The 68,167-nt window shown below is 38.8% G+C and overlaps 9 protein-coding genes across 11 annotated transcripts; 1 reads left to right on the top strand and 8 right to left on the bottom strand.

The window, feature by feature from the left end:
- The first annotated feature begins 2,392 nt into the window (after nucleotides 1–2,392).
- LOC144645182 (neuropeptide FF receptor 1-like) lies at nucleotides 2,393–4,590 on the top strand. The gene has a single exon (XM_078504671.1). The coding sequence runs from the start codon at nucleotides 2,989–2,991 to the stop codon at nucleotides 3,913–3,915; it is 927 nt and encodes a 308-aa protein (XP_078360797.1). The 5' UTR covers nucleotides 2,393–2,988; the 3' UTR covers nucleotides 3,916–4,590.
- Nucleotides 4,591–7,597: 3,007 nt separating this feature from the next.
- On the bottom strand, nucleotides 7,598–9,355 carry LOC144645226 (uncharacterized). Its single transcript, XM_078504725.1, has 3 exons — nucleotides 9,193–9,355; nucleotides 8,300–8,407; nucleotides 7,598–7,791 (listed from the first exon to the last, which is right to left on the bottom strand). Exons 1-3 carry the CDS (start codon nucleotides 9,289–9,291, stop codon nucleotides 7,636–7,638), a joined length of 363 nt encoding a protein of 120 aa, XP_078360851.1. The 5' UTR covers nucleotides 9,292–9,355; the 3' UTR covers nucleotides 7,598–7,635.
- Nucleotides 9,356–11,261: 1,906 nt separating this feature from the next.
- On the bottom strand, nucleotides 11,262–14,635 carry LOC144645218 (uncharacterized). Its single transcript, XM_078504718.1, has 3 exons — nucleotides 14,458–14,635; nucleotides 13,365–13,486; nucleotides 11,262–11,548 (listed from the first exon to the last, which is right to left on the bottom strand). The coding sequence occupies exons 1-3, from the start codon at nucleotides 14,579–14,581 to the stop codon at nucleotides 11,357–11,359; spliced, it is 438 nt and encodes a 145-aa protein (XP_078360844.1). The 5' UTR covers nucleotides 14,582–14,635; the 3' UTR covers nucleotides 11,262–11,356.
- A 2,605-nt stretch (nucleotides 14,636–17,240) lies between these two features.
- LOC144645597 (uncharacterized) lies at nucleotides 17,241–19,576 on the bottom strand. The gene is made up of 3 exons (XM_078505167.1): nucleotides 19,148–19,576; nucleotides 18,069–18,176; nucleotides 17,241–17,515 (listed from the first exon to the last, which is right to left on the bottom strand). Exons 1-3 carry the CDS (start codon nucleotides 19,538–19,540, stop codon nucleotides 17,381–17,383), a joined length of 636 nt encoding a protein of 211 aa, XP_078361293.1. The 5' UTR covers nucleotides 19,541–19,576; the 3' UTR covers nucleotides 17,241–17,380.
- Nucleotides 19,577–23,312: 3,736 nt separating this feature from the next.
- LOC144646285 (uncharacterized) lies at nucleotides 23,313–27,335 on the bottom strand. Of its 2 annotated transcripts, XM_078505818.1 has the most exons (7): nucleotides 26,845–27,335; nucleotides 26,395–26,490; nucleotides 26,170–26,271; nucleotides 25,693–25,785; nucleotides 25,018–25,119; nucleotides 24,314–24,421; nucleotides 23,313–23,517 (listed from the first exon to the last, which is right to left on the bottom strand). In XM_078505818.1, exons 1-7 carry the CDS (start codon nucleotides 27,283–27,285, stop codon nucleotides 23,410–23,412), a joined length of 1,050 nt encoding a protein of 349 aa, XP_078361944.1. In that variant the 5' UTR covers nucleotides 27,286–27,335; the 3' UTR covers nucleotides 23,313–23,409. The 2 variants fall into 2 exon arrangements, with proteins under 2 accessions (XP_078361944.1, XP_078361945.1); XM_078505819.1 differs by lacking the exon at nucleotides 25,018–25,119.
- Nucleotides 27,336–32,527: 5,192 nt separating this feature from the next.
- Nucleotides 32,528–34,775, bottom strand: LOC144645962 (uncharacterized). The gene is made up of 3 exons (XM_078505473.1): nucleotides 34,214–34,775; nucleotides 33,364–34,182; nucleotides 32,528–33,288 (listed from the first exon to the last, which is right to left on the bottom strand). Exons 1-3 carry the CDS (start codon nucleotides 34,773–34,775, stop codon nucleotides 32,528–32,530), a joined length of 2,142 nt encoding a protein of 713 aa, XP_078361599.1.
- Nucleotides 34,776–35,961: 1,186 nt separating this feature from the next.
- Nucleotides 35,962–47,763, bottom strand: LOC144646287 (uncharacterized). Its single transcript, XM_078505822.1, has 6 exons — nucleotides 47,745–47,763; nucleotides 44,310–44,776; nucleotides 40,256–40,300; nucleotides 39,428–39,517; nucleotides 38,750–38,845; nucleotides 35,962–37,844 (listed from the first exon to the last, which is right to left on the bottom strand). Exons 1-6 carry the CDS (start codon nucleotides 47,746–47,748, stop codon nucleotides 37,728–37,730), a joined length of 819 nt encoding a protein of 272 aa, XP_078361948.1. The 5' UTR covers nucleotides 47,749–47,763; the 3' UTR covers nucleotides 35,962–37,727.
- A 2,117-nt stretch (nucleotides 47,764–49,880) lies between these two features.
- Nucleotides 49,881–59,368, bottom strand: LOC144646286 (uncharacterized). Of its 2 annotated transcripts, XM_078505820.1 has the most exons (5): nucleotides 58,876–59,368; nucleotides 58,402–58,494; nucleotides 51,733–51,834; nucleotides 51,028–51,135; nucleotides 49,881–50,134 (listed from the first exon to the last, which is right to left on the bottom strand). In XM_078505820.1, exons 1-5 carry the CDS (start codon nucleotides 59,314–59,316, stop codon nucleotides 50,015–50,017), a joined length of 864 nt encoding a protein of 287 aa, XP_078361946.1. In that variant the 5' UTR covers nucleotides 59,317–59,368; the 3' UTR covers nucleotides 49,881–50,014. The 2 variants fall into 2 exon arrangements, with proteins under 2 accessions (XP_078361946.1, XP_078361947.1); XM_078505821.1 differs by lacking the exon at nucleotides 51,733–51,834.
- Nucleotides 59,369–63,567: 4,199 nt separating this feature from the next.
- On the bottom strand, nucleotides 63,568–66,583 carry LOC144645596 (uncharacterized). Its single transcript, XM_078505166.1, has 3 exons — nucleotides 66,337–66,583; nucleotides 64,463–64,570; nucleotides 63,568–63,881 (listed from the first exon to the last, which is right to left on the bottom strand). The coding sequence occupies exons 1-3, from the start codon at nucleotides 66,544–66,546 to the stop codon at nucleotides 63,714–63,716; spliced, it is 486 nt and encodes a 161-aa protein (XP_078361292.1). The 5' UTR covers nucleotides 66,547–66,583; the 3' UTR covers nucleotides 63,568–63,713.
- Between the last annotated feature and the right edge of the window lie 1,584 nt (nucleotides 66,584–68,167).

Below are 68,167 nucleotides of genomic sequence, written 5' to 3'. Positions count from 1 at the left end.
GATCGTCACTCCATCGAGCAAGGGACTCGTATGGGTCGATGTTTAGAGTTTTTAACCCTTTTCCGACTGAATTTTTTTTAGACAGAAAATGGTTCTCAGGGCTACAAAACAAAATACTTTTATCAAGAAGTACACTTTGCAGTAATATACACATGTTATATATGGTTAGAAAGCTTATAAAATTCTGAACATTTTTTGACCCAAAACATAAACAAATAATTTATATCCGTCTCCATGGTAACCGATAAACATACATAATTTATGCAAATATGCAAATAAAATAAAAACTTTTAGGTTTGAACGAGTTTTCTCAAGATGTTTTACATTTTTTTCTGGGAAATGTATATATCATCAAAAAGGCTATTATATATGTTATTCATTTAGCACAATCATTTAGCCAACAGCGATTTCCTTTATACAAAATAATGTGACTTTCATAACATAGGGAGAAACACGTGGTAGCAGCTCCTAGGACAGCTTCCAGTGAGCTTCGAATCGAACAGGTCAATTTAACTTGGCCAAAATGTTCAAACAACCATTTTTAAACTTCGTCTAATATATTAAAGAAAATAAACAATAAATTCTTAGCTCTATCTCCTATTCTAGCAGCGAAGGCTTGTGATATGGTGGCAAAGGTTGAATCGATCCTTCAGAGAAACGTCCGTCTCACGAAATAAATGAACAACGAGCCAGATACAGTTTCCACGATCGTCAAAATCGTCTTCCAAGCTTTCTTCGTCCTCAAGATCACTTCTAGCCCGCAAAAACATTTCTAAAGCTTGTTCAGTATTAAAATAATCTGACGCCATGCCTTTCCACAGATGTAAACAAACGTAGAACGACGAAACGGCGAAGAGAAATTGGGAATTTTCTTGAAAGTAAAATGGCCGACTCTATGTTTATGTAATTGGATAACCGCTGTATAGTTTTCCCCGTCACTGCAGCTTCATACAGGCAAAAATAACCTGTGTAGGGGAGGGAAAAATGTTTCGACTCTGACGGGGTCGAATTCGACCCCACTCGTACGCGTCCGAAAAGGGTTAAATCGTCTTTGCTTCTGACAAGAAATCTTATCTACCTAGGAGAGATCTTTCTAATTTGATTTGATAGTAGTAAGTTTTGCCGCTCTTCAAATTCTGTCTAAACGAATTAATATCTTCCAAAAACTTTACGACTTCAATGACTTTTATACCGAATGTCTGTAGTAACACCTGATTGTATTCTATTTGATTAAATGGAGCAATCTTTCGACGTTATTAATTTTACTCATGCCCACACTAAACACAAATTGGAGGCTTAGTCCCCATAGTTATAGTCGGGCTAAAGGGACAAAATAGCTTTCGATTCAATTCAAGTTGTCCATAACAAACTCGGCTCGCCCTAGCCCTTTTCTCTGTAGCAGAAATGACAAAAAGCAGTTGCCACTAATCTTTGAAGAGAAACTTTTCCATTTGGAAATGATTCTGCAACACTTTCACAGTACCGAAAAATAGCTATCCGACAGGAAGTTAAAAGTCCGTGAGCAACCGACAGTGTGTAAAGATTCGCAAAGAGAATTTTAAGGCGCGTAAATTGTTTATGGAGAAGCACATCAAAATAACTCGGTAATTCACTGATGATCGATGAGACATATATATTTCACGTCTTTCGGTATTTCTCTTAATAAAAAGTGGTGAATATTACATCCATCTTCTTCTCTAAGTCCTGTACGCACATGTAGTATCGATCCTTTACTGGCAGAAACTCTGAGCGTTCTGTGTTTCGGCGTCTTTACGGAACACGAGACTTGTCCGTAAACAACGTAAAGCAGGCCTCATATTTTTACGTTTTTTTACGCGATAGTTGTAGATGCGTAGTTTCGTGATTTCGCGCTGTGTTTAGATTAATGATATATGTAAATTTACTATTCTCCGCGGTAAATCGGTGACAACTGTCGGAAGGATATATGGCGACGGATGTTTTGTGGGGAGGATAATCCGGCATTGAATTAGAAAATCGAACGCCACAATTTAATTAACAGCCTCTCGGGTTTTTTTTTTTTTTGGGAAATCTAAAGTTTACCGTCGGCGAAGAATTTAACGAACGATCCAGTTAGATAAGAAAAAAATACATTTTGCTAACAGATGTCAACAGAATAAATCTCGTTTTAAGATTACCGATTTTGTAAACGGATGTGTCCTCGCCACTCGGTAAACGAAATTGCGCTTCTACGTTGGTTAGGCGGGGTTAGCAAAGCCCTACCACGAAATTGAAATTGGCCTTCTTCATACATATATCAGTTACCTGCCATGCGAAATTTATTTTCCGTTGCTAATTACCAAATACAAATGCTAATTACCCATCCTCTTAAAGAAAAGGTAAATTTCAATTTTTCATTAACTTTGTCTTTTAAGCCATTAATTTTTCCTTCAGACTACACAGGTAATTTGCGCCTACAAGAATCTCAAGTTTGTTTTTTTCTGTTTTTTTTAATAGATATAAATTGTCGCAGCTCTTGTAGGCTGTTTGAAGCGAGCGCGAAGAAACGGGATTATCGAAAAAGAACGGCAAGTGAAAAAATGGTATGAGGCTTTTCGCCGCCTCTCTCCGACTAAACCCTCGTCTATTTTTTTTTTCAATCGCCCTTCTTTTCCATGCTCCCAGCTCACCGAACGCATAGAGTAGGCTTATGCTCGCGTTGCAGTTTCGTGAGTTTCAGATGTTTATTTTCTGAGAAATATACGCGAAAATGATCGATCTTTATTGGATGAGAGGTTTGACAGATGACGAGACATGGCAGGCGGCTAGCGTTTCTTGTAATAAATAAGCTAACATCTTTCGTTCGCAAATTCATTTTATTTTCCATCAGGACAAAGATCAACAAATAAAACGTTGGTCGACAAAAGGAAAGACACGGCGCTGATCCGAGAGAATATTAACGTCTGGTACTGGTTGGAAAATGTCGAAAACTATAGTTTGAGTCATTTGTTCTGACGACAAGATTTAACGATGGAAATTCAGCCAAAAACTTACTTAAAACTGGCAGTCAATACTGCGATATTTGTTGTGGGATTCATCGGTAACCTGCTAACTATTATTGTGATTTGTCGCAAGAGACAGAACAAGTCTGCGTATCAAATGCTAGTGCAAAATCTAGCGATATCAGACCTGCTGTTCATCATTGCTATACTACCGTTGTCGACGTACGAAATGTTTGGTGAAATTGAAAAGTCCGAGATATACTGCCGCGTAGGTTGGCCTTGGTTCACAATTTTCTATCTCCTGAGTATATTCACCATCACTTCCATGGCTCTCCAACGCTGTCGTTCAATTGTCCTGCCTTACCGGCCCAAACCGAGCAAACGGATGACCTACACTTGGATAGCTGGCATTTGGTTCTCCTCCTTCGTCGTTGTTTTGCCCCTTGTTGTCGTTACGAACTTTAATTCGGACACAGGCGAATGCGAAGAGAACTGGCCTAGCTTCAGCCACAGGCAAGCATACACGTTGGCGCTGTTTCTCCTACAGTATCTGATCCCACTCTTCATCATAACCATCGTGTATGCTAAAATCGCAAGGTTCCTCCTGAATAGCAGTGACATCGCACGCAGTGGAAGTTTTGCCACCGAGGAACAGATCGCAGCCGAGGCGAGAAGGATCAAGAGGAGAAACCAGGCTATCAGGACTTTAGCCGCAGTTGTGATCTTGTTCGCAATCTGTCTTTTTCCCGGGCAAGTGGCGTGGCTGTTGATGGATTTTGGAAACGGCGGATCAAGTCAGGATAAAGCTATTGATATTCTCCTTAAGTTTTCCGACGTCCTGGATAACTTTCACGCGTGCATTAACCCTGTTATTTACTGCATGTTAAACGCTCGATTCCGCGCAGAATATTACAGATGTTTGGCTTACTTATTTCGTGGGAATCGCGAGAATTAGATATCAAGAATCTTAGAAATCTTGGAGTAGATCAAAACCCAAACGCAATCCCACTAGGGGAAAAAACAATTAGAAGCGACTTTAAACTTTGTATCCCTAATTGGATAACAACTAGCTGCAACTGTAAGTTAAGAAAAAAAAAGGAACATAGAAATACTGAAAACAGAGAAGCGGCAATTTTTACTTCTGTTTTAAAATTTAAAGAACCAAGATGGTAATGCTTGATCGCTTGCAAAGAGTTTTGAGTCAAAACGTAACAATAGAAGTGGCCATATAGATAATTACTGAAACCAGAGAAGCACTAGTTTGATGTCAGCTTAACAGCTGAAAAACGAAGTTTAGTTTGAAAAAGCACTTTGGTAATGTGTTTTTGACAATGTTCACTTACAAAAAGTGTTGAAAATCAAATGTTCTCGCCATTAACCATAGACACGTCCATTTTTGTTTTATTCCCTTAAACGTTTTTTGACGTGTTAAAAATTGGCTGCATTGAAATTCAGCACTGAGTTTGGACAAGTGAATACACTTGGTGAGCTTCTGTCAAGACTTTGCAAACAAGATGACGTTACAACTCGGAGCGTTTATTACACAGAATTCGCCCTCTTGTGGACTTGTCATTAAGATGTGAATCGAATAAATGATTGTGCAAAGTTTTAAGCTTGTAGTGAAGTTGGTTTTTCGTTCTAACCCTTTATTACTAATTCTTTTTATGCCTTCCTTTGTTCGATGTAAATTGTTTACTTGAAATTTCTCATGTATTTAAACAAGTTTTGAATTCATATTGAATTTGTCTGAAAAGAAGAAAAAAAAATTAAAAGTGCAATAAGGAAAACACTTTTTTACATTCGTAGTGTAGTGTTTTTAGCCGATTTAAGGTTGAATCCCCCCCTGATTAATTGCCCAGAAATAAAAAAAAATGGCATGTTCATAATTCTAAGGAAGGGTATACGTTTCCCTTATTTCGCAACTTTCCTTTTTTTGTTATATTAGACAACAAACCTAATAAACTCCCTCACTACGCCATCCCCCGCAAAAAAGCCATATAAAGAAGTCATTATTTACAACGTTATGTAAACCCTGCGAGCATTTTCACCTTTTTTTTCAAGCAGCAAAACAAATCTAGAACAAAAGGTGGAGAGTTATAGAAGAATAAACTCAATTCAAGACGGCAGGAAACGATTTCTAGCTCTATTCAAATGATATTGTTTTAGGTGATGTAGGGTCACAAGAAACTGAGAAAAGGGATAGATAGACGTGCAAGAACCCACGGTCTCCTGTCAGCTGATGCTCGCTATTTTTTAATATGTTGTAAAAACAGCATCAAGTTAGCATGTTCTGTTAATTAAGTCAAGAAGTCATCACCGTATGAAGAGGCGTCATGTCAAAAGAACACGGAACACGGAAAATACCTGCAAGAATTCTCTGTTCATTCAACTGCTAAAGTTTTATTAGGTTTCAATTGTTATAAAAAATGCCCAAGGAAGTTTAACAGCTTATTTCCAAAAGCTCGTGACTTCATTTAAATTGTAGAAAAAGGAAAACAGTAGAAGCTAAAAACGTTGTTACCTCCAGTTTTACATTTTAAGCTTAAAATGACGGAAAACCATGTTTTTTATACTACCATGTATGGTAGTATAAAAACCTTTATTGATCGGTTAGTGGGTGGTTATTAAGAGTATTATCATATGACCCTCTCTGCCAGCTTGTTCGACGTTTTACTGAAAATTTCGAAAACGATAGCTAACATCAAGGGAAAATGAACTGTGGTATTTAGTATTTCTCTTTGACTGTCACTTAAAATCAACTTAAGAGTAAAGAGTCAGTAAAAACGCCACTTTTCAAAGTGGGCGTAAAAATAATTGCCCTGTCATGGACGGAAAACCCGACGTCCTGCCCAGCTTTCGTCATAGGAAGCAATGCGTAGGACTGTATTTACAGAATACGTTTTTTTGCTTTCTTTGGGTTGTTTCGAAAATTAAATTCTCCTTTGTGATTTTCTTCTTTATGCAAGAGTTGGTTTTAAGTTAACACGTCTTTCGCGCTCGTTTAGCCACCCTTAGCGTGAATAAATGTAGCAGCCCTCGTAAGCGGTGCAACTCTAGTGAAACTCTAGCGTATACGTAGCAGTTGCTATTGTATTGGGGACTAGGAGCATCGTTAATTAATTACGTTCCTGTTGTTTGTTCCATTGTTTACTCGTAGGGTAGTGAGCTACTGGAACAAATGTGGGGGGGAGGGTTGTAAAAAAAAATTAAGAGTGGGGAAAAGGGGGAAAAATTTTATGGGGTGTGTTTTTTTTGTTTATCGAATATTTTAAAAATTGCTCCCCTTCTCGTTTTTTTAGTGGGGGGGGGTTTTTTAAAAGTGCTTGTTGCTCGGAAGGATAAATTTTTTTAATGCTCGTTCTCGAAAAAAAAAACGCTTTGCTCGCATGCTCGCAAATGCTCGCAAAGACCATTTGATACCCCTAAATGTTTCCTACTTTGATCAAGTCCCTCATGAAAGTCTCAGTTATCGAAGTTCTTGTCAGTAAACGGGAACGAGAAATTACGACTGAATGACCATGGGTATATAACTTAAGAGTGAATGAGAAAATTGCTTCTCCGCTTCAATTCTTGCTTGTCCCTTTCGCTGGTCTGTATATGGCTGGCTTCTTTTTTTTTGGGGGGGGGGGGGGGGGAAGTAGCGCTGTTTTAATTATCTTATTTGCATTTTCCTTGACAGCTGTCTTCGGCTGAGATATCTGTCCCAGCGCTTTTAATATATACTCGCAAAATCAGCGGCCAGGTTATCCCACATGCCCGGTGAATATGTAAGACCGAGTCGCCGCTGATGTTTTACTCCTTGGAAATGTTCGGGATATATGACGTCACAACGGTCATTGTGATTTTCCCAAACAAGGAGATTCGTTTAAGAAATGAGTTATATTCTGATGCAAATATATCCTTTTGTTTTGAAAAGAAAAAGCTTAAGAGCCTTCTTGAAATAATTACGATCTGTTTTAAAGCAAATGTAAATCACTGGATAAAAGGTTGAACTTATTCAATTTACATGGAACTACGATGTTGACATTGAAGGTAAACGTTTTGCTGAATTTTAGTAAAATATTTACCGTGTTATATATTATTGGAAGCTCCCCATGCCGTATATAACGAACAATAGTGACGACTTTGGAAGGTCTTTTTATAACTTTCGAAAGCAGGACTGGGGTCTCAACATTTAGATAAAACTGAGTATTCCTTTTCTTAATCAGGAAAAATACTGTATCCAGCAAATATATTTATGTTCCTTAAAATTCATTTTAACAAGATTAGAACAACTGAGTAAGCAAGAGCAGAGCAACGCTGACAAGAATCATCTCTTTCAGTGACAACCGTAAAATTGATCGAGGCATTGTTCTAATGGAAAGTAATTCAGCTGATCTAATAGCGCTATATGGAAGGTTGGGCAATGTAACAACAAATGTTATTATCATTAAAGACCGCAATTTTGTTTTCTAACGGATTATACATTAGTTCCTCCATTAAGTTTGATAGAGAATAAGGTCCTTTGAACTTTACAGACCTGTTTGTTTAAGTTATTTTCAAGAAACCGATCGAGAATATTACGAGAGTTGGAACTTTTTTACTGTTGACGAAACAAAAGAGTTAAGGCTGAATTAAGCACGACACACACGTAAGGCTCACATCAAACACCTTTTATTGTGTGCATTTTATACATCTAGAAGTTGAAGTCCCCAGACCCAGGCTCCTGTGTTGGCGGTGGAGGACGCACGCACTTGAAGCCGCGCTTTCGATCATGAGGATGTCTTCCGGGGCCAGGTCGGCGGGAACGCTTGCACACTAGTCCATCTTTGCAAGCGTGATGACAGAGAAACTGTAACAAAACAACACATGTAGGTGTTCTAGTCATCGACGAATGTGCATTATTTTGCAAAAGAGCTAAAATAAAAACTATAACAAAAATGCATTGAAGCACCAACGATGAACTTCTGCATAAGTTCACACTATTTTGTTTTAAGTCAGAACTTAACTTTAACTTTGGAACCCAAACCTCTAGTAGTAGATAGATAGATCATTACATGCATGGGTCTTTAACTTTCTACTTCAAAGACGAAAAGGGTGTGATCGAGGACATTTCTGATACATACTTGAATTTAGGATAAATATTAAAAAATGTCACATTGTGCTCACTTTAAAATATAGCAAAGCTATCAGCATCTTTTGTGGTAATTTTACTCAACCAAATGGATTTTGATATTGAAGTCACCGATAGTAACTGTCTACAAAACAGTTATAGAAAGAAACAAGCGTCATTCCGCAGGAAAAAATATAAACCCACTGCGGGCGGGATTTTGGCGGGAAAAGATGTAGTGAACACTTACAGCCGGCGGCTTCCTGCGGCAGGGTTGACCCAGTCCTCTCTGGAGAAAGCACTCGTACCAATACCAGAATATCCTGCAGCATTCTCCGACTTTGCACTTTTTCTTGCACTACAAGACAAATAATAAAGGGTTCATCCAGTATTCTTCACAAATCGACCTTCGGCAATCTTCGGGATATCTTCGGATTCATTTGGAAATGTTTTGGAGATCAACATAAGCTTAAGTTACATTCTTAAAAGTCTTACAGTGCAACTACTCAAACCAAGGCCACCCAAGCAAATTTATTTTAGTGTTTGAGTGTTAAAAGGGTCTTAAAGCGATAAAAAGGACCTAAATTTATTGCTTCTGTAGTGTGCAGCTTGCTCAGATTGTTAATATGTTGGAAATCTATATTTAACGTGTGAGGTTTTCATTTATCAATTTGCACAAAATTTTGCATTTGTCAGGTGACCTTGGTTGGAGTAGTCAAACTGTAAAATGTTTAGAGCATTATGATGAAGAATACGAGAGAAAATATCTGATTTTTAAAATTCGTATTTATTTAAAGTTAATACGTTTCCTTTTCAAAAAAATATATTTTTTTATTTTCTATCAAAAAGGATTTCTATCAGAAATTAAATTAAAATCTTGGATTTTCACCGTCTTTCTCCAATATAAATTTTATGCAATAAAAATAAAATACAGTTACAGCGGAGCTCCACCTTTATAAAGATCAACTCAAGACCACCATTTAATTCCTTATTAAAACCATTTTTGTTTGTCTCAAATGAAAGCTTTTCCATTCATTTTCACATTTAAAAACTTCTTTAACAGCTTCCACATTTCAATTTTTACTTCACAGAAATAACTTATCATCGCAATTTTTTCCCATTTTTCCTTACAGAAAAGTTTACCTTGCGCAGGCCATGACGATCATCATTTTCTTGATTTCCAAACGATTCCACTACCAAGACAAACGCCAAGCAAAGTCCAAACAGCAGTGCGCACCTCATGTTGCAAGAACTGCACGAACTAGATGTGGATCGAGTTTAACTTCGTACCGCCGCAAGACTCCTTATCAATGTTTAAATAAAAGCGTTCTTTTACAAGGGCAAACAAAATGTAAACAAACCAAGGTTTCGTTTGCTCAAGACAGTGTTGTGTAAAAAGTAATTAAAACAAAATTAAATATTTTATTTTAAGGTAATCAAAGCAGTGAACTTATAAAATGACAATCGCGAAATATGAAAAAAGGATTTTGGGCAATTGAAAACAGTTTAAATAGATCTGCAATTGTGAGAAAGAAAATTTTCACACTGTTGATATAGGAATATTCTTTAGTTTGCTCTAAGTTCTTTTATACCATAAATTCTTTTATGTTTTTATAAAGAGGCATTTAATCAGCTGATTTATCCATCACAAAAGTTAATTGTTATGTAGCTTAAAACAGTTTGTTTTAAGTTTCGATTGGTTAACGAGTTTTGATCGCAATTGAAGGTTTTTGTTTTGATACTTTCACCCACGCCAGCGATAATAAAAAAAAATGTTGTTCCCCCAGCTTTATGTTTTTCCCTGCTGTTACACACGTCTGAGTTCAAAGTTTATTTGAAAATCTACGATAAAGGATAAAAAAAATCGATAGAAATATTTGAATACTTTCGCGAAGGAATTGGAAATTGGTTTTCATGATTTGTACTTTATTGCAAAAGAAGCAACGATAGAACGTAGTAGTCTTCTAGTCTTGTCCCTAGACCCCTTTCTTCGCTTTTCTACTCCAAGTCTCCAGGGCTCGAAGGGACTGGACCAAGGGCAAGTATCAGATAGAATAAATGAAAAAAAAAGGCTGGTTTTCATAAGAGACATAAGCATTATTCTCGTCCCCGTAGCCCTCTTGTTTCTCTTAGCTGGCTTGGCACGAGAAAACGAAGGGCTCTGGGACATAGGGTTTTTGAATTAATTCGATATTTTTAGTGGCTGTTTGGAACAAAGAAATCCTAAACGGAAGTCGAAAACGTAACGACTCTCTCATACATTCTTTTGAAACGTCATGACTGCATAAATGAAGACCGGAAGTCCTAGAACCTAGGACTGGAAATCCTGTGTCGCCAGAGCCAAGCCCTTCGTTTTCTCGTGCCAAGGCCAAGCCCGCTAAGAGGAACGAAAGGGCTATGGGGACGAGAATGCATAAGAATAAGCACTAGAAATCATTACCATATCAATCAATCAATCAATCAATCAATCAATCAAACTTTATTTATAGAGGGTTACACGTAATAGTTTTACAACTAATAAATTTGTGGCCCTCTCTAATGAGTCGTTACCATAAAAACAAGAAAGCACGAACATGGCGATTCCTAGTGAGGACAACACAAATGGGTTCGTTTTTATTCTTGTGCTAGTGCTTGTGTTTATGCGTATGTCGCTGCTGTCCTCACTGCCTATATGCTTATGCTTGTGCTTATGCTGATGTCGCTAGTGAACCCAGCCTTTAAAATTTAGTGCGCATGATCAGAGATTATAGGCTCGGTAACCTAGCTTTTCAGTCCCAAGCTCCAAATATCAATTCTCGTTAGTTCAGAGAATTTGGTGCGAGGGAGCGAGGGAGACCGCGCAGCTCGATACAAAAAATAAATGTTTATTTTCTGTCACCGCACTCTCGCGCTTCGCGCTTGTGTATCGCGTTTGTGTATTGTGTTGTATCGCGTTCTGCATTCCTCCCCTGTGTATTCTGTGGGATAACCAAAGCGCAAACAACGGACAACCTTAGACATGACTCGAAAAGGATACCCCCAACCTTGGGGAACCTGTCCTTTTTATATTAGCATGCAATGGAAGAAAGAGATTAGCGCTAAAATGTTGCAAGAGATGAAGGCCAGCAATATCATGCCAACCTGTGTGATTGGCTAAGGAAAAACTTCCTCAGAATCACAATCTTTTTTGTTTTAAAGACAGAAGGCTCACAGACATTAAATTAACACATTTTTTATTGATCAAGTGTGGACAGTTTATGTACCACTTGCAAATCCCATCACCAATAATTTGCTAAACAACCCAAGATTCGATGTGTGAATTCCCTTATTAGAAGTCGTCCACATCCCCAGACCCAGGCTCCTCGGTCGGTGGAGGTGCGCGGACGCACTTAGCATGGTGGTGATGATGAGGATGGCGCGGACGGTGAGGGTGAGGAGGCTTCCCGCCTGGAGGACGCGGTGGGCCTGATTTACGACACTCGAGGCCATCAGCACAACCAAAATGGCAGGTATATTTTGACTGTAATAAAATAAAAAATCTTTTAAATTAAAAACTTTTATTAAATCGCCCATTCTCTTAGTTTTTAATTTATATCTATCCAATTTTTTTGCAATTTTTAAGATTTTATCGTTTTTAAAATTGACAAATTGATATATTATTATTATTATTATTATTATTATTATTATTATTATTATTGGTAGTAGTAGTAGTAGTAGTAGTAGTAGTAGTAGTAGTATTATTATTATTAGTAGTAGTAGTAGTAGTAGTAGTAGTAGTATTATTATTTTAAAATAAGAAGTACACACATGACGTTGGTAGATGTGATCTTCGTTTTTTGTTTTGTTTTATGCTTTTATCATTATTGTTTCCTTTCATTAGAAGAGTCGTGAAATTCTCAATCGGGTCGAGTGTTGATTACAAACTGTAATTATATTCTATAATTATATTATGGAATTATTATTTTGTGTTTCCAAAATTGAAGTAATTGAGATAATCATTCCAAAAGAAATTTTGGATAATTGTGAAAACCTTAGATACGAATGATCACATTACCTGACAATACCGCATGTTTAATAAATAGAGGATAATACATGGCTGCGTGGAGATATGAAATTTATCTTCGAGTGTTCAAATCGATAGATATCGGTTTTGAACACGAGATAAATTTCATATATCCAAGCAACCATGTATTATTCTGTTTATTATATAAACGTACTAATTGCGATGTTTTTGATTTTCAAAATGTTGTCGAAGGTCGTACGAATAATTCCGAATATTTTCCGGACTTTTCCAAAAATTTCCGAAGTTTTCCGAAGATTACCGAAGATTGCCGAGGAAGATCCGAAGATGTTTCGACTTAATATCGATAAAATTTGGCTCATTGAGCATTGAAACACTGCAAACTCTGCGATCTGATTGGTCAAAAATGATATCACATACCGTAAAATTCCGGTTATAAGCCCCCCCGCTTATAAGCCCCCCCGGTTATAGGCCCATCTACCCGGAAACAAAAAAATACATCCGATTAAAAGCCCCCCCGGTTATAAGCCCCCCTCTACCGGATGACAGTACTGAACAGGGCTAAATGTTGCTTTATTGTGCGTTTCTAACTTAAAAACGTATTTCGATCAACACTCCCGTGGCTCTTTTCGAAACGATTTTTTTCATTCCGCTTATAAGCCCTCCCGGATATAAGCCCCTCCGCTTATGAGCCCACCCAAAACCCCTTACGATGTTGTATAAGCCCAGGGCTTATAACCGGAATTCTACGGTATGTGTGGATACCATTTTTATCCACACATGTGTGATACCATTTTTCTCGATTTGTTACCACCCACTATACCACTGCAGTTTATATAAAGTATGTTATGAAATCAGTAAGACCGCAAATAAAAAGCTTATGGGTATATCGACGAAAATAAGTAGAATGGAGAACGAATCAAAGGTCATCTAACAGATGAGTCAAAACGCCAGTTTTCGTCGTTCATAATTAGAAGCGCTTATTCACGTGAAACTTTGACATTCTGTCAAGACTTAAAGTTTAAATTAAGACACCTTAGCGTGTGACCATTCAAATAGAAGATGTTCAGTATTTTCATTTGGCGCTGTTAAAATGTACAAGGTAGTTGTTTGTAGCTTTGGAGTCAGTGTATGGATAAAACCATAGTGCGTAACCATTCACATGAAGCCTGGCTATGAAGTACAGTCTGTAGTACTTTCATCTGGCGATGTTTGCTTTTCAATTTAGTTTTCAAGTTGATGTGATGAGATTGACTTTTAGTGCTACTGGGAGTTAAAGGTTAACAGCTAGAAAAAGGAAGGTTTACACACTCACGGTCTTCTCAACGCATCTTTCGTTCTCTTTTCTCTGAGCAAAGCATCTGGATCTGTACCAAAACCAGTGTCGATAAGTCCTGCAACATTCTCCAACCTTACAGTCTTCATCTTCCTTGCACTGAAAAAACACGAAATTAAAAAGTGTCCAATTAAGGGATAGATATTTGAACAGCTAAAATTTACATTTGTAGTTGTAGGAAACCTAAAAATAATGGTCTATTTTCATTAAAAATTGCTATGTTAGAGAACTTATTCTGTTAACAAGCGTCTTTGGCTGCGGATGGCTCGATGGAAATGGATTGCATGCAACTTGTAAAATTAAGGATAACTTTTCAAGCCTATTTTCACACATCTTCAAAAAATCGATATTTTAGCCGTAGCAAATTAAGGTTATATCTTTTTTTAGAAGTTCAAAGATAATTTTTTCAAGGGGTTAAGTTGTCTACCACTGATTTCAGAACAGTTTAGACCAAAAATCTCCAAAATCCCCGTGACGTAGTTCCTTTATATTAAGGCAGGTTTTCGCGATCTTAAATTATTTCATGACGCGTCATTGTTTGGAAAGAATAAATTTTGGCAAACTAATAAGACACATTTTGAAATAAAGGCCTCCGTTAGAACTGCATGACTTTCGATAATACATAAGAGCAACAACAACAAAAAAAACGGTGCCGAGTTCAAGAGCTTTTGATTTCTTCTTGTCGTGGGGTAAAAGTTTTATTTAACGACGGTTTTTAAAGTTACAACTTTTCAAACAATGTTAACTGATAACTACGAAAGATATCATGTGAACCGATTCCCGGTCGTTTGCAGCTCAAATTTAAAAAGCAATTTCAATCCACATTGTCGATGTGTGGTTTGAAGATGAAGCAATGCAACAGATAAATTAATAAGTAAAATGGTCATTTGAGGTTTTTTTTTATAGTCATTCATTTACTTAAGTGGAGTTTTTCTAATAAAAATCATCATACCTTACAAAATTAACCATGTTCGGAAAATTTTATATTTGGCACAAAAAAATCTTAAACCTAGCAGATTTATTTTCTTCTAAAACAACCTTTAATAAAATTGTTTGAACTGACAACTTAGCTTACGCAAATGATGGCGCGACTCATTTTCTTCTCCTTCCTCGTCTTCGACAAATTCATCCTCCACGAACGACTCGACTACAAAAACGAAAGCCAGGCAAACTCCAAAAAACAACGCGAGCCTCATATTGCTAGTTTGTCACGGACCCGAGTTCAGTTTTGCGCAATTAAAATTGGTAGAGCTCCTTTATCAGTTTAAATTAAAGCTGTTCTATCTCAAGGGCAAATACAAAACAAATAAGTAATTTCGCTGGTGCTGAAAAGGCAAGGTGAAAAAATTAAGGAGTGTCAAAACAAATTTATATAGTGTCAATCAACAGGTAAGTTTAATATGAGTTCGTCAAACCAGCGAAGAATCAAAAGGGCAATAATAATTGGAAAAACTAACATTTGAGATTTTTTTTAAAAAAAGTTTGAGTCATCGAGGTTGATTAGAAGCTACTTCCAGATTGGTGATATAGGAAGTTGATCTTAAAAACTGCAAACTGAATAGTATTTGCTTTTCAGTTCTAATCTCTTTTTATGCCTTAAAAAGGCTTTAATCAGCTGATTACCAACTACAAAGTCTTTTTTGTTATATACTTAAAGCTTTTAAGCTATTTAAAGTGAACGCTAACATCTGAGGCAGGTGTTGGATTTCCTTGGTTTTGTCTTCATTTTGATTGGCTTATGTGGTTGGTTGCCATGGACACGTTATATACTTAGTTGAACACCTAGGGCAATAAAATCAAATACACATTGTTCCTATTCTTTGTTTGGTTTTTCAAGTCAAGGGTAAAACGAGAATCTGGCTTGTTAAAGTTGTTGCGGTTGCTATTCATTGAGCTTATTTGTTTTAAAATCGTTTTGCAAATTTCCTGAAAATAATACGCTAACTGATAGCAAGAATTCGATTCATATTTATGATTCTCAGTAACCGGTATTGGACTGGTGAATATAGAATAATAAAGTAGTTCTTAGCCAAATAACCTCAAAAGCAAACATTTTATACCTGTTTCTACCGGTATATTTTGTTTTAGGTCGCCAAATCAAGGCCTTAACTAGCAAGAGGAAAGGCGAGGCACTTGCCTCGTCTAAAGTTTTACCCAAAATTAAAACGAAAATTGTTTTGGTGTAAAAATAATCCCCACTTGAACAAGATTGATTTTTCTCAAGAAATACCTCATGAAAAATGTCTTCGAAAAAGATTCGTAGCTTCAAGATTTAAAAACTTTCTGGAGGGCATGCCCACAGAACCCACTAGCAAGATCTTGCCTCGTCTATGGCAAAGGTCTGCTTACGGCCTGCGAATACCCCAATAAATCTTTTGGATTTTCGAACGTTACGATTTCTTCAGCGATAGAATCAAAATAATAACAAATGCTCACAAAGCATCCTGGTTGACAGAGAGTCTTTAAAGGGGCAATGTCACGAGCTTCACTTAAAAATTTCTAGAGCCTAGCTAAAGACGTCTAGAAACCTATAAATAGTGGTCCAGTTTTGAAAAAATAAATAAATAAATATGCCAGTGTACTGAAGATATAAACAAGAGTTATTATTGTTTTTATTGTGATGCAATCAGGAACTTGAGATTGCAACTTGAAAAAAAAGGCTGACTTTTTCAAGTTCTGCCCTTGTGACCTGGAAAAACAGCTAAAAACTAAAAACAGCTTCGTACTTCCTTCAACAGCAATTTACTTTATATCTTTATCGTAATGTTCTGGGCGTATTTTGTGTACGAGCGAGAGTACTTAGCCAATTTTGGTACTTTTTTACTGAAAAGCAGAAAAGCCCACGTGACAATGTCCCTTTAAGAATGATCAAATATGACTTTGTTAGTCCCAGCCCCATGCTCAGAACCGAGACTGACATGTAATACATTTCTTTTGATGCCATTTCTGAGATTTTGGTAGTACATCAAAATAGTGTTCTCTAACAGATCACTTTCTTTATCCTCATCACCCATCTACTGATATTGCTGCCTCATCCCCAGGTGCCCATCGGCCGGACGGTAAAGGCGGGAAAACAGGGAGCGTGAGGGTTGATGGTGTCATCAGTCCCACAACGCCAAGCGAACCGTGCACATCAGTCCCACAACGCCAAGCGAACCGTGAACGATCACGGAGGAGGACGCCTGTGGGCGAGGCAGCTGATATTGTAAGGAGAAGTTTGATATTGACCGTGCTTGGAATTTGAAAGCTAAGGCCCCGTTCACGCATTTTCGTCGATGAGTTTTCACCTATCGCCGATCGTCCACACTACAGCGATCAAATACGCTCATCGTTTTATTAACTAGAAATCAAAGTGGAGACATTTGAAAACGGAGCGCTACAGTACCACTGTGGACGGCGAAAACGGAGGCTTTTGAAAAAACTTTTATTTTCATGACGTAACTCCGATCCAGTCTCCTTGGAAGGACAGTGACATCATTATACTATCGTTTTCTTTGCTTTTGAGCTTAATCACTCGTAAGAATTTAACATCGTACAATTCAATCTTTTATTGATAACTCAGAGAATGAGAACAGGCTTGAGGTAAAAATAGGGAAAGGTGTTTGGCCTTATTTGACCAAAAGGCGCTACTAACGGTATGTTCTTAGCTTTTTCGGCCGTACGAATAAGTTACGTGAAAAGTGCGCGAAAGATGTAACGTTTTGTAAGCGCGGGAAGACATGTCACGTGCGGCAAGGGCGGGCAAACATATATGCATGTCACCCTACGTGAGATGTTCGACTGGCTGTGACTAGCGGGGGGAAAATTCCCATTCACAAACCCAAGTGAACAATAAGTCATATAATTAACTCTTAGTTGCAAGGTTTACTTGATGCTTTTATTATCTGTTACAACTGCTTTTTAGCGGTTGACAGATTTCCGTCTTACAAACAACAACTACAAATCCTGTGTCCATTTACTGGATTAACCATTTTTTCTTTAATTGCGGGTACTGTTTAGAGGTTTACTGGGATGTCGCCAGACCCTGGTTCTTCAGATGGCGTAGGAACGATGGGACGAAGGCGGCATTTATGGATGAAGTACTCTGTTTTTTGACACTCAAGGTGATCTTGACAACGGGAAAAGCATTTCTGTTTGAAATTGAAAACATATTCCTGTTTAGTTTAATGATACACATGTTTTTAATTAAGAGATTTAGTTTTCCATTGGTGCCTTTATTTGCTTTCAGTTTTAGTCTGGGTAAGGTTTTGGCAGCAAATCACTAAGTTTTAAAAATTTTGAATTGTTGCATTATTGATAAATTGTGACACCTTGGTGGTATGCAGTTGTTTGTCAAAGGGGTGTTACGACACCAAATGATATCGTAGAAGGAGTTGCTTTACACTCCCTGGGGGGTTAGTTAAATTTTAACAGGAAGTTAAGTAAAGGGGGGAACAAAACTGTCGTATCTTTTGAATGGTCGCTAAGGACGAGAAACAACGGTACCAAAATTTGGCAGGAAAACAAGAAACAAGGGAAACTGTTACTGTAGTATTTTTCAGATTGTCACAAACTTGTAGGAAAAACAAGAGGTACTTAAACTGTCGTATCTTTCGGATGGTCAACGCTTTCGAGGAAGATAAGAGGGATCCCTCGCCTATCCTTATTAAAGATATTGATATCTTTCATGAATGTATTACTTACAGACTTTGGACGGCACCACTGGCCCTCTCTCTTTTTAGCCTTACACCAGCCGGAATTTCGGAATCTGAAACAGCATTCGTCGTCTTCACAGTTCTCGTCCTTCTTACACTGAAAATCAGATAATAAGGGCTTCGTTTAGGGGTCCTTTCGAAGCGATATTCAGTATATCTTCGGACATTTTGCGGAATTTACTTACAATTAGATTATGAGATCTAGATTTTTATGGTGTGATACTTGATGAGGCTGAAGGCCAAATCTACTATCGCCACAAAGAAATCGGGAGGGAATAATAACAAACAACAATAATAATAACAAAATTCTGGCAAATAAAGAATTCCAACTATTTCGTTGCATTTTAAGTAGTATAAAACTTAACGAAAGTAGTATAAAACTTAACGAAAGTAGTATAAAACTTAACGAAATTAAATCGCGCGCGGACTGAGTTAACTTTTGAAACTTGCAGTTATGTACAACACGCCATCCCAGCGAAACCCCCAAAACGTGGAAGAACAAAATTAGTATTTTCCATGTTTCCATATTCACTTAAAAAGCCTTGTCTTTACACACCAACTGATCATGATCAAGACGATCGCGATATAAATAACTGAAAAAAAGGAATTAATTTTAATAAAAGTCTTCAACAGTTGCTTTTTACGTTGAAATGATCGGAAATACGAAGTTTTATAGCTCGTAACATGATTGCGGCTGACAGGCAGTTTTTCAAGTTAAGCTGAAGTTCACTGAAAATTTCTAAAGAGAGGTTTTTCCCGGATAAATACAGAAGAAAAAAAACCCTTTTTAGCTTAAACTGCTTGACTTTTTATGGTTGATTGTTTCAAAAGAAAACGCTTTGGCCTTTTATAAAAGGAGCTACTTTTTACACCGAGATATTCGGTAACTGAAAACGATATTTTATGGGTCGCCGACTGAATAATTGTGGCTGTAAAGCTTAAGTTCAAAAAGACAATTTTTAATTCTTAATATAGCTTTTCTCCGGATAAATAAAGAAGGAAAAAACTTTTCGGCTAAACTTGCTTACGTTTTTATGGTTGATTGTTGCAAACTGAGAAAACGCTTACCCTTCTGCCGAACCAAAAGCGTTTGTCGTTTCCTTGCTCGTCTTCCGAAACTGCCTCCTCTTCAAACGGTTCCTTTCCTTGCTCGTCTTCAAAAGCTTTCTTCTCTTCAAACAATTCCTTTCCTTGTTCGTCTTCCAAAGCTTTCTCCTCTCCAAACGATTCCTTTCCTTGCTCGTCTTCCGAAACTGCCTCCTCTTCAAACGATTCCTTTCCTTGCTCGTCTTCAAAAGCTTTCTTCTCTTCAAACGATTCCTTTCCTTGTTCGTCTTCCAAAGCTTTCTCCTCTCCAAACGATTCTTTTCCTTGCAAGTCTTCCGAAACTGCCTCTTCTTCAAATGATTCAACCACGAAGGCGAACGCCAGACAAAGACCCAAAAACAGCGCGAATTTCATGTTGCTCTTCAGTTCTGCTGCACGAAATCACTGTTGATTGCGAGATCGTGGAAAGACTCTTCTTCATTTAAAGTCAAAAGCTGAGCTATCACAAATTAAAGCACTAAAGCAAAGTCAACAAAAGGTTCGGTGAACACCAATACCATCTTAGTGTCAAAACTTCACCTAATACTGGATACTCAGCACAGCAAACAAGTCATATTAAAGCTATAATGATGCAATGCTAAGCAAATATAACGAAAAGCAATCTAAGATTAAATTCGACCTTCATCTAGGATTGAGGGATTAAGGGAGGATTTTTTTCATTCGTTGATTGCATTTAAATATTTCAAAGTGTAATTGTATGCTTGCGTTTTTGTGTTACCAGTATTTTACGGTTTAACAGGCGCGTCCCCCCTCCCCTGCAAAAGAAGGGGGGAAAAAAAAAAAGAGTTTACCAAGTCATTTTTATAAAAAAAATATTCATTTAATGGGCCGACAACCTTTAAACACGGGAAAGAATAACTCGGAAATGGCCTATTACAATCTAGAAAGGCCCCTCATTTTTATTATCGTTTGATCAAATCTCAAACCAGATCTTTTCATTAGTTGTTTACCGGTCTATAAACAAACCTTTTATCAGTTAATTGCTGGCTAAACAGTTTATTTGTAAATACTCTTTCACAACTCTTTAAAAAAGGAAAACAAACGCTCAAGCAGCTGAGGGATTCCCATGATTGTTGTCCTTTAGCAAAGGACTTTAGTTTTACACGCTTGGACTCCACTTCTGAATACGAAATCAAAATACATTGTTGCCTTATTTTTTTTATTCAATGGCCATATCTTTAACAAACAGAAAACAAATGCGACCTTAGAAAAAGCAATTTCATATCTTAAATTAATATTGTTAAAAAAAGGGCTTTGCAAAGTGTGTTTGTGTTGATCTAACAATAATGGGGGGAGAAAGGATAGCGAAGATGTGAAAATGCTGCCAACCCACCGGCAATGTGGCCCGGGTTCGCGGATTCCCCGACCCGGCGTAGCGTTTGTTGTTGGCTCTCGTCCCTGCTCCGAGGGTTTTTTTTTCGGGTTCTCCGGTTTTCCTTCCTTCACAAAAACCAACACTTCCTAATACCAAATCGATCGGGAATTCGCAAAGGCCACATGTTTGTCAGTCGCAAGATGGTTAAGTGCAACCCTCGTTAAACAAAGTCGATTTATTTATTTTGTTTGATTTATTCATTGAATGATGCCATCCTCCAAAGAGCTTTGTTCTCATTCTTGGTTTGGTTTTGCAAGTCAAAGATCCGTGGTAAACAAACATTTGGCATGTTTAAGTCTAACGGTTTATTTATTCACTGAGATCATTCATTTGAACACCTGCTGCAACATTTAAATGCATCGTTTTAAAAATTTTGATTAACCAAATGTTTTGAAAATCATTTAAGAATAAAAATCAGCGATACGAAAATCGAACGACGTTTCGATGACCCCATTATATACAGGGAGAATATTGTGAAAATAAAAATATAGTAGTCACTTTAATATTCAAAAATATCATATTCTTATAGCTGATTTATCCTTTAATATCTTAAAAATTCGCTGTTTTCACCGTTCCCATAATACATCTTGTTTACCCCCCAAAATTTTTGCATAAGCATCGTTTTCAATTTCTCTTGGGATTTACAGTGACGTGCAATCGTCCCCAGAGAAATTGAAAACAATGCTTATGCAAACATTTTGGGGGGTTATTTAAATAAAACAAGATGTATTATGGGATCGTGAAAAAAGCGAATTGCGAGTATATTTGTACTAAATAAATCTCCAGAGTTCAAGGGAGTGGACTGGTAATTAACATGGACAAATATGCTTAGCGTGCGCCCGAGTCGAGTTATCGATCAGCCTGTTCTAGGCGTTCGGTTAGTAGGGAACGGCTCGACCGCGGTCAAACGACAGAAATTTGCAAAAACAAGAAAAGTACTTCAAAGATCGAAGATGAGGTTCTAATTTTTACTGTCGAAAGTACGATACATCACCTGACGATTTACTAAGTTGTTTGGAGCTTTACTAAATAAGTTCTTCGTGTTTAATATACGGGGAAAAGCGGATGTGTCGGTGCCATTTGTCAAAGCATATTTAATCGGGAGCAGATCATTTAAAAGTAAAACTACTCGTTTCATTGAGGAAATGGAATAATGGTAATATGTTGACACTCAGCCACTCAGCAACTATTTTATCTATCTTTCCTCGTACTTTCACTTAATATGAACGAAATTCCCCGAAAACGAAAGAAAAGCTGCCTGAGACGTTTGACCGCGTTCAAGGGAACGGTGCGTTTTCATCTATCACTCGCTATTCTTCGCCGCCGTTCCCCACTAACCGAACGCCTGGAAAAGTTAATTGTTATGGATGGACGACGAAATAAGAAAAGAACGACTGCACATAAGCGTAAAGTTGTTCGAGACGTAGCCGAGAGCAACTCAAGCTTTTTAAGTAATGAATAAACCAGTTCTTCTAAAATATAGCGACTGGGGATAGGGAATAAGCGAGAAACGTTCACAAAAGCAAAATTTTCGTGAAATGCTCCGGTCTAATTGCCTTTGTTTATGCCTTGTACGTATGGTCAGTGTCAGAACGGCTTTCTCCCAGGCCTTCACGGTCAATTCGTTCTGGGAACTTATCCGAGAGGAACGGCCGGGGGACACCTAGACAAATACAGAACGCGCATGCGTGTATATTTGCATAAAAATAGTCTATTATTTTCATTCTTGTTGGGATTCTTGGTCTATATATTGCGATTGTTTATGTATGGCAAGGAAACTGCTACTACCCCAAAAACTTTCATAAAGTCTGGAGTTAAAGTTAGCTCATAAGAACTCATTCTCATTCACTTGTACGCATTCGAGTTCACACAATATTGAATTAGTTTACATTGTTGCGTGCCCTAGAGAGGCCCGCAACCCTAATCTTGACAGTGACCAGCAGATTGCGTATAACGCGTGCGAGCCACGTTTATAAAAAGGCCAGCTCAAAGCGGAAATTGAAAATTTGTTCTTCCACCAAGAACGTGAATGTGTCAATCACAATAGTTTGTCGCAACACTGGAAGTTGAAAATCTGTTCTTTAAAAACGATTAGAATTCGAAAACTGTGTCAATCCCAACAACATGAATGTATTTTGCAATCTAAAATTACGCACTCTCGTCCCAGAACCTTCTCAGCCCATTGCCCGCATCTCAAAAAAAAAAAAAAAAAAAAAAAAAGTCTCTTTAAGTGTATCTAGGCCCGCACAGGGGGAGACTTAAGATCAGTAAAGAAAGAAAGTTATTATTTAAGAAATCGGCCCGATTTCTAAAATCTATTACTCTGCAACCTGAATTGGGCCGATTTTTAAATGCGCACTCATTTTTTTATCAAATCTGGGCCAAATCGGGCCGACAAATGGCGTAGCGTGTAAACCGGCCTTAAGATCAGGAAATTGTGCAATTAGCCGAAACGTTAACAAGTGAGGAAAATCTCTATTCACAAAAACAAAGGTTACTTAAACGGACTTTTGGATGCTTTTAATTTGGCGAAGTAATTCATAGGCTCTGGGAGTCCTAAAAGAACAACGACTAAACATTTTGAAACCTGTTCAATGCGTGACGAGGGCATCACATTAAAATCTTGTACTTGCGAAATGTACATCTGTTCATATGCAGTCACTTCACTGAAGAAAAAAACTTTCTTTCACCGTGCAGTAATTGTCTCGAAGTTGCATGGTTTATGAATTTATTATCGTTTACAACTGCTTATTTAACGGTTTACAGATTCTCATATAACATTTAACAACTACAAATTAAATCTCTTGTCCGTTAACAGGATCAACCATTTTTCATTGCGGGTCGCTGTTTAGGCGGAAGCAGTTGTTGGCACGACAGTAGTTGGTGTGGGAGGGATGGGACGAAGACATCTGAAGAAGCGACACTCGAGGTAATCTTGACAACGAAGCAGGCAAGTCTGTTTGAAAATAAACATAAAAATAATAACGAAAATGGCGAATGTGTGTGATAATTCTTTTCTGTTTAGTTTAAGATATGTCTCTTACCAGATGACAGAGTTTTCTACTTGCAGGAAGAGATATTTAAAAAAAAAACATTCGGATCCTTCGGATGGAAACTACTCTGCAGAAATACCGAAACCGTAATTAAAACTATAGGTGGTTTCTCTGTCACGCCACGCCGCAAAAAAAAAAATAAATTCAAAACCATTGAGTCAAAAAAATCAAGAGTATTACAGGTTGTAGAAAACTACTATATAAACTACTTGTCTAAGTGTCAGATCTGCACGTTATTCCGTACTCGAGTTATCCGTCAAAATGTTTTACCCAAATTTAGAGAGCACAGTATGGAAACGCCATGTTGGAGCCCAACTGCTTGGGCTCCAACATGGCGACCGGAAATCAATGAAATCATCTGGCATTAAATTCTGCTACAAAAAGCTGTCAGATGACCCTTATGACTGAAGTAAACATTCACATAAACACTTCTCGCAAACCCTCAACTGTTCAGATTGTTAAAATCGCAGAATGAGGGATTTTTTTAAGAAAACGCGACGGCCTTCTGGCAGTTGTTTTTGATCTCGTGTGGCCTGGAACTCCGAAATTCAAAATGTCCTATCTTAAAGACAAGATATATATTAAGGACGTCTAATAGCCAGGGAAGAATAAAAACAAAGGGATCTTGCAATTTAGGGTTTTAAAATTTTGAAGACGTCACGTGAAAACCAAGAATTGATATCTTTCAGGATTACTTACAGACTTTGGATGGCAAAACTGAAACAGTCCTCTTTTAGGCCTGCATCGACTGTAAAGCCCGACTCTGTGACAGCATTCTCCTCGAGCACAGTCAGCATCGGTCTTACACTGAAAGACAGATAATAAGGGACTTGTTAGTAGGGTCCTTTTGAGAAATATTCGGGTTATCTTCAACGGTGTATCTTCGGACATTTAGCGAAAGTTTATAAATTAGCTTATCGGTGGGTTAAAAGGGCTTTGTCACGGATTTTAACAGATTTTTGTGTAGCCAAAATTTGCCGTGTTTTCGTCGTAGGAAACCTATACAAAATGTCTAATTTTTATTAACAGCTGCTACATTACAGCACTGAATCTATTAATGAGCGTTTTTGGCTGCGGATGTTTTGGATGGAAATAATGGATTACAGTTACTTTGAAAAATTGAAGCTAATCCTCACAAGTTGTTTCCGCGCGTCCTCAAACATTCGAAAATTATTTTTAAAGTTGTTGCATATTACTGAATTGTAATATCTTGATGGTTTTTGCAGTCCGCGTTGCCAGAATGGCCACAAGCTACAGGATACCATAATTTTCATACCCGTCAGGTGGTTGCAGGAAATAAAAGATCGAGGTACTAAAACTGTTGGATCCTTCCGATGGTCACTACTCTCTAGAAATACCCAAACCCGTAATTAAAACTGTTGATATCTTTTAGAATTACTTACAGACGGCTTTGGACGGCAAAAGGGTCCAGGTTTAGGCATGCATCGGCCGACTAAACGTCCGCAGCATTCTAGGCGCGGATCACAGTCGGCATCGGTCTTGCACTAAAAATCAGGTATTAAGGGACTTGTTAATGGGATCTTTTTTAGTAACATTTGAGAGATCTTCCACCGTGTATCTTCGGACATTTGGCAAAAATTTGTAAATTACCTTATCGGTGGGTTAAAGGGGCTTTTTCACGGATTTTAAATTTATATTTTCGTCGTAGGAAACCTACAAATAATGGTCCATTTTTATTAACACTGCTATATTAGACCACTGAAACTGTTAACAATTAAGCGTTCCTGGCTGCGGATGGCTTGGATGGAAATAAATTGCAATTTGAAAGATTGAGGCTAATCCTCAAAAGTTGTTTTCGCACGTCTTCAAAAAAACCGATTATTATTTTTTAAGTTGTTGCATTACTTAATTGTGATATCTTGATGGTTTGCAGTGGACTTTGCCACTGAGTGCTCACAAGCTACAGGTTGCCAAAATTTTCATACCCGTTGGGTGGTTGCTTCTTGCGGAAATAAAAGATTGAGGTACTAAAACTGTCGGACCTTCGGATGGTCACAACTCTAGAGAAATACCCAAACCCGTAATTAAAACTATTGATATCGTTCAAAATTACTCACAAATTTTGGACGGCAAAACGGTCCTATTTTAAGCACGCATCGGCCGAAACGCCCGCAGCATTCTAGGCGATCGCAGTCGGCATGGGTCCTACACTGAAAATAAGATATTAAGGAACGAGTTAATGGGATTCCTTTCAAGAAACATTCGGGAGATATCTTCCGACATTTGGCGGAAATCTATAAATTACTGTAGCTTATCGGTGGTTTAATGGGCTGATTATATATGGTCATATATAAACCAGGCAGACATTAACTTTAAGTAACATATATCCACTTTTAGTAAAGGTAGTCAATAAACATGCTTTTTTTACATTTAAATGTTTCACTGTATGTGGTTTCAAGTCTTGTAGCATGACTGTGGAAGTCGTGGTAGTTAGCTCATATAAAACTTCGAAAAGCTCGAGTTAACGAAACGGTATGGACAGCTTATTGTCTTTTAATGGTTAAGTTGGTATTTTTCAAAGAGAAAACACTTACCTTTTGTCTAAGACGACGTTTGTCATTTCCTTGTTCGTCTTCCAAAACTGCCTCGTCTTCAAACGATTCCTTTCCTAGCTCGTCGTCGTCGTGGGGTGATTGCTATTTGTAGGAAAAAGAAGATCGAGGTGCTTAAACTGTCCAATCCTTCAGATGGTCACTACTCTCTAGAATTACGGCCCAAACCCGAAATAAAAACTGTTGATATCTTTTAGAATTACTTACAGACTTTCGACGGCAAGGCCTGCATACACCGAGAAGGTCGCCGGGAGTCATGAAACAGCATTCTCCGCTGTGTTTACAGTTGGCATCGGTCGTACACTGAAAATCAGATATTAAGGGACTTGTTAATGGTGTTCCTTTTGAGAAACATTCGGGATCGAGATATCTTCCGACAATTGGCGGAATTGAAATCGATAAATTAGTTTCCAAACCAGGCAGGGACGTTAACTTAAAATAATATATATCCACTTTTTGTAAAGATCGTCAATAAACCTGCTTTTTTTACATTTAAATGTTTGGCTGTATTTGGTTTTAAGTCTTTAGCATGACTGTGGGTGACGCGGTAGTTAGTTCATATATGAAGCTTCGAAAAGCTTGAGTTAACAAAACAGAATAGACAGCTCCTTGTTTTTTTATAGTTCAGTTAATACTTTTCAAAGAGAAAACACTTACCTTTGGGCCAAAACGACGTTTGTCATTCCCTTGTTCGCCTTCTAAAACTGCCCCGTCTTCAAACGATTCTTTTCCTCGCTCGTCTGCTAAAACTGCCTCTTCTTCAAACGATTGCTTTCCTTGCTCGTCTGCCAAAACTGCTTCGTCTTCAAATGATTTATTTCCTCGTTCGCCTTCCAAAACTGCCTCGTCTTCAAACGATTGCTTTCCTTGTTCGCCTCCTAAAACTGCCTCGTCTTCAAACGATTGCTTTCCTTGCTCGTCCGTGAAAACGTTAACTGCCTCGTCTTCAAACGATTCCTTTCCTCGCTCGTCTGCCAAAACTGCCTCGTCTTCAAATGATTGCTTTCCTTGTTCGCCTTCCAAAACTGCCTCTTCTTCAAACGATTCAACCACGAAGGCGAACGCCAGGCAAAGCCCCAGAACCAGCGCGAATTTCATGTTGCTCTCTTAGCTGCACGAATTCACTGTGGATTGCGAGATCCTGGAAGCTTTCTTGTTGTATCACAATTAAAGCTGAGCAAACACAAAACGCCAAAACAAAGTCAACAAAAGATTCAGTGGCGCCAGTAAACAAGGTGGAAAACAAAGGAGCGTGAATTCCAACTCAAACAGTGTCAAACTAGCATACTTAACACAGCAAACACATTAAAGCTATAATGATGAAGACAAATATAATTAAAGTGATTGCGTGATCGTAGAACCATTTTTCTTCAATCAAAATCAAAGGGGAGCTATCACAAAATGCTAAAGCAAAGTCAACAAAAGATTGAGTGGCGCCGATAAACAAGGTGAGACAACAGAGGAACGTCAATACCCTTTCAGACAGTGTCAAACTCACTTAAGGTCGCGCAGGACCCTTGCTCATTAATAAATTCATTAGCCAAATTTCTTGACGGAGTGCTATCTTGTAAAGCTTTAATTCGCTACATTTTGAACATCGATTTCTCTAAAAATTTTCAAGGATATTAAGGGATGATGGAATTACATCATGATTGTCCTTTTACTGAGAGATGACCGTTTACTGTAATGTTAGAGGTTCTTAAAAGTTTAACTGCAGATAATGCGATTTTGTGTCCAAGTTTTCGGCTACTACAGCGCACCGAGTTAAATGATTATATAACCTACTGATGAATCATAACCTCTTTTGTGTTATGACAAGAACGAAATTTTCGATTTCAAAAACTGCTAGAAGTTATCTGCTTCTAAGAGATTAAAAATGTGAAATCTAAACTTTGAAACGTGCTATCTTCATTTTAAGAACGAAATTTCAAAATTCGCTCTTGTCATAACACAATAGGGTGCGCCAAATTCATGTTCCTCGCGAATCAACTCCTGAAATTCTATATCGGCGAAGAAAACTTGGACACAAAATTGCAGGATTTTCCGCTTCCGAAGACCTTCCGAGTCAATGTTTACAACCGACGTGTGCTATATTCGCAGCAGTGAATCTAATTATGATAATTCGCTTTGTTTCAGCGCACGGTACGCAAAGCTGAGAACAATACCGTGTAATTACTTGTACAAAGAACTTTAAGAAAAACATTGTCATGAATATTTCATTTGTTGTCGGCTTCAGTCGTCGCAGTTCGTGCCTACTCTTTAAATAAATACATAAATAATGATCTAAAGGGTCCTGCGCGACCTTTATGTTGGGATAGATAAAACAGCAAACTATAGTCAAAACTATAATGATGAAAGCAAATATAATAAAAGCAGTTTAGGATTGATGTTGATTAATGTTGACTTTAGATAAAGAGAATCGTTATTAAAATAAGAAAAAAAGCTATCTACTTCACTGATTCAGAGCTTTTTTTTTATTTCGTTTTTCTCCAGCGCCCTCAATTTCTCTCCCTTATTGTCTCTTGGTAGTACAGTCTGCAGTGATGGGGGGGGGGGGGGGGGCTGACATCGACATCCGACAGAGAAGCAAGTATACTCTCTGTACTACTTTACGGATCTGAATGTTGGAGAATGACTGTGCACGACTTGAAAAAGCTGCAAAGCTTTCACACATCTTGTCTCCGAAAAATCTTGCACATCTTTTGGCCACAAAAGATCTCCAACAACGAGCTCTTTAAATTGACAGAACAGGAGGAAATAAGTATTGTTCTCACGCGGAAACGATGGAGTTGGGTTGGTCATGTGCTCCGTAGAGAATCTACCAGCATTTATAAAGTTGCTCTCAGATGGACACCATTGGTTTGATAAGAAGAATGCCGGTCACCTCGCCACCAAGCAATCTCGCCACCAACCAACTCGCCACAAAGCGAAGTCACCTCGGCTCATGGATTAAAGAACGAGGAATACACCAGTTTTGGTGGCGAGTTGGTTGGTGGCGAGATTCCCTGGTGGCGAGGTGACCGGATACCGATAAGAACGCCTTTCAGTAGTTGATTTTCGACCAAACATTTTACCATTTTGTTAATGCTCTTAAACACTTTCAAATGTAAAATAAATAGTTGGGGCAGCTGGGCGATTTGGCTAAAGACTAACGAACGCTACGGACGTGCTTGGTTTCAGACGCTTGGACTCTTCTGTACTACAACTAGTGAATTAAAATACTGTTGTTTATGTTTTTGTTCAATACCGAAATCTTTAATATTTCTCTACAGCAAAAAAAAAAAAAATAAATAAATGCGGCCCAAAAATAGTAATTTCTATGCCTCGAAATGTTGGGAAAATTTTGTTCGCGTGTTTGTGTTTAAGATAAGTATTGTGATGGCATACTTAGATAAACATCTTAAAAGCATATTATTGATCCCGATCTTTGTTTGGTTTATCAAGTTACGAATCAAACAAGCAACTTGCACGTTTTAAGTCCTAAAGAAAACATAAAAATTTGTCATTAATTTAGTCCGTTTATCAGATATTAAATGGTTTGCACACAAACACACGACCCAGAGAGGTATACGCTTATTCGAAGCATTTTACATAAGAAAATACAAACCTTCATAAACTTCAGATAGGATTCCAGCGAACTCGCTGATTTTTTGTTCTAACGGCTATTTTCAGTTAGCATATCTGGAGAGACACTTTGTACAACGACACTCACTCATTGGGCCATTTAATTTGACTCGTTTCTTATTTAGATTTGTACCTTTTTGCCTTGCTTATCCATTTATATACTTTCAACACTCTTAGCACGCTTTTCACACATTTTTTACCTTACTTTTGTTTTTAGGCCTACACGGAATATATTTCCTATCCCTGTTAAACCGTTGATCGGCGTAAACTTGCATTTAAGCCTTTAATTTTAACAGAAAAACGACTTTTGTTGGGTAACACAATTACTGGTGTCCCAGTAGTTTTTATTGTGGCCCTGAATCCCCGATCGAATTGGAATTGAGAAGTGTTGGTTTTTGTTGAGGGAGAAAAACTGGAGAACCCGGAGAAAAACCCTCGGAGCAAGGACGAGAACCAACAACAAATTCAACCCACATATGAAGCCGGGTCCGGGAATCGAACCCGGGCCACATTGGTGGGAATCGAGCGCTCTCACCACTGCGCTATCCCTGCTCCCCGAGTAGTTTTAACTGTAAATGATTTGCGCCCAGAGTATCAGGAGTTGGAAGTAAGAGGTTTATTGCCTGTTTCTCCAACACAATTCATCCATTCGTACTTGGGCATGATTGGTAAGACTTTTTCTCACTTTATCAGCTGCTGATTATCAAAAACTCCTTCCGTTGTGAAAAGCCACGTACAGGGGAAAGAAAAAGTAGTACAAGGACCATGGTCCCTCTCAGCGCGCCTCTAGGAGGCAGCTTCAAAATTCTCACAGGCTTAATTAATTAAAGTTAATATTTCAAAAATGTCATAGGGCATGGGCATGGTTCTCAAATTGACTTAACCTGCGATCAGGCGTTATTTTTCTCGCGGCGGTGTAGTCAACGGAAAAATGAATTCCTTCTTTTTCGCCCTCCCTCCGCGCGAGAAAAAGAAAGCCTGATCGCAGGTTAAAATTGACTCTTCATTGCTACGTTCCAGATGTTATCGTCGCATAATAATAGCAAAATCATCAAACGGGACCTCCAAACATCGCACATTTATTATCATTTACAACTACGAGTTTGACTAGAAAAAAAAGAAAGAACAGCAACAAAATAAATATTAACAACAAACCTAGCGGAATAAAAACAAAGAACAAAAGAAGCAAAAGAACATAAACTTACAGAATTTTTCCCGAATGAACCGCCAGCAAGATAGCCTAAGGTATGATATCGATTTTTATAGTAACGAACGTTGCCCACAACTGCTAACGGTTTTTAAAAAATATATATATAAATTATGCGCAAAGCGCAAAGACTTTGTCCCAGTGGGACGCGGGAAACGAAACCTAATTTACATGAAATAAAGTTCTAGTGTAAATAACTGCGTGAATGTTTCATCCCGGCCTCTAAATGCGGGATACTTATAGCATTTAACAAACAATAGTTACATTAGCAGTCCGCGTTAAAGTAATAAGTTCAGTTCCTTGTAATGTACAAAGAAGGGGATTCCCTTCTAAATTCCATAAACAAATCATCCATCGCAATCATTTCCAATATCGCGGTAGGCTTTGGGCTTGAAAATCAGTCAAGAAAACCACGCAAAAATCCAGTATCCTTAAGCTAGAGCGGATAAAGCCAATTTAACGTGAAGAGGATTTCAGTTCCGGTAGCGAACCCCCTTTACGCCTTTCGCACGGTGTCCTTAATCTCTCCCGATAGCGCAAAACCCAGGCAAAGATCTTTTAAGGCGAGACCATGATGAAAAGTTCCCAAACAACTGATTCATGCTATCGATCTCAGCGTCGGATACAATGAAATGCGTCCGAATCTCCCTATTGATTTCAGGATCGTCATCAGGAATTTCTTTGACAGTGGTCGGTTGCGTCTAATGTAGTTGATTACGCAGGTACTATCCGTCCAAAACACGGATTCATGTATCGGAAGGTCGATCTCTCTTCGAATAATCTTGTCTAGCTTTGATGCTAGTACAGCTGCTGACAATTGTAATCTTGGTATTGTTATAGACTTCAGCGGGGCAGTACGCGCTTTCCCCATTACGAAAGAACAATGTATTACGCCTTCGTCATCTAGAGATCTGAGGTAAAAGACCGCACCATAGCCTTGTTGAGAGGCGTCAGAGAAATGGTGAAGTTGCAGCGACATGGTTTACCCAAGTTCTGTGGCTTGAAACAGCGATCAACCGAGAATTGCTCGAGCTTGGACAGATCCTGTAACCATTTTAGCCAACGACTTTTTTCTTCATAGGGAATTGGGTCATCCCATTCCAGTTTCTTTCGACATAAATCTTGTAATATCACTTTGGCTGGGAAGATTACTGGGGCTGCGAAACCAAGAGGATCATATACTGAAGAGACAACAGACAGTAATCCGACAGAACAGAACTTGTCACTTTCTACGTCCCATTTAATCAAATTGAATCCTCCCTTTTCTAGAAGCCTTCTGAGGTCAGCGGTCAGACGGATAGCTTCATTTTCACCAGGCACGGACTTTAGGCAGTCGTCTACATAGAAGTTTCTTTTGACTGTGTTAATGACCTCGAAATCGTACTAATGCAGGTTATCCTCGGCCGTCTTCCTGAGAGCAAGGTTCGCATAGCTGGCGGAGGACACAGCGCCGAATAAATGAACTCTCATCTGATACTCTTCGGGTCGACTTTCTAAATTACCGCCAGGTCACCACAAGAAGCGAAGCACATCCGAATCGTCTGGACGAACGCGGCCTTGATAGAACATAGACTCGACATCGGCCATGATGGCTATCCTTTCTTGTCGGAACCGAGGTAGAACACCGATAAGGGTGTTGGTCATGTCTGGACCTTGCAACGGTACATCATTGAGGGAAACACCCCTGTACTTGGCTGCACAATCGAATACGACACGAACTTTCCCAGGCTTCTTAGGGTGGAAAACCGAATGGTGCGGTAAGAACCACGTAGCTACACCCGGACGGCTTAGTTGATAATCCGGGACCATTCTTGCAGAGGCTTTATCAAGGAGGTTGTCAATGAAAGCCGAGTACTTCTGAAAGAGGTCTTGATCTCTGCTAAGTCTTCTTCGCAGCAGCCTCAGTCGATGTTCTGCCAAAAGCTTGTTATTCGGGAGGCAGGGTGGAGGACATCCCCACGGCAAAGCAATTTCATAATGACCTTCTTTAAGAACAGCAGTAGTTTCCATAATCTTCAGGGCTCTTCTGTCCTCTAGTGCTCTCTCATTGTCAAGCAAAGAATCGTTGAACTCCATATTGCAAAATCTCTGGAACTGTTGGTCAAGTGCAGTGTCCGTTTGAACAAAGTTTGTAGTGCGTGTAGCCTTTCCGGTTCTGCCCAATGGGCCATTATTGACCGCCCAGTCCAGTAATGTTCTGGTCGCATATGGACCTCCATTCTGACTTTCTCTAACCTCTTTCGGTTCCAGAGCTTTAGGTACATCGTGGCCTATCAACAAACCAACATTGGCTTCTATTTCAGTGACGCGTATTCCTTCCAGATGGGGTCACCTGTCGACATCACCTTGACTGGATATGCTCTCTGAAGCTATTGGAAGTTTAGGTGTAGAGAACACGAGAGGTAGCTCAATGAAATTGTTTTCATCAAAGTCGAAAACTTCCAACTGGACCAATGCACTCCTTTTTGTACTATTCTCTCTTTCCATCGTTGTTAGCGATAGGGTGGTGTTAATGCCTTTGATTCCGAGCTGCTTCATTAGCTGATCGCTGCAGAAAGACGTATTCGAGCCACCATCTAAAAAGGCATAAGTGTGTACCATGGTGTCGCCGCCCTTGGCTCTTACTTTGACTGGCACTACAGGTAATCCCGTTACCGACGTTCCGGCCCCAGTAAAGGCACACCGCGACTGGCCCACATCTACATAAGCACTCTGGGCTCCTATCTCTAGCTGCGTTTCGTTGCCAACTCGTGCTGCTGGTGGACGCAGGAATGTCGAATGTTTGTCACTGCATCCATCCACCTTGCAAAAACTCGTCTTTGGGCACGTTGAAGCATAATGACCTGGGACCAGACAGTTGTAGCAAAGCTCTTTCTCTCGTACGACTTCATATCTGTCACGGACACTTCTCCTTCTAAAATCCCTACACTGGGACAACCAATGAGAGGCTCTGCACAGAGAACAATTCTGACTAGGGTCGCTGGATCGTGACTCCAAGACGTCATTTGCCACGCCTTCGTTAATGCTATGGGGATCATGGGCGTCTGCTCCAAACGAAGAGGCCCTCCTGCTCATTGGTTTCCTTCCCTCGAGAACAGTTCTGTTTTCCAGCTCCCTCGAAATGTCTCCAAATATTGGATGCGTTAATACTCGAGCTTTCATCTCTACAAAATTCGCAATATCGGCAAATGTTACTTGCTTTCGTCTCCGTGATATCATCAGCCACGTCACGCCACTTTTGGCGCAAATTGAACGGAAGTCTGGCCACTACTTTTCTTAGACTATCTGGGTTCTCAATCTTGCTTAGGTATCCGATATCGTTCAAAGTGTTCTTACAGCTTGTCAAAAGGACAGAAAACGACTGTAACGCTGTTTCGTCTTCAGCTTTTATCACAGGACCATTAGTAACGCGATCGACATAGGCAGATGCAATCTTATACGGTTGACCATAGCGCTTGGCAAGCAACTTTCGGGCCTCTAGATATCCTTTATCGGAATCCATTGCAAGACAACTGCGCATTAACTCCTGTACGTCGCCAGCTGTATACTGTACGAGGTAGTACATTCTTGAGCTAGGACTCGCCGTTTTGGCCTCAATCATACTCTCAAAGGCTCTAATGAAACTGCAATATTCGATGGGATCGCCTGTAAATGTGAGAACTTCAGGTTGAGGCAAGGTTAGGGCCAAAGTATGAAGCTGCTGTTGCTTCAGCAATTGTTGCACTTGCTGGTTTTGTTGTTGCTGGATGTTAATCATGTTACGACTCTGCTCTTGCTGCTGACGTTGCAACTCTATTAATTGAAGAAATCCTTCTTCGCTAGAAATTGAATGCTGAGATTCTCTGTCCTCAATTACAACGCGTCGCCTTTCGTTAATAATAATAATAAATAATAAAACCTTTATTTGAGTGTCAAAAACTAAAATAGCAGTAATAAAACCACTAAATGGGGACACTTTAAAGTAAAAGAAAAATAACAAAATCGAAATATGCTAATAAATGCTAAAATCGTTAGCATTTATCTCAGATGATGGACGATGCTTGTCCAGTGCACGAAGTTTCTGACTGTTCTCAGGCTCTTCTTTAGTTACTCTGAATTCAGTTTCTTCAGTAGGTGCAGTACTTCGAAGTCCAACGTCCGTAACACGCTCTGGAACGCCCGCCTCGGCTTGCGCAAGGACACGTTCTTTTGCTTCGGCCTTTGCAATTTCAGTTTCGCGTGCTAACTCTTGTTTCCTTTGTTGTAAGCGTAGTTCTTCCTGCTGCAAGGCTTGTTGCTTTCGTAGCATAGAGGCTTGGGCTGTTAAAGACGCTCTCTTTACCGCAACTGCTATCCTAGCATTGCTCACTGAGCTTCGTCGATTTCTGCGACAAACCCGTAACTTTAGGGGGAACTTGGGAACCAGCGCAGCTGATAGAATCGTCCGGGTTAATTTCCGGAAGGTCGGTAGCTTGTGGCGGTAAATTGAAACCTTGTATCCAATCGTCGATAATTCTTTTAGTATCGTTAGCAAGAAGTATTGCAGTTTCGTAGTATTCATGTTAATCGTCGATCTCATTTTGGTCGTCGAGTTTATCGTGATAAGCTTGGTGCGCTGTTTTAAATTTATCAATCGCTTCATCCAACTCGATGCTTTTTCGCTCGAGGTCGTTTACGTCGCCAAAATCGGACATAATTTCTCTAGCTTCATTCTGCTTACGGGTGACTACTCCTTTGGCGGCGCTTCTAGAAGCTTTCAATATAAGAATTCGCTTGTTCGTAACCGCGGATTGATCGATGGTAACATTTGGTTGTCTTATCCTAACTCCACCAGTCGCCGCTTCAATCGTCGAAATAACTTCAGGACCTTCAGGATCCACATTAGACATCTCAAACATCAAGGAAATTCTTCAAACAATGTTATCGTCGCATAAGAGTAGCAAAATCATCAAACGGGACCTCCAAACATCGCACATTTATTATCATTTACAACTACGAGTTTGACTAGAAAAAAAAAGAAAGAACAGCAACAAAATAAATATTAACAACAAACCTAGCGGAATAAAAACAAAGAACAAAAGAAGCAAAAGAACATAAACTTACAGAATTTTTCCCGAATGAATCGCCAGCAAGATAGCCTAAGGTATGATATCGATTTTTATAGTAACGAACGTTGCCCACAACTGCTAACGGTTTTTAAAAAATATATATAAAATATGCGCAAAGCGCAAAGACTTTGTCCCAGTGGGACGCGGGAAACGAAACCTAATTTACATGAAATAAAGTTCTAGTGTAAATAACTGCGTGAATGTTTCACCAGACATTGACCCCACTTTCAGTTGATAATTCGTCCTCTGAAATCAACTTTGTGAAATCTTTGGGACCTTAGGAAATCTTCTTAGATCCCTGCCTGCTTATCAATATCGAGTAAAACACTTGAAGAAAGAGCAAACAAATAAAACTAATAACGCAAGTTCTTGAGCTCTTTTCCGGCGACTGTTTATCATAGCTTGAAGCCACTTGCGTGTGAATCCACGTTCTTCTCAAAATGCCGCTAGAAAATATAAAAGTGGTGACCATAACAAAAACAGCATCAAACGTCTGGCAACGTGGGACAAGATCGGGAAAGTATACAAGTGCAGGAACATATTTTAATTTGCAAAACAATGTACCCTCTGACGTATACTTCGGCGTACCTTCGCGTTCCTTCAGACGTATACTTCCAAGGGTTAACAATTAAGAACGTGGTCAGGATTTAAATTCGCGTGGCCTCAACCAGAAGAAAGCCAAGGAAACCTCGTGGGAAACGCTCCTACGCATAGAGAAAAATACTTGCAAAATGCTATTTTGTTTACCGGAGCTAAATTTACGGCAAATATAAAATACGTGAGATATCGTAGCCTAGTCCCTTGGCGTTCTCTCTTGCCCCGTTGTCCGCGCGGTGTTTGAGATGTAGAGCCCAGACTCCCTTGAGCCGATATCGTTATTGATGTTACATGGTTTCAAACAAACAGACACTGCGCGCTAACGTACAGTCCTTTCATTGTCTTACCGAAATTTAGGGGAAAATATCATGGCTTTATGCGAAGGATCATTTCCTCAAAGTTTTCTTAGCGTACTTCGCTCGAAAAAGAGCTTGCGTAATTTCAACTCTACAATCTCTTCACTCTGACGCTGAAAAATATGTGAAATAAAAACAAGCGAAGAAATAGATGTAACGTATGGCAAGCGTTGGGGAAACATGTAATGGCAATTTTATGTCAAAGCGTCAAAGCAGGTAAGATCGTGAAAGTGTGGAATTGGCCGTAACAAGTGAGAAAAATCGTTATGCACAAAAACAGAGGCTACTTAAACGGGCTTTTGGACGCTTGGCGGACTAATCTAACGCTCCGAGAGTCCTTAAACAACAACGACTAAACATTTTGAAACCTATTCTCTTATGTTCAATGCGTGGCGAGGGCATCACATTAAGATTTTGCAGTTGCGAAATGTACAGGCATCTGATCTGTAGGCATCCTTTCATATTCAGTCACTTATCTGGACAAAAGAAACTTCTTTCACCGTACGTACAGTAATTTACTCGTTGTTGCATGGGTTATATAACATTATTATCGTTTACAACAGCTTATTTAACCGTTTACAGATTGTTAGATCACATAACATTCAACAACTACAAATTAAATCTCTTTTCCGTTAAGAGGATCAACCATTTTTCTTTGCGGGTCATTTTTTAGCCGGAAGCTGTTGGCACCACAGTAGTTGGCGTAGGAGGGAGAGGAGCAAGGCATTTATAGAAATAATACGATTGTCGACACTCAAGGTCATCGTGACAACGAAGCTGGCAAGTCTGTTTGAAAATAAACAAAAAAAATAATAAGGAAAATGGTGTATATGTGCGATATTTTTTTTTTCTGCTTAGTTTCATGATTTTCGCGACTTGTGCGATGCAAGTTATGTAGGATACACACTGAGGCATTTACATCAGCGCGTGGACGAGCACAAGAACAAAACATTATCTATTGGCAAGCATTATAGAGACAAACACTGTATTGTCCCAAAAGACCTTGACAAACAGTTTCATGTCATCAAGAAGTGCAAGAATAAGTTTGATTGTTTAGTGCATGAAATGCTAGTAATTAGAGAATTGTCACCATCTCTAAATGTCCAATCAGACTCAATCCGAGCCAAACTATTTGCGTGACATTGCATATTTATTATGTTAATCTTAAGCGAACTTTTTCTGACAGTTTATTCTTTTCATTTTTGAACTTGAAAATGGTGTCATGACGACTCCGAAACGTCGTTCGTTATTATCGTTTATTTTTACTTGCCTATGTATATCAAAACCTTTGCTCATTAGTTTCATGATACACATAATTTTAACTAAGATAGCTAGTTTGGCCTTGGGTTTCTTCACGGTTTATAGATGCATTAAAGATGTCTCAGTTCATAACTTTTTGGTTACGTCTGGATGGATTTTTGTTACCAGATGACAGAGTTTTATTACTGTTGCATTATTAAATTGTGCTATCTTAATGGTATGCAGTCCCGTTTGCCAGAGTGGTCACAAAGTGGTCTTCAAAGTCGACCGGCAACAGTAGAGGATGCCAAAACTTCCATACCCGTCGGGTGGGTGCTACTTGCAGGAAATTTAAGAGGTACTAAAACTGTCGGATCCTTCGTATGGTCATTACTCTCTAGAAATACCCAAACCCGTAATTAAAACTATTGATATCTTTCAGAATTACTTACAGTTTTTGGAATGCAAAACTCCCCCAGTCCTCTTTTAGGCCTGCATTGACCGACAAAACAGCATTGTCCTCGAAGGCAGTCAGCGTCGGCCTGGCACTGAAAATCACATATAAAGGGACTTATTAGTGGGATCCTTTTTGAGAAACATTGAGAGATATCTTCCACGGTGTATCTTTGAACATTTGGCTGAAATTTATAAATTAGCTTATCGGTGGTTTAGAGGGGCTTGTCACGGATTTTAACAGAGCAGTTTTGAGCCGCCAAAATTTATATTTTCGTCGCAGGAAACCTAGAAATAATTGTTCATTTTTATTAACAACTGCTATATTAGAACACTGAAACTGTTAACAAGCATTTTTGGCTGCGGATGGCTTAGATGGAAATGGATTACAATTTGAAGAATTAAGGCTCAACTTAAGTCACAAGTTGTTTCCGCGCGTCTTCGAAAATTCGAAAATTATTTTTAAAGTTGTTGTATATTACTAAATAATGATATCTTGATGGTACGCAGTTGACAGCTACAGGAAGCCAGAAAATGTTATAACCGTCCGGTGATTGCTATTTGCAGAAAATAAAAGATCGAGGAACTGAATTTGTCGAATCCTTTGAATGGTCACTACTCTCTAAAAATACCCAAACCCGTAATTAAAACTGTTGATATCTTTCAGAATTACTTACAGACGAAGGGCAAAACGGTCCTGTTTTAGGCCAGCATCGGCCGAAAAGCCCGCAGCATTTTAGGCGATCACAGTCAGCATCGGTCTTACACTGAAAATTAGATATTAACGGACTTGTTATTTGGGTTTTTTAGTAACATTTGACAAATCTTTCACGGTGTATATTCGGATATTTAGCAGAAATTAATAAAATAGCTTATCGGCGGTTTGAAGGGGCTTTGTCATGGATTCACACTGTTCCTCGTAGGAAGCCTAGTTGAAATAATGGTCCATTTTTATTAACAACAACTATGTTAGAGCACTGAAACTGTTAACAAGCGCATTCGTGGCTGCGGATGGCTTGAATGGAAATGAATTGCAATTTGAAAGATTAAGGCTAAACCTCACAAGTTGTTTCCGCGCGTATTCAAAAAACTCGATTATTATTATTTTAAAAAGTGGTTGCTATTTGCGGAGATAGAAGATCGAGGTAATAAGACTGTTGGATCGTTCGGATGGTCACTGCATGCTCTCAGCTCTAGAAAGGATATTTATTTCACGCAGGAAACATAAATGTTTTTATGTAGCTTGTGACGCAGTAGTTCCCAGCTTCCGGTGAGGGATTACATCATTTCTTCTTACATGAAAATGAGGCAACCTGGGGACTAGTTCGACTTTCGTTGAAGCATTATCACAAAATGGCGTATTCCAGTTTTCCCTCCCTCCGCTCCCTGTCCTATATCTTACCGAACGTGAGGCGGGTTTTCCCCCAGATTTGCTGGGATATTTCCTTGTTTGTTTTTGTAATGTTATCTTTAACTGATTCAGTTTTAAAATAAAACGGCCGCACCTGTGGCGAAAATATCCAACGATCACAGTCAGCATGGCTCTTACACTGAAAAATAAGATATTATGGGACTTGTTAATGGGTTCCTCGTGAGAAACATTCGGGAGAAATCTTTCGCGGTGTATCTTCCGACGTTTGGCGGAAATCTATGATTTAGATTATCGGTGGTTTGATCCGGTACTGTTTATAAACCAGGCAGAGACATTGACTTATAACAATATATTTACTTTTAGTGAAGGTAGTCAATAAACCTGCTTTTTTACATTTTAAGGGACGGTTCATTTTTTATGAGATAGGGGGGGCTGGTGGGATTTGAGGGGGGGCCATCCCAAAAATATTGGCTTCAAAGGGGGGGTCAGCCAAAAAAATATGGACTGTAAGGGGGGGTCACTAGAAATAATTATACTTTTAAGTGTTGTAAAGAGGCTTCTGTAAGAGTAAACAAGAAGCTTGAGAAGCTTGAGAAGCTTAAAATCGGGCGCTTAATAATTAGCTATCTGTTTTGACTTGAAAGGCAGGGTACAGTACAGTAATAATCACTGGAAAAACAGTCATTTAAACCTATTCAGGCCGGGGGGGGGGGGGGGGGGGGCTTTTGAGGCCCGCGCTGACTTTGGACGCTTATAACTTTTTCAAGATTCAACCAAACGCTGCCAAACTTAGCGCGTTTATCTAAAATTTATCTCGCAATAATTTGGTAGGATTAGTTATTGTGCCAGTAACTTGTAACCATGGCAACGTCATTTTGACAGGCTTGTTTTCCCAAATTTGAATTGTTTGTGTTTCTATTTAATAATGAAAATCTGGAATGTTTTCAAGATTGCATTATTACTTAAGGACATAATGGTCTCAATTTATAAAAATATATTTCGCACAATACAAATAAACGATTGAACTAGACGTCTAGAAAATATAAATTTGTAACACTTAGCAAAGTGCAGCCTTTTCGCAATACTTAATAAAGGCGGGGTTTTTACCTGAAGACCAATTTTTTTCCAACGCTTTAGGTGGCTGAAGCATTTCAGTATTTTCCAGCCCTTACACTTTAATGGAACAGTATACAACTCCTAATCAGGTAACTACTATTGTCAAGAAAATAATCACAACTTATTGACCAATGATTAGGTATTTGTTTCATACCATTACTGTAATAGCAACTGGTGAAGAATAGTAGTACTGACCCAAAGTATAAGGGCTGGAAAACACTGAAAACCATTTCAGCCGCGTTTCAAGGAATCCAAAAAAACTTAACTTATCCCATATATATTTGTTTTGCAGTATTTTGTTAATTTTTGGACGATTTTGGGGGATGTCTGGGAGGCGATAGTTTTTCTCAAAGGATTAGTAAAATTTAGACAAATAAGAAATATTGGAGATTTAATGTGATTTTAAAATTTGAATTTGAAGTTAAAAATTGGTGGACGGATACCAAACAGTCTCCTGACAACCCGGAGTGCTCTTGCGAGGGGGTCAACTGTTTGGAGGTGTTTCCATTCTTTTCTTTTATCCCTTCTTTAAATCTCTTAAAGTTCCATTCAAATTCAGCTAGAACCCCACCTTAAGTTTTGTTCTTGTGAGAAAACAACAGAAGTCAAAGGTTGCGTGATATAACCAAGCATGGATTTTAATTCTCCCTCCCTTTCCATCTCCTTAGCCTTTCACCCCCACCTGTCCCTCCCTTTCTACTCTCATTCAATTTAATGTTTGTTTATATTTCCTAACCAATTCAGTATCGTTCTAATCTGTTCCAAGCAATCAGATAATAACAGAAATTTACCTTAATTTTGATCTCCCATACCAAGACCTTAGAGTATAAACCGCTAATAAAACAAAACACACTTGATAATAATTCTCTGAGGTTATACACCTTGCAGTATTAACTTATTAACGAACTTGATAACAAACCCCATGTCGTACTAAGGATTTTTACTGATCAACATAGAAAATAAGTTCACAATGGTTTGTTCCCAAAACGTTTTTTACTGTACAGAGGGTCTGTATATTGACCTGTAACTTGTATACCGTATTGAAAAATTCAGAACGAACCGACTTCTGCCCGCTACCATGATATCATGTTGAAAAATTAGCTCGTTCGAAACCGTAGCAAAATCGTTAGAGACAGACAAGATACAGCCGTTTACTGGCAGTCTTTGAAAATCCTGAATTTCGTCAAAATGAGCCAAAATAAAATTTCCTTTATCAATATGGTTCTTATCTTTTTATTCAATTCTATGAACTGCTTTTAGGCAGTACTGTCCACAAAGATTTCAATTTCCTCAAAATTTCGGGACAAATGGATACAAAATATTTCGTGCAGAATGTAATTTGATTAAGCGAATGTTTTCACGTCTTTTAATACTTCAAGCAGTGAATGAAAGACCGTTTTGTTTTCATCGATGAGAACCACTTTCAAATAGTTAATGCATAAAAAATAACAATCAGATCAGAATACAATAATTTTTAATGTAAGGTCTCGCTATTATGTCTCGGCAGAGATACTTCTTTTTTGCAAGTTCAAATGTATGCAAATTTCGTGTGAAATGTAATTCGATTCCACTGTCTTGTTTACAAACTCTTTCTTAAGAAAGTTGTATTTTCGTGAATAAAACCCATTGGTCTGTTTTGTTTTCCTGATCATGTTTGTCTGTGATTTTTACAAAACATGTGGTCTTTTTTTTTCGGAACTTTAAGTTGTACAAAAATTCCTATTTTGAACACAGATGCCACTTCCGGAATTTCTCATCTAAAATTCAATTGGTATTTAATTATAATTATTCGAAGTTTTCATTTTCAAGTCATCTTTTCATTCGATAGCTTTACTGATCTCGTAAAAAATTCCATTCAAGTTCACACCAATACTGTACATTGCCAATTTTTTGCTGACGTCTTGAGAAGTGTCTTACTAACGTCACTAGTCAAATCTAAAATATATCCAAACCAAGTTGTGCAAACATTCTACTCTTTGTGACAGGCGACTTTGACGCCCAACTGTGCGGAAATGAAAATCGACATACTTCTTGCTAAATATATAAAAAAAATAGTTTTAAAGTGGAGTCCGCCTCAAAAAACTGTACCGCCAGATCACACTGCTATTTGTAGAAACCAGCAAAGCGTCTAGTTTCAAAGTTTCCCACAAAAACATTGCGTGGCATGAATGACGTTAGCCCTTTTATTTACAAAAGTAGCTTCAACTTGTCAAAGCAACTACAGTTTCACAATGGTGATTATTAGTACTTTACCCCTTAAGCTTTTTTCTCTGTCCTCCCCCCGAAGCAAAGAAGAGAACCAGATTGCAGATTAGCCCAAAAGTCGACCTACAACGATTTACTGTCAAAACTGAAATGAAACCGATTGGTCCAGGCTATCCCCGTCATTTTTAGCCGACAGGAGACTATCGTGTAGGACGACCAAAGGGTAAACTATAAATCGGCCACGCCCGATTAAAAAGCTTGCCAGAATGCCCAAAATAACATTCCTGAGGTTCTGAAAATTCAAATTTTTCCCCGGGGGAGCATACCCCCGGACCCCCCTACTTTGTTATGTACCAAACATCATTAACTTAACCCAACAGCTTATATATTGGTTACAAATGCAGACAACCCATACTAACAGATGGCATCCACAATAAACAATTGAGGTAATGCCAGCTATTTGGGGTTGTGATTTTGTACACTGATACATTCTTTAGTCACAAGGGTCGATATATTTTAATTTCACTTGAGTATTGTTTTTTTTTTTTTTTTTGGGGGGGGGGGTCATCGAAAAAAATTTGGATTTCGAGGGGGGGCCAGGTAAAAATTTTCGTTGAAAAAGGGGGGGCCATCATATATAACAGTGACTATCTATCAAATCCCACCAGCCCCCCCCCCTGCCCCATAAAAAATGAACGGTCCCTAATTTTTGGCTGTATGTGGTTAAAAACCTTGTAGAGTAACTGTGGATTTCGCGGTAGATAGTTTATATAAAGCTCCGAAAAGCTTGAGTTAACAAAACAGTATGGACAGATATCGATTCCTGTCTTTTTATAGTTGATATTTTTCAAAGAAAAAACACTCACCCTTTGTCCAAGACGACGTTTGTCATTCCCTTGTTCGCCTTCCAAAACTGCCTCGTCTTCAAACGACTCCTTTCCTAGCTCGTCTGCAAAAACTGCCCCGTGTTTAAACGATTCCTTTCCTCGCTCGTCTTCCAAAACTACCTCGTCATCAAATGATTCATTTCCTTGTTCGCCTTCCAAAACTGCCTCGTCTTCAAACGATTGCTTTCCTTGCTCGTCTGCGAAAACGTTAACTGCCTCGTCTTCAAACGATTCCTTTCCTCGCCCGTCTGCCAAAACTGCCTCGTCTTCAAATGATTGCTTTCCTTGTTCGCCTTCTAAAACTGCCTCGTCTTCAAACGATTCCTTTCCTTGTTCGCCTTCCAAAACTGCCTCTTCTTCAAACGATTCAACCACGAAGGCGAACGCCAGACAAAGAATCAAAAACAGCGCGAGCTTCATGTTGCTCTCTCTGCTGCACGAATTCACTGTGCATGGATTGCGAGATCGTGGAAGCTTTTTTGTTGTATCACAATTAAAGCTGAGCTAGCACAAAACGCTAAAACAAAGTCAACAAAAGATTCAGTGGCGCCCAGAAACAAGGTGAGAAAACAGAAGAATGTCAATACCATTTTCAGACAGTGTCAAAGTGGGGTAGTTACACAGCAAGCACTGTTAAAAAGTTTTCATGATGAAAGCACGTGATTGCGTGATCGTAGAACCATTATCTACAAGCAAGAATCAAAATCGAAAGCTGAGCTATCACGAAACGCTACTGAAAGCAATTAGTCGACAATAAAAAATTTGACAGCGCCACGAAACAGGGTGAGAAAAAAAGCAAAATTCCATTAAGAAAATTAAAGTGATTGCGTGATCGTAGAACCATTTTTATTCATTCGAAATCGAAAGCTGATTTATTAAAATGCAGCTTTATTAGCACATCAAAAGCAGCCAAAAAAGGCCTAAGAAATAGTAACTTATCTACCTCGAAATGTTGGAAACATTTTGTTCGTGGGTTAGTATTAAATTAACTATGGTGATGGCATACTTGGCTTGACACCTTAAAAGCACGTTATTTTTCCCAATCTTTGTTTGGTTTGACAAGTCATGGAAAAAGCAAGCATCTTACACGTTTTAAACTTGGCTTTTAAAAAGTTCTCTCGATTTTTCATTCGTTGCGTTTATAGTATACGGTTCGCACACGAACACACGACCCCGTAAAAAAGTTATTTTTGTACCCCATTTTTCTTGTACATTCTACATACTTTCCGCATTCTTACGCTTTTAACACATTTTTAGTTAACATTTGTATATGGACCTACGTGGAATATTTTTTAAATAAACAGTAGTTTTAGCCTTTATTTGAAATTCTATTTTGTTAAATGTTTTTGCGCCCAGAGTATCAGGGTTCGTAGTAACAGGTTTATTGCGTGAATCTCTAACCCAATTCATTCAATTGTGCTCGTTTTTTTAATAACTCGTTTAGTAATGCGTTCATTTTTTGTACCTTATATTTCTTTCACATTTTACTAGTCCGGCGGCTTAGCTCCTGAAATTGTGCGATTTTTGATACAAGCACCAAACTTTGCAGGATTACAAGCATTCGCATACTAATCAATTCTTGATATAGTGCCAACGCCAATTTCCCATTTTCAGCTAGTAAACAGCAATGAAATTTTCAGCCGAGAGGCCCCTCCCCCACGAAGTACTTCTTCTTGTACTTTTATAAACCTTTTATTGTAGATTTTTATTCATAAATACAGATATGAATGCTTTAAATTAGGCTTAAAATTGTTATTTTTTACCATTTGTTTTATACCAATAATTTAGTTGGAAATTATTGCATGGGAAAATATTTTTGGTTCCCCGCCCTCTGCTCCCTTGCGTCTTTCGTTTTGCGCTAGCTTCCAGGTCTTTCGCGATCGGTGAACCGTTCGCTAACAGAAGAAAAATAGGAAAATATAGGGCTGTGAACAGTCTAAATTACAGCATTTCATTCTAAATTTTGTACGTGCGACTTGGTATCACTACCTGGCATAATAGTATTTGTCTATACACCAGCTGCTCCTGCTAGTGTCAATTTGAGAACGATCCTAGAAAGAGTCCAAAGCGCGCCACTCGCTGGATACTAAGAACTAGAATCGGCAAGATGTCTTACAAACAACGACTGCTGACTCTTCGCTTGCTACCACTAACATATGACAGGGAACTGAGAGATCTTTTATTTCTCGATAACTGTATTTCTGGATACACCGACCTAAATATTGATCGATATGTTATTTAGTCACGCATGGCCGGTCCCGCTCTAAGAACCCCACTCTCGTACTTAAACCTGCTTATGCGCTTACTGTAAAACCGCAACTTTTCAAACTTCTTTTTTCAATAGAATTGTAAAACCTTGGAACACTATCTGTAATCTCGCCCCTCACGACAAATTTCCTAGTAGTTTATTCAAATATTTTCTGCGCGCCACTTATTTTACTTTACTTGACACTACCTATGATACTGACATGCCCTGCACCTGGTTCCTCTTCCGTAACTGCCCTTGCCACCGCTCTTAATTTTTGTGTCTAATATTATCTGCAATTTGTTTTCTAACTTTAGCTATAAGTAATCAATTACATTTTTAACCATAATTTTTAACTATAAGTAATTAATTAGATTTATTGTATTTTTTTTTATCACCATTCTTACTAGTTTTTAGGGTTGCGCTTCGCATGGGTAACATTATTTTCCCGTTCGCGCAATTCCTTTTTGGTCCTTTTCTTTTTTATTTAATTATTTTGGTTAATTTTGAGATCAATAATAAAAGTCAATAGACAAACAAATATTTCACGAAATTTCATTGATTTTAATAAATTACGGTTTCCATGGAAACCGCTGGTTTTCGGACTTGGCACTATACCTGAAAAAACTTTCGTTGGTGACCAATTTCATTGTGCCAAGTTTCATACTTGTATCAAAAAGTGCACAATTCAACTAAAATTTCGAGCTAAGCCGCCGGACTATACAGACTTTCCGCATTCTTCGCATTTTTAATTTACATTTGCATTCAAGCTTGTTTTAAAAACGTGAAAAATTAATTTCCATTATTGAAAACATATTTTAGGTCTCAGATTCTTAAAAAAAATATTAAAATGCACCGAAAGCGAGCGGGAACTGAGTTAACTGAGTTACAATTGCAAATGTGTCAGCATTTCCGTGAGTTTCCGTTTCTAACCGTCCACACTAAACCTTGTACAATCATATGGAAAGATAAGCTGATCTAGATAATCGTGACACTGTGGATGTCGCGGTTGTTATTTTAAGCAATGGGCAAAATTGGGAGCTATTACAAAATGGTATGGACAAATTAAATTTCCTAACAATTACTTTCTTCTGAAAAAATAAGCAGCCTAACAGCTAATTGCTTGCCTTAACTTTAATAGTTTATTGCTTATAACAGAAAACACTTACCCATTGAATCAAGGAGCGTTTTCCATTTCCTTGCTCGTCTCCCAAAACTTCTGTCTCTTCAAACGATTCAACCACAAAAGCGAACGCCAGGCAAAGCCTCCAAAACAGCGCGAATTTCATGTTGCTCTCTCGAGTGCACGAACAGTAATTCACTGTGGATTGCGGGATCGTAGAAGAGGAAGAAGCGTTTTTGTTGTATCAAAATTAAAGCAAAGCTATCACAAAACGCTTAAGCAAAGTCAACAAAAGATTCGGTGTTGCCAAAAAACAAGGTGAGAAACAAAAGAACGTCAATACCATTTCACTGAGTGACAAAGTGGGATAGTTAACACAAGCATGTACAGCAAGCACTTAAAAAGCTATAGTGAATGATGAAAGCACGTGATTGCGTGATCGCAGAACCATATTCTACAATCAAAATCGAAAGCTGAGCTATCATAAAACGCTACTGAAAGCAAAGTCGACATTAAAAAATTTGACAGCGTCACGAAAGAGGGTGAGAAAAAATGTTAATCATCGTAGAACCATTTTTCTTCAATCAAAATCGAAAAGTAATTTATTTGAGAAATCTTTAGCACAGCAAAAGAATACGGCCTAAGGGCCCGATTACAATGTGATTACATGGCGAATTTCAGTTTTTCGAGCTGAGATATTTCAGCTCGGCTTCCAGACCAAATCTTCTTAAAAAGACATTTGCGATTACATGAAGATAGTTTCCTCCCGGGCCGAATTACAGCCCGGGCTGAAATTTCCAGCCCGGTTTTTGAAACCGGGCTGAATAACCTCATGTAATCGCGTTTTCAATTTCAGCTCGGGCTGAAAGTGAGCTTATTGATGCGCAGTGGTGGTTTTCAACGAAAGAAAATGGCGGCCACGATAATTATTCAGTGTTAAAAGTGTTCAACCCGGGCTGAAATTCGCCATGTAAGCGGGCCCTAAGAAATAGTAATTTATCTACCTAGAAGTTTTCTTGGCTTTCTTCAGCTTAAAGCGTGTGAATCAAAGTTCTTCTCAAAATGCCGCTGGAAAATCTAACAGGGTGACCATACCGAAAACAGCATCTAAAGTGTGGCCGCAACGTGCGACAAGATCGGAAAAGTATAAACATAATATAAATTTTAATTTCAAAACCAAAGACGATAACAATTTACCTTCAGGCGTTGGTTTCAAGAGTTTGCAATTGAGAACGTGGATTAAATTCACGCAAGTGAAGAAGAAAGCCAAGGAAACCTCGTGGGAAAGGCTCTCTCTTATAACTCCATGATTGATACGTGCCGAGAAAAATGCTTGCAAAATGTATTTTGTTTACCGGAGCTAAATTTTCGGCAAATATAAAATACGTGAAATAGCGTAGCCTAGTCCCTAGGCGCTATCTCTTGCCCCGTTGTCCGCGCGAAGTCTGAGATATAGAGCCCAGACCCCTTGAGCCGGTATCGTTATACTGCTAACATACAATCCTGTCATTTGCTAAACGAAATATAGGGCAAACGATCATGGCTTTATGCGAAGGATCATTTCCCAAGAAGGTTTCTTGGCATTCTTCGCTCGATAAAGGGTTTCCGTGATTTGAACTCCACATTCTCCTCAATGTCAAAGCAGGAACGCGTCAAAGCAGGTAAAGGCCGGTTTAAACGTTACGATTTGTCGCGCGATTATATCCAAGCAAATTTACACACTGCATGCGCTTCGTCGGCCGGCTTTTCTTTTACTAAAATCTGTGACACTGCAACAGATTTTTAAGAAAGTGGGCCGATTTTTGAATGCGCACTCATTTTCTTGTCAAATCTGGGCCAAATCGGGTCGACCAATCGTAGCGTGTAAACGGGCCTTAAGATCAGGAAATTGTGCAATTGGCCGAAACGTTAACAAGTGAGGAAAATCTCTATTCACAAAAACAAAGGCTACTTAAACGGACTTTTGGATGCTTTTAATTTGGCGGAGTAATTCATAGGCTCTGGGAGTCCTGAAACAACAACGACGAAACATTTTGAAACCTATTCTCCCATGTTCATGGTCAATGCGTGGCCACGAGGGCATCACATTAAAATTTTGTACTTGCGAAATGTACACCCCTTCATATGCACGCACTTTTCTGGACAAAATAAACTTCTTTCACCGTACGTACAGTAATTGTCTTTAGTTGCATGTTTATATATTTATTAATCGTTTACAACAGCTTATTTAACGGTTTACAGATTCTCATATAACATTTAACAACTACAAATTTTATCTCTTGTCAGGATCAACCATTTTTCTTTGCGCGTCATTGTTTAGGCGGAAGCAGTTATTGAACTCGTTGTTGGCACGACAGTAGTTGGCGTAGGAGGGATGGGATGACGACATCTGAAGAAGCGACACTCGAGGTGATCTTGACAACGAAGCAGGCAAGTCTGTTTGAAAATTAACATAAAACTAATAAGAAAAATGGCGAACGTGTGTGATAATTTTTTTCTGTTTAGTTTTAAGATACGTAAGTTTTTATCTAAGAGATCTAGTTTGGCCTGGGATTTCTTTATTTATGCATGCATGATGTGTCAGTACGTCTAGACGAGTTTTCAATTTGTTACCAGATGACAGAGTTTTCTACTTGCAGGAAGTACAGAGAGATTTTTATAAAAAGCATTTGGATCCTTCGGATGGACACTGCTCTGTAGAAATAAGGAAAGTTAACCGTAATTAAAACTATAGGTGGTTTAACTATTACGCCAGTGTCACGCCAGGCGTCACGCCGCAAAAAAAAAAAAAATCCAAAACCATTGAGTCAAAAAAATCATTAGTATTACAGGTTGTAGAAAACTATTATATAAACTACTTGTCCAAGTGTCAGGTCTGCACGTTATTTCGTATTCGAGTTATCCGTAAAAATGTTTTACGCAAATTTAGAAAGCACAGTATGGAAACGCCATGTTGGAGCCCAACTGCTTGGGCTCCAACATGGCGGCCGGAAATCAATGAAATCATCTGGCATTAAATTCTGCTACAAAAAGCGGTCAGATGACCCTCATGACTGAAGTAAACATTCACATAAACACTTCTCGCAAACGTGACGGCCTTCTAGCAGTTATCTTTGATCTCGTGCATGTGGCGTGGGACTCCGAAATTCAAAATGTTCTATCTTAAAGAAGGCGAGTGCTATCGAGCTAAAAACCTTCAACAAGATATATATTAAGGACGTCTAATAGCCAGTGAAGAATAACAACTCAGGGGTCTTGCGATTTAGGCTTTTACAATTTTGAAGACGTCACGTGAAAACCAAGAATTGATATCTTTCAGGATTACTTACAGACTTTGGATGGCAAAACTGAAACAGTCCTCTTTTAGGCCTGCATCGACTGTAAAGCCCGAACTTATGACAGCATTCTCCTCGAGCACAGTCAGCATCGGTCTTACACTGAAAAACAGATAATAAGGGACTTATTAGTGGGATCCTTTTGAGAAATATTCGGGTTATCTTCAACGGTGTATCTTCGGACATTTAGCGAAAGTTTATAAATTAGCTTATCGGTGGGTTAAAAGGGCTTTGTCACTGATTTTAACAGATTTTCTAATAGCCAAAATTTGCCGTATTTTCGTCGTAGGAAGCCTATACAAAATGCCCATTTTTATTAACAACTGCTACATTACAGCACTGAATCTATTAATGAGCGTTTTTGGCTGCGGATGTTTTGGATGGAAATAATGGATTACAGTTTGAAAAATTGAAGCTAATCGTCACAAGTTGCAATTGTTTCCGCGCGTCCTCAAACATTCGAAAATTATTTTTAAAGTTGTTGCATATTACTGAATTGTAATATCTTGATGGTTTTTGCAGTCCGCGTTGCCAGAATGGCCACAAGCTACAGGATACCATAATTTTCATACCCGTCAGGTGGTTGCAGGAAATAAAAGATCGAGGTACTAAAACTGTTGGATCCTTCGGATGGTCACTACTCTCTAGAAATACCCAAACCCGTGATTAAAACTGTTGATATCTTTTAGAATTACTTACAGACGGCTTTGGACGGCAAAAGGGTCCTGGTTTAGGCATGCATCGGCCGACTAAACGTCCGCAGCATTCTAGGCGCGGATCACAGTCGGCATCGGTCTTACACTGAAAATCAGGTATTAAGAGCAAAGATCCACTAATACCGCGCGAAAACAAAAATAAGTGGCACAAAAGTTGCACATCAGAATTCTTGATATGCCGCCCAAAGAAAGCCTATGGTAGGCCTAGAAACGTGGTGGGATTTTTTTCTTCAAATATTTCTTCAACCGGTCAAAAACTTACAAAACCGTTATGAACCCCAGTGTCTTCTAAAACACACAAAATAAACATGACTAACACCGTGTCGTAAACTTCGCACTGGCTCATTCGCATTAAATGAAACCCCGTTTTTGAGCCTAGAAATGGACTATTGAAGTGTTTATAAGTCATTTGAGTCCAATCTTTCTTCTGTAAGTTAATTGCGAAGGTCACGGCGAGCCGCTGAAAATCACTAAAATTCGGTTGCTCGAAATTCTTAATTTGGCGCTCTTTTTCGAGAGAGAATTACTCTACCCGGTAAAACTCTAAATAACTTGAATTTCAGATATTTTGAAAGGGGAAATGCCATTCTAAAACCTAGTGTAAAAATTTATTTCGGGCTCTCTATACGCGCTGAGTGCGAACGCTCTCAAAATACTTATAATTACAAAATTATCTGTCACTGAAACGTAAACAATACCCACATTCTCCCGGCCTGAGAGTCCAAAACGTCTTCTTCTGAGTCTTTCCTCCGTTTTCTACTAGTATTTAGATGTAATCTACAGCAGAAGCTCCCTGTTAAGATCATCCTGAACACCATATCTTCTAAATATCGAGGGTAAAGCGAATTTCGAATGCTATCGCCATCTTTAATATCGATCAGTCTTCAAGCGTGCTGTCGACAACTTCAGTACATCTCCGTGTTGACATTCAACATTCGACCACTTTCAGGTCTGCCATGATATATTCCCATCTCTTGTTAAACAACCGTCGAATAAATATACCCTTCTTGTATCAATCCTTTGATTTCTCGACCGAAATGCCGGTCCGTTCAGTTCTTCATGGTCGGAAACAAACCAGACAAACTGTTGTTCTCCGATGACATGTTGACTAATTTGAAACTTGCGTGTCACGCAATCGCTTTCGTACTAGTCACTCGGTAGGTTTTTGCTCACGATTGCCATAAATGAAATAAAAAAACACGATGATTTGAAAGATCAGGACGTCTAAATTAATTGTTTTGTGTTTAAGGGGAAGTGGATGGAAAGGGTCGAAATGAATTTCAACTTGAAAAACTCCGCCGGAATTTTTCAAGTTCTCATTAAAGTTCTCGCATTTTTGTTTCCAAAACCGATCATGATTGTTCTTTTAAAAATAACCCAGCCGAGTTGTTGAAAAAAGAACAATTATGATCCTTTTCGGAAAAAAATGTGAGAACTTTAGTGAGAACGTGAAAAATTTCGGCAGAGTTTCTCAAGTTGAAATTCTTTTCGACCCTTTCCATCTACCTAAAACAAGTAGGGGGATTATGGCACAGTTTCGACGAAAAACAATCAAAATAGAAGCCTCTACAGCAGTTGTTTTACAATATGCAAACAACCAAAGGTTAAATTAACGGCAAATCATTTCTGAGCGGCAACGTCTTGTCCAAAATAATATTGTTATCGCAAGTGCAAACTGAACCCACTCCATCACCCCTCCCCCTCTCCGCTACACCTCACCGAAGGCACTCAACCCCCCAGTTGGGGGGGGGGGGGCATTCGGGATTTAAAGTTACGGGGATGATCGAAGGATTTTTTTGGGTTTGAAATTTTCGATTCCGGGATTTTTTTGGGTAGCAAAATTTGGCAAGTATATTATTGGGTGGCTTGATTTAACTAGGGATTTTTGGGGGTATTACAAACAATCTCAAAATTCGTGGCAATGCTTTGACCACATAGTTCTGTGAATAAAGTACAAACACTCAACGTGTTTCTAATGTGTTTTTTTTTGTGTGTTATATCTTATATTCCCCCTTTCTGATTTATTTCGTGGCTTAGAAATTTGAAATGGGATTTTTTGGGGGTTGGTTTTTGGTCCAGGGTTTTTTTGGGTTTTGTTGGAAGCCTCAGGGATTTTTTTGGGTCATGATTTTCGCTCCCATTCGATCATACCCGTCATTTGAAATCCCGAGTACCCCCCATGAGCTCAACCCAAGGTCCAGATCCTTACTATCCTTGCTCTTTTATATCCTTTTGAAGACAAAATAAAACCTCCTTTTCGCTACCTGACGAAATAAAAACGTGTATAAACCATCAATAAAATTGAGGATGTTGCCTTTTTTACGTAGCTCCAGAAGTGACACGTATTTCTACTTTAATTAAATTTTCACTTTCGACAGGGGTCCATTCGGCTTTAAATAAAAGAAAACAATTTAGAATATTTAGATAGATCGACTGCCCGGTGTTTGGTGGATTAAAAGAAAAGTAATATAAGGGATAATTCCTTACCCCTTTCGACATTTCATAAAGGGCAATTGGTAGAGTAAAACAGACTATTTCGTTTTTGCCCCTTGTTACTTTTTCTTTCTCAAACTCATTAATAATTCATCAAGTTAAAACAAAGATTATTATAACCGTGACGGTGGTTTGGAAACCCGATCTTAATTAGCATAGATTTTTTACGATTTTATTTCTCCGTTTACTCCGTAGTTTTTGTTTCGATCGAGAAGATATGTCAAACACTCGAGACAGTGTTTCATCGGCTATCCAAACACCTCGAATTTCGTCAAAAATACTCCGCTGCGCGTCGTATTTTCAACTCTCTTCTCGGAGTTTGGATATTCCGATGAAACACTGCCTCTCGTGATTGATATATTACGTCAAAATGTTATATAAGAGTAGAGATATGGACGGCGTCTCGGGCTCGAGGCCTCGGGTATAATTACTTTTACCCGCACGCATGGTACGCGCTGGTCGTAAAAGATCTAAAAGTTACTTTCCTTCTTCATGACTTTTCAAAAAACTGTTGGAGCCTAGTCCCTGGGGGAGGGGGGGGGGGGTTCTTGACCTAAGTTTAGGTATAGGGGTGCTGCTGGAAGTTTGAAACCCTGACCTTGTTTAGGACAATAAAAACTTAAAATACCTACCCTGTGTAGGACAACACCCCCTATTCTAAGACCCTATTTAGGACAAAGGACAACATCAACAATCATTTACGCTTTATTGTGATTGCGTCCCATACGCGACGTTTGAAGCATTGAAATGCAGAAACACCTATCCCACCGAATAAAATAATGCTTTTTTATTGCAGTGAAAGCGAAAACAATGTAAATACATGGACGACAGTCTTGCAGCCATACCCTGTCTAGGACAGATTCAGGCCCTGTTTAGGACAGGAGCTTGAAATTATATACCCTGTTCAGGACCGGAGGAGTCAAAAACCATACCCTATCCAGCGGCACGTCCCCGTATAGGCCATATAGGGGAGACCCCCCCCCCCCCCCCGGGCTAGTGGCCCGTCAGGCCGGAGCTTCTTCCAGTTTCAATATATAGTAGGAATATTTTACTCCTACAAAATAAGATGCTAGTCCATCGCAGGATTATCCTCTCCTTCCTCCTCAACATACACACCTTGGTGGAGACAGCACTGTGGGAAAAAAAATTGTCTTGCCCAAAAACATAATGCAATGATCCCGGCCAGGGCTCGAATACGGACCGGTCGACCAAGAGTCTAGCGCACTAACGATTTGTGTACTTGGAGATGTTGGTTGGTCAACTGGACTGTGGATGACGTTTCCATGTGATGAGTGATAAGTCTAGTTTCAGCGAATGTATACCCTATTCAGGTCTCAAATGCGGCACTAATTCGCGGGGGGTTGGGGGGGGGGGGGTAATTTGAGGACACCACTTTCGAAACAAAGCAAACACTGAAAACAGACTACTTGCACAGGTACCCGGAAAAAGAAAGAGAGAAATTGGGCTTGGTGTAACGGTAAAGTTCATGAACGGCCTTCACAACAAAACTACGTACTGTAATAATAATGGACAGAGCACTTGTTGATCGAATAATGGTGTAATATATTCACTTTAAGTGTTTTAGAGTTCCATTGTCGGTCAAAGGGAATTCTTCGAATAAGCACCGCATCGGGACTCTTCTATTCGGAGGAGGCGCTTATTTACATTTTGTCCCAAATGCGGCGTTATTCAAATGCTTCGCTTATTCGGGGACGGCGCTTATTCGATGGAATACGGCAGTTATTTTAACTGGATCGGAAGATGTGTAGGACTATATGCCGTGAGACAGTTGTGCCAGGTAGGTGCCCATGGTTGTGCCTGAAGAAAAAAGGCAGTGCCTTTCAAATCGTATTGACCGAAATGATCAATCTATTTTTTTTTTCGCAATGTCTTTGACCAATCACCACTTACCCAACCACGGGAGGCTCCGCCCCAAAGTGAAGATGTCGTTCTGGATACCTCAATACAATAGTTAACAGGGCAAGGTCTCTGTTTGCTGTATTGCTGTATACCTGTTTTCACAAAAGGACATATGATCTGGACCTCAGGCGGAGTACCGCTCGTCGTCGTGTAGGCAGGGGTTAGTGGGTTAGTGGCGATGGTGTGGGCCAAGCCATCTGTTGAAAATATCATTTTGGCCAAGATTCTGTTTCTTGCAAATAATGGTTTACCATATATTGTTTCAACCTTTAGTTGATTGAGTATAGTGAAACAATGAGCGCTATATTAAACCTTTACATACCTTATTATAGGAAATTAACGATACATGTTATTAACGCGAATTTCAAAAATTCGCGTTAATTTTATTGATGTTAATTAATATAAACACGTTTACTATAAGCATTTAACCAGAACATTTCTTAAATTCGCGTTAATTTTATTACGCGTATATTTTGTTCGCGTTGTTAAAATGCTTCGTTATATTCCTATAATAAGGTAAGTCTGTTTACGATCAGGACTAGTTTACGATTTTTTCGTGAAGGGTCACAAAGGGATGCTGGCACAGCGTTAACCAGAATATTTAATTGAGACGTCCTGATCTTTCGAATTATCGGGTATTTTTAATTCATTTATGGAATCGTGTAACAAAAAAACAACCGAGTGACTAAGGAAAGGGATTACGTGACACGCAAGTTGAGTCAACATGTAATCGGAGAACAACAGTTTGCCTGGTTCCAGTGCGTTGTTCTTGACCATGAAGAAATGAACGGACCGGTATTTCGGTCGAGAAATCAAAATGTTGATACAAGAAGGGTATATTTATTCGACAGCTGTTTAACAAGAGATGGGAATATATCATGGCAGACCTGAGAGCGGTCGAATGTTGAATGTCAACACGGAGATGTACTGAAGTTGTCGACAGCACGCTTGAAGACTAATTGCTATTAAAGATGGCGATAGCATTCGAAATTCGCTTTATTCTCGATATTTGGAAGATATGGTGTTCAGGATGATCTTAACAGGGAACTTCTGCTGTAGATTACATCTAAATACTAGTAGAAAACGGAGGAAAGACTCAGAAGAAGACGTTTTGGACTCTCAGGCAGGAAGAATGTGGGTATTGTTTACGTTTCAGTGACAGATAATTTTGTAATTATAAGTATTTTGAGAGCGTTCGCACTCAGCGCGTATAAAGAGCCCGAAATAAATTTTAACACTATGTTTTAGAATGGCATTTCCCCTTTCAAAATATCCGAAATTCAAGTTATTTAGAGTTTTACCGGGTAGAGAAATTCTTTCTCGAAAAAGAGCGCCAAATTAAGAATTACGAGCAACCGAATTTTAGTGGTTTTCAGCGGCTCGCCGTGACCTTCGCAATTAACTTACAGAAGAAAGATTGGACTCAAATGACTTATAAACACTTCAATAGTCCATTTCTAGGCTCAAAAACGGGGTTTCATTTAATGCGAATGAGCCAGTGCGAAGTTTACGACACGGTATTAGTCATGTTTATTTTGTGTGTTTAAGAAGACGCTGGGGTTCATAACGGTTTTGTAAGTTTTTGACCGGTTGAAAAAATATTTGAAGAAAAAAATCCCACCACGTTTCTAGGCCTACCATAGGCTTTCTTTGGGCGGCATATCAAAAATTCTGATGTGCAACTTTTGTGCCACTGCCCGCTCGGTCTGAGTCGAAATTTCTTCTTAAGGGACTTGTTAGTAGGGTCTTTTTAGTAACATTTGAGAGATCTTCCACGGTGTATCTTCAGACATTGGAAAAAATTGTAAATTACCGTATCGGTGGGTTAAAGGGGCCTACAAATAATGGTTCATTTTTATTAACACTGCTTTATTAGACCACTGAAACTGTTAACAATTAAGCGTTCCTGGCTGCAGATGGCTTGGATGGAAATGGATTGCAATTTGAAAGATTGAGGCTAATCCTCACAAGTTGTTTTCGCGCGTCTTCAAAAAAACCGATTATTATTTTTTAAGTTGTTGCATTACTTAATTGTGATATCTTGATGGTTTGCAGTGGACTTTGCCAGAGTGCTCACAAGCTACAGGATGCCAAAATTTTCATACCCGTTGGGTGGTGTTGCTAAATGCGGAAATAAAAGATCGAGGTACTAAAACTGTCGGACCTTCGGATGGTCACAACTCTAGAGAAATACCCAAACCCGTTATCGAAACTATTGATATCTTTCAGAATTACTTACAAATTTTGGACGGCAAAACAGTCCTATTTTAGGCACGCATCGGCGGAAACGCCCGCAGCATTCTCTGCGATCACAGTCGGTATGGGTCCTACACTGAAAATAAGATATTAAGGGAACTTGTCAATGGGGTTCTTTTGAGAAACATTCGGGGTATCATCCACGGTGTATCTTCCTACAGTTGGCGGAAATCTATAAATTAGCTTATCGGTAGTTTAATGTACTGTTTATAAACCAGGCAGAGACGTTAAGTTAAAATTATATATATCCACTTTTAGTGAAGCTCGTCAATAAACCTGCTTTTTTTACATTTTAATGTTTGGCTGTATGTGGTTAAAAAAACTTGTAGCGTGACTGTAGATTTCGCGGTAGATAGTTTATATAAAGCTTCAAAAAACTTGAGTTAACAAAACGGTATGGACAGATATCGATTCTTGTCTTTTTATAGTTGATATTTTTCAAAGAAAAAACACTCACCCTTTGTCCAAGACGACGTTTGTCATTTCCTTGTTCGCCTTCCAAAACTGCCTCGTCTTCAAACGACTCCTTTCCTAGCTCGTCTGCAAAAACTGCCCCGTCTTTAAGCGATTCTTTTCCTCGCTCGTCTTCCAAAACTGCCTCGTCTTCAAACGATTCCTTTCCTTGTTCGCCTTCCAAAACTGCCTCGTCTTCAAACGATTGCTTTCCTTGCTCGTCTGCGAAAACGTTAACTGCCTCGTCTTCAAACGATTCCTTTCCTCGCTCGCCTGCCAAAACTGCCTCGTCTTCAAATGATTGCTTTCCTTGTTCGCCTTCCAAAACTGCCTCGTCTTCAAACGATTCCTTTCCTTGCTCGCCTTCCAAAACTGCCTCTTCTTCAAACGATTCAACTACGAAGGCGAACGCCAGGCAAAGCCCCAGAACCAGCGCGAATTTCATGTTGCTCTCTTAGCTGCACGAATTCACTGTGGATTGCGAGATAGTGGAAACTCTTTTGTTGTATCATAATCAAAGCTGAGCTAACACAAAACGCTAAAACAAAGTCAACAAAAGATTCAGTGGCGCCAGAAAACAAGGTGGAAAACAAAGGAGCGTGGATTCCAACTCAAACAGTGTCAAACTAGCATACTTAGCACAGCAAACAAATTAAAGCTATAATGATGAAAACAAATATAATTAAAGTGATTGCGTGATCGTAGAACCATTTTTCTTCAATCAAAATCAAAAGGGAGCTATCACAAAATGCTAAACCAAAATCAACAAAATATTGAGTTGCGCCGATAGACAAGGTGAGACAACAGAGGAACGTCAATACCCAGTTAGACAGTGTCAAACTCACTTAAGTTTGGGATAGTTAACACAGTAAACTAGTTAAAACTATAAAGATGAAAGCAAATATAATAAAAGCAATCCAACATTAATGTCGATTAATGTTGACTTTAGATAAAGAGAATCGTTATTAAAATAATGAAGAAGCTATCTACTTCAAATTGATTTAGAGCTTATTTTATAAATTTCATTTTTCTCCAGCGCCCTCAATTTCTCTCCCTTATTGTCTTTTGGTCTATCAAATATTTTTTGGTTTGATAAGAACGCTTTTCAGTAGTTGATTTCCGACAAAACATTTTACCGTTTTGTTAATGCTTTTAAAATAAATAGCTGGAGCAGCTGGGGGATTTGGTTAACGAGTAACGATTTAACGAACGGACGTGCTTGGTGTCAGACGCTTGGGCTCCTCTGTACTAAATAGTAAGATTAAAATACTGTAATCGTGATTTTTGTTTAATATCGAAATCTTTAATATCTCTCTACAGCAAAAGGATGCGGCCTAAAAATAATAATTTATATGCCTCGAAATGTTGGGAAAATTGTGTTCGCGTGTTTGTGTGTTTAAGTAAATATGGTGATGGCATACTTAGATAAACACTTTAAAAGCACATTATTGTTCCCAATCTTTGTTTGGTTTAACAAGTCACGAATCAAACAAGCAACTTGCACGTTTTAAGTCCTAAAGAAAAATAAAATAAAAAAATAACTCCTCGCGATTTTTCATTCTTTAAGTTCGTTTATAGTAAACGGTTTGCCCACTAACACTCGACCCCGAGAAATATACACCTATTCGAAGAAAATACAAACCTACCATAAACTTCGGAGAGAAATACCGCAAATTAGCGGACCTTTTGATCTAGCGGCTATATTTCAGCATATCTGGAGAGACACTTTCTGCACTTTGTACAACGAAACACACTCATTAGACCATTTGATTCGTTTCTTACGCTTTTCACACACGTTTTACTTTACGCGGCGCTTATTCGAGAGTGGCGCTTATTCGAGAGTGGCGCTTATTTCAACTAGCTACCGGTATAACACTCAGGGGAATATAGAGAGAATTAAATAACGCGCGCACTAGGTATACACTATTTAATATAAAATCATTTCAAATGGAATAAAAGAGGTAACATGAACACAGCTTCTCAGTGTCTTTGTGAAAGTATTGCAGTTCAAATATGAGAGGTAACATATATTAACACAGTTTACAGTCTCTCTGCAAATAAACAAATTAGCGCCGCGACGCTTATTCGAGAGCGGCGCTTACTGTTAAATTATTTTCGGTAAAGTGCGGTGCTTATTCGAGTAGCGGTGCAAAATCGATCATTTAGGATTCAAAACTGTCATAAGGCATGGGCATGGTTCTCAAGTTGACTCTTCATTGCTATGTTCCAGACATTAACCCACTTTCATTTGTAAATTCGTCCTCTGAAATCCATCGTAATTCTTCGGAATCGTTTGCATCAGATAGGAAACGTTCCAACAATGATCACGTTTGCAAAATCTTCAGTCTAGGATCCCTGGCTGCTTATCATGATCAATATCGTCGTGAAAAACACTTGAAGAATAAGCGAACCGATAAAATTATACGCAAGTTCGTGAGCTCTCTTCCGGCGACTGTTCATCATAGGGACTAATAGCAGATCGTTTTTCTGTTTATATTTGTAGTCTAATATTTATTGTTGAGGTCTGGGTTGCAAGTGGAGATGGACTATATATCCGCAAGGAAACAGAGTTAGATTTTTCTGGTTGGCCAATGAGCCAAAAATTCAACAACCGGTGACCGGTAAAGATACGAAGAGATATTGGTAGTTATTTCAAATTAACTACTTGCTACAGGCGCTTCAATCTGCTCTTGATATGTTTTGAATTATCAAATCAGGCAAAGCTTTTGAAGCAAAAAGAACGCGTTATGCGAAGGAGCTTTTCCTACCAAGTTTCCTTGGCTTTCTTCAGCTTGAAGCCACTTGCGTGAACTTAAAATCCACGTTCTTCTCAAAGTGCAACTGGAAAATCTAAAACGGGCGACAATACTCGCGGGAATAACAGCTAACATGAGGCAAAGTGCTCTCAGATCGGGAAAGTTTACAAGTGCAGAAATATAAATTTTAATTTGCAGAACCATTTAAGGCGATAATAATTTACGTTCAGGTGTATAAGTTCAGGAGTTAAAGGGACTGTGTCACGGTTTTTAGATAAATTTAGGCATCGGAATTGACCATCAATTTCGATTCGGTGAAATAAAAAATAGATAACCTCTTAAAACAGCGAAGGAACATATCAATAACACAGCAAATGGAAAAACTTATGCACTTATCAATGTTAAGCCCGAGGGGGGGGGGGGGGTCGGACTCGGACATGGGGTGGGGATTTTGACATTTTCTTTAAAAAAGGCAAATTCCCCACCCCCAGGACAAAATAATTGGTCAAAATCCCCAACTGGGAGCAAGAGAAGGTGGTAAGATGTCCTTCAAACCTTGTTCCAGGGCATCACATACGACCAAAATCTATAACCTGGAGACATCACGTACCATCAAAATCCCTACCCTGCAGACCGACCTCACGATCAAATTCCCGTGGTTAGCACGACCTCCCTACCCCCCTCTCGGGCTTAACATTAATAGGTGCATTAAATTAAGCGATTTTTTTAAAATTCGCGTTAATTTCATGGAGCGTTAGTTTACCATGATAAAAGGTAGGTGGAGAGAAAAGTGCTTGTAAAATGTACTTCTATTGATGTACGATCTTTTTCTAGACAGAGAAACTGTTTTCGCCGTACAAAACATTTATTAGTCGTGTGTTCTGTGTCCCTCGCTGTGCGTGATTTTCATATGTTCATTACACAATTTTCCCTTACACACCGGTCATAGTTGCGCTATTTGGCGCGCGAGGTAAAAAAAGCATCGTGCAGTCGTAGGGCAAAATATCAACTTTAAATTAGCGCCAAACATTTCCAAGCTATAGAGACAGACTCTTTATTTTTTGAGGAGGGAGTGTTGGGCAATTACGACAAAAAATTCTTGCACAAGAAAAGAAGGAGAAAAAATCGTGCACACGGTAAGCACGGTAAAATTCAAGCATCCCCCTCTGCTATAAAGATGGATGGTGCAAAAAAATCTTGCAGAGGTTATGTTGGCTTGGTGGCCTAATGGACTCCAGATCAAGCGGTCTAGATTTAAACCCTGGCTAGGACACTGCACTGTGTTCTTGGGCAAGACACTTTACTCTCATAGTGCCTCTCTCCACCCAGGTGTATAAATGGGTATCGGCGAATTTAGCTGATTTCACAGAAACAGAAGTTGTCGAACTATCGTCTTTAAAATTTCCGTAAATGTTCCCTATCAAGCACTATTTCGAAAAATACAATACAAAAGATAGGTCACCTTGATCGAAAAAGAGATATGATGGGCTAATCTTGCCCCCTTTATGCCTGTACTGGTACTAATCAAGTGCGTTATTTCATCGTTTCACGTTAAATTTTGCAGTAGCTGGAAGCAAAGTTTATTAAAGGGCACTGTTTCAACATGTTTCAAGGATTTTAGCCACATTTAGGCATGGGAAATGGCCATGAAAGGCTTGAAATATATATAAAAAACGACTGCTTAAAACAGTGATGGAACATTTCAATAACACATCAAATACAAAAAAGGTACGGATGGCCAAAAGTGAAGAAGATTGAAACGGATTGCGATGTTACGAAAACCAGGATAAGCTCCGGCCTGTTTACCAAGGGGAAAGCCCTGGGAACGAGGTTGGGGCCCCTGGACTCGAACGCAGACTTTAAAACCTATACTTGCAAAATGTGCATCTCTTTATATTTAGTCACTTTCTCAACAAAAGACCTCTTTTACCATACAGTAATTGACTCGTAGTTTGCAGCGTTTATTTATTTATTAATTATCGTTTAGGCTTAATTAACGGTTTACACATTATCATCTAACATAGAACAACTACAAATCTCTTGTCCGGATGAACAGGATCAACCATTTTTCGTCGAGGGTCATTGTTTAGCTGAGAGTTGCATTTGTTGGCAACTCAGTTGGGCCGGAAGTTGTTACCCACTGAGTTACTATGCCGGAAGTTGTAGGAGGGAGAGGAACGAGGCATCTGTAAAAGAAACCTGTGACACCCCATTTTCGACACTCAAGGTCATCTCTGCAACGAAGCCGACAAGTCTGTTTGAAAAAGAAACATAAGCATGATAAGGACAATGGTGCGTAATATTCTTTTTGCTCAGATTTATGATGCACACACTTTAAACTAAGAGATCTAGATCATGGCTGACTGACTGACTGACTGACTGACTGACTGACTGACTGACTGACTGACTGACTGACTGACTGACTGACTGACTGACTGACTGACTAACTCAAGGGCAGATCTAGCGACAGTGTGCAGGGGTGCCCCACTCCCCTCCCCTCCCCAGATGACCTGCGGCTTTCTATTACAACTGGTATTCTGCAAACAAAAAATTCAGTTACGCCATTCCTTAGTGGTTCACCCCCTCCTAAGAAAAATCCTGGATCCGCCCATGTAACTGCTACCGTAGAAGAAGTTGCTACACTCCCTGTGGGGAACTTATGAAATATACTAGGATAAGCTAAAATTTTCACACCCTTCGGGTGGGTGCTTCATACAGAAATTCCAAGAGGTACTAAAACTCTCGAATCATTCGGATAGTTACTGCTTTCTAAAAATACTAGAGGGATACCAAATCCGTAATTAAAGCTGTTGAAAATTTCTGGGAATTACTTACAGACGAGGGATGGCAGAACCGTCCCTCTCCTCTTAAAGATTTACACCGGCCAAGGAACCAGAATCTTGAACAGCATTCTCCAGGATCACAGTCGTCATCGGTCTTACACTGAAAAGCAGATATTTAGAGACTTGTTAAAGGGCTATGTCATGCAATTTTAGGCAATTTCGGCAGTGACCATCTGGTCATAGAATTAACTGAATTGCACAATGACAGCTTAAAATTTAAGAATAACTCAAAAGTAACACAGAAAGGCCAAAAAGGGATAATTCAGTTTCACTCAAAAATTTGAGTTCTCCTTTTTATGTCTTTTGTTAGGAAATGTTGTGTTGTTTTTTTAGATAGAGGTAAAAATCGATTTTGAATTTGTAACTACCACCAAATTAGTTACAATTCAAAAACGCGGCGACCAGTTTTCTCTTTACATACAGCTAATTCGAGAAAGGTTGTCGGACAAAGCGCAGAAGTGTACGCGACAAGACCGAAAGGTGGTCTTGGTATTCATTTGAAGTTTGCCTATTGGCCTAGAGGAAATGTACAAGTTTGCACGTAAAATTTTGTTTTCCTCTCAGGAGGCCTTTTTCTTTAGCTTTACTTTAACTGTCGCATGTCTTTCAGTTTTGAAAATTCTTCTAAAATTCAGTGTGGCTAAAAGTGCCTTGTTTGCCGTTTGAAGAGAAAGAAAACGTGCAAATTCGCGTTTGCCATGTTGCCATCTTATAGGCATTTAGCACGTGCAGTAGCTCTCTACTTCTACCCATACTACCTTTAGGTATTCAGTCGCGTGCACTTTTGTGCTTTTTTTTCGACAACCTTTCTCGAATTAGCTGTATACAGGTATCTCGAAGAGTACGCGAAACATTAACATTCAGCAGCAATAGTGTTGTTTCTAGTGTACTACTAGACTGCGCCTTAAAAAGAGTGGAATATAGATCGTGCAAACTGAACCACTACAAGAGGCTGTTTAGTGCCGATATCTTTTCAGCACAATTACCCGAGTATGAGAAATCTCAGTCACTGCGTTTCGTAATATCAGTAATATTATTGCGTTTCGTTTCGAGTAAACTCGCAGTGTTTTATATCTCCAACGCGAGAAAAGAATTGCAACACTTTGGGGTATTTTAACACCTTAGCATATCAAGCTGGAAAATGGTTTTTCGTCTATTTCTCGATAAAAGTACATATAGAGGGTTATCTCCCTTGTAAAACGCTGTAAACGGCATCGAACTTCTTTTTGAATTCGCTTCCTTTACAAAGTTATAGTGTCTTTTGTAGAAATATACGTATGTAAGCAGTGGGACTGAACATTATAACTTTAGTCACTGACAATTGAAAAATCGCCGACAGCGTTTTGGAGGGCAGTCTGTGAGAAAACATTTTTCCGATTTTAATCGCTTGACTCCGATAATTCACGCGCGGAAACGAACGCCATTAAGGTGAAAAGTGATTTTGGCTAGTTCTTTGAATATCACAAAGTCATTAAATTTCTAAACACTTCAAACATACGTTTGTGTTCTAGAGGTATTGAGCGTTCAAAACATATAAAAGTAGACGCAGTTTCCTGTAAAAAGCGACTTACAAACTCGGCCAATCTACATATACTGATACCTTAAAATTTTCAAAATCGGCTCCGAAATATCGGAACTGAGAAAACTGTGTCAACATTTCCGTAAATTTCAATTTTTCAATAGACTGATCTAGATAATCGTGACAAAGCTCAAGTATAAATTCACTGACTGTGGATGTCGCGTCATGATCAGTTAATTCAAGTACACCTTTCTAAAAGCTTGCAAAAAATTTTCCGGAAAAAGAAAACCCTGTCAGCTTAATGCTTGCCTTTTTATAGTTGATTGCTCAACAAAGAAAACGCTTACCCTTTTAAACCAACGGCGTTTGTCATTTCCTTGCTCGTCTTCCGAAACTGCCTCTTCCTCAAACGATCCCCCTCCTTGCTCGTCGTCGGAAACTGCCTCCTCTTCAAACGATTCTTTTCCTTGCTCGTCTTCCAAAGGTTTCTCCTCTCCAAACGATTCAACTACGAAGGCGAACGCCAGGCAAACCCCCAAAAACAGCGCGAATTTCATGTTGCTCTCTTAGCTGCACGGATTCACTGTAGATTGCGAGATCGTGGAAGCTTTTTTGTTGTATCACTATCAAAGCTGAGCTAACACAAAACGCTAAAACAAAGTCAACAAAAGATTCGGTGGCGCCAGAAAACAAGGTGGAAAACAAAAGATCGTGGATTCCAAGTGAAACAGTGTCAATCTAGCATACTCAACATTTTAGCTATAATGATGAAAACAACAATAATAAAAGTGATTGCGTGATCGTAGAACCATTTTTCTTTAATCAAAATCGAAAGCTGAGCTATCACAAAACGCTAAAGCAAAATCAACAAAAGATTGAGTGGTGCCGATAAACAAGGTGAGACAACAGAGGAACGTCAACACCATTTTAAACAATGTCAAATTCACTTAATTTTGGGATAGTTAACACAGCAAACTTGTTTAAACTATAATGATGAAAGCAAATATAACAAAATCAGTCTAAGATTAATGTCGATTAATGTTGACTTTAGATAAAGAGAATCGTTATTAAAATAATAAAAAAGCTATCTGCTTTAAATTGATTCAGAGTTAGTATCAATTTCATTTTTCTCCAGCGCCCTCAATTTCTGTCCCTTATTGTCTCTTGGTCTATCCAATATTTTTTGGTTTGATAAGAACGCCTTTCATTAGTTGATTTCCGATGAAACCGTGGACCGGCAGAAGCTTGGATTTCAGCCTTTAATTTTAAGTAGTTTTAGGCCTCAAATGAACTGATATATATTTATAAATGATTTGCGCCCAGCGTATCAGAAGATCGAAGTAACAGGTTTATTACGTGTTTCTCTAACCCAATTTATCCATTCATTCATTCTTGTTTAGGCATGATTTGCAAGACTTTTTCACACTTCATCAGCTAATTATTAATAACGTCTTCTTATTAGTTATTATTAGTAAGGAGGAGAAGAAGGAAATTGCTTCTAAGAAAAGCCAGCCTTAAGGACCCCGACACAGTGACTCAGATTACGACAGTGAAGGAAATGACGGGGATAGTGATTCTGAAAGTCCAACTAACGTTAATTCAGACAATAGTTAGTTCTCCGTGTGAATACTGCGAGGGTTCTTATGTATATGATACTATATGACTGCAGACATGAAAATCTCCGTAGCGTTTTTGGAAATATTTAAATCTTGCCCTATTTGTAACCTGCGATCAGGCGTTCGCAAAAAAGGACGCCTGATCTATATAAGATTCCGTTGATATTACCTTAAGGTTGCTATTGTGAGTGGCTACTAATTTTAGCGATTTTAGCGAGTTGGGCAAAAAATCGCTAAATTTAGTGCTCGCTAAAATTTGTCTTGGTCAAATTTCATGCTCGTTAAATTTAAGTACTTCCCCTCTCAACCCAAAGGGAAACAAAATTTAGCATATTCGACTTGAAAAATTATTTTAAAAATAGATGCCGGTAACTTTGATTTTTCTGGCAATGCAAATGTTCCTTCAATTTCAAGTGAGTTTGTTCTTTCACTAAATATTTTTCCATCTTTACACGATATCACTAACTTTTTAATTTTTTCGGAAAACCGCTGAATTTATTAGTCGCTAAATATTGCTGTGAAAAAGTCGCTAAAATTAGTAGCTGCTAACAATAGTAACCTT

Source organism: Oculina patagonica, chromosome 3, assembly GCF_052425735.1.
Source record: "Oculina patagonica isolate OP01 chromosome 3, crgOcupat, whole genome shotgun sequence".
NCBI lineage: Eukaryota > Metazoa > Cnidaria > Anthozoa > Scleractinia > Oculinidae > Oculina > Oculina patagonica.
The sequence above is the reverse complement of the archived record's forward strand: the minus strand, read 5'-3'. Positions and strand labels throughout refer to the sequence as shown.

What these genes read in the sequence shown, in the direction of transcription:
- LOC144645182 (XM_078504671.1), top strand. Translation starts at nt 2,989, where the DNA reads ATGGAAATTCAGCCAAAAACTTACTTAAAACTGGCAGTCAATACTGCG.
- LOC144645226 (XM_078504725.1), bottom strand. Translation starts at nt 9,291, where the DNA reads ATGAGGTGCGCACTGCTGTTTGGACTTTGCTTGGCGTTTGTCTTGGTA. An exon ending in ATCGTCATGGCCTGCGCAAG is followed by an intron (nt 8,408 to 9,192) that starts GTAAACTTTTCT and finishes TTTGTCTTGTAG; the next exon opens with TGCAAGAAAAAGTGCAAAGT. An exon ending in GCCGCAGGAAGCCGCCGGCT is followed by an intron (nt 7,792 to 8,299) that starts GTAAGTGTTCAC and finishes GTTTTGTTACAG; the next exon opens with TTTCTCTGTCATCACGCTTG.
- LOC144645218 (XM_078504718.1), bottom strand. Translation starts at nt 14,581, where the DNA reads ATGAGGCTCGCGTTGTTTTTTGGAGTTTGCCTGGCTTTCGTTTTTGTA. An exon ending in GTCGCGCCATCATTTGCGTA is followed by an intron (nt 13,487 to 14,457) that starts AGCTAAGTTGTC and finishes TCGTGTTTTTTC; the next exon opens with AGTGCAAGGAAGATGAAGAC. An exon ending in AAAGATGCGTTGAGAAGACC is followed by an intron (nt 11,549 to 13,364) that starts GTGAGTGTGTAA and finishes ATTTTATTACAG; the next exon opens with TCAAAATATACCTGCCATTT.
- LOC144645597 (XM_078505167.1), bottom strand. Translation starts at nt 19,540, where the DNA reads ATGAAATTCGCGCTGTTTTTGGGTCTTTGTCTGGCGTTCGCCTTCGTG. An exon ending in GCTTTTGGTTCGGCAGAAGG is followed by an intron (nt 18,177 to 19,147) that starts GTAAGCGTTTTC and finishes TCTGATTTTCAG; the next exon opens with TGTAAGAAGGACGAGAACTG. An exon ending in AGTGGTGCCGTCCAAAGTCT is followed by an intron (nt 17,516 to 18,068) that starts GTAAGTAATACA and finishes AATTTCAAACAG; the next exon opens with AAATGCTTTTCCCGTTGTCA.
- LOC144646285 (XM_078505818.1), bottom strand. Translation starts at nt 27,285, where the DNA reads ATGAAATTCGCGCTGGTTCTGGGGCTTTGCCTGGCGTTCGCCTTCGTG. An exon ending in CGTTTTGCCGTCCAAAATTT is followed by an intron (nt 25,120 to 25,692) that starts GTGAGTAATTTT and finishes CCTGATTTTTAG; the next exon opens with TGCAAGACCGATGCCGACTG. An exon ending in TTTGCCGTCCAAAGCCGTCT is followed by an intron (nt 24,422 to 25,017) that starts GTAAGTAATTCT and finishes TCTGTCTTTCAG; the next exon opens with TGTAAGACCGATGCTGACTG.
- LOC144645962 (XM_078505473.1), bottom strand. Translation starts at nt 34,775, where the DNA reads ATGATTAACATCCAGCAACAACAAAACCAGCAAGTGCAACAATTGCTG. An exon ending in TATCACGGAGACGAAAGCAA is followed by an intron (nt 34,183 to 34,213) that starts GTAACATTTGCC and finishes CGAATTTTGTAG; the next exon opens with AGATGAAAGCTCGAGTATTA. An exon ending in AGAGAGCATATCCAGTCAAG is followed by an intron (nt 33,289 to 33,363) that starts GTGATGTCGACA and finishes GTTTGTTGATAG; the next exon opens with GCCACGATGTACCTAAAGCT.
- LOC144646287 (XM_078505822.1), bottom strand. An exon ending in AACGTCGTCTTGGACAAAGG is followed by an intron (nt 40,301 to 44,309) that starts GTGAGTGTTTTT and finishes CTTATTTTTCAG; the next exon opens with TGTAAGAGCCATGCTGACTG. An exon ending in GACCGTTTTGCCCTTCGTCT is followed by an intron (nt 38,846 to 39,427) that starts GTAAGTAATTCT and finishes TGTGATTTTCAG; the next exon opens with TGCCAGGCCGACGCTGACTG.
- LOC144646286 (XM_078505820.1), bottom strand. Translation starts at nt 59,316, where the DNA reads ATGAAATTCGCGCTGGTTCTGGGGCTTTGCCTGGCGTTCGCCTTCGTA. An exon ending in TGTTTTGCCGTCCAAAATTT is followed by an intron (nt 51,835 to 58,401) that starts GTAAGTAATTCT and finishes CCTGATTTTCAG; the next exon opens with TGTAAGACCGATGCCGACTG. An exon ending in AGTTTTGCCATCCAAAGTCT is followed by an intron (nt 50,135 to 51,027) that starts GTAAGTAATCCT and finishes ATTTTCAAACAG; the next exon opens with ACTTGCCTGCTTCGTTGTCA.
- LOC144645596 (XM_078505166.1), bottom strand. Translation starts at nt 66,546, where the DNA reads ATGAAATTCGCGCTGTTTTTGGGGGTTTGCCTGGCGTTCGCCTTCGTA. An exon ending in AACGCCGTTGGTTTAAAAGG is followed by an intron (nt 64,571 to 66,336) that starts GTAAGCGTTTTC and finishes TCTGCTTTTCAG; the next exon opens with TGTAAGACCGATGACGACTG. An exon ending in GGTTCTGCCATCCCTCGTCT is followed by an intron (nt 63,882 to 64,462) that starts GTAAGTAATTCC and finishes TTTTTCAAACAG; the next exon opens with ACTTGTCGGCTTCGTTGCAG.